General features: G+C 37.5%; 1 protein-coding gene across 1 annotated transcript; it reads right to left on the reverse strand.

Annotated features, from left to right (window-relative positions):
- Nucleotides 1-21,004: 21,004 nt before the first annotated feature.
- Nucleotides 21,005-58,539, reverse strand: LOC125237205 (homeobox protein SIX2-like). Its single transcript, XM_048144200.1, has 7 exons — nt 58,299-58,539; nt 48,958-49,612; nt 36,811-37,021; nt 34,076-34,203; nt 32,999-33,103; nt 30,466-30,524; nt 21,005-22,761 (listed from the first exon to the last, which is right to left on the reverse strand). Exons 2-7 carry the CDS (start codon nt 49,060-49,062, stop codon nt 22,620-22,622), a joined length of 750 nt encoding a protein of 249 aa, XP_048000157.1. The 5' UTR covers nt 49,063-49,612; nt 58,299-58,539; the 3' UTR covers nt 21,005-22,619.
- Nucleotides 58,540-60,948: the final 2,409 nt, after the last annotated feature.

Consider the following 60,948-nt stretch of genomic DNA (forward strand, 5'->3'; position numbering starts at 1 on the left):
CACTTGGTATGACACCCGGTCAAATGCCTGCCTTTGCTGCATTTGATGCAAAGAATATAATACTCACATTTGATGTGACGAAACGTATAAAGTAAGGTTAAGTGTAAAAGTATGTATATAGTTGTCACTAACTTTTCAGAAACGTCATCAAGATACGTAAACAAAACTTCTGTCATTATCAGCTGTATGTATATTTCATACAAAGATTTTATATTCAATTTTCAGGCTTAAGTACCTTTTTATATCAAGTTTCTTTAAATTTTAACGTAAAATTATAAGGAGAATGTGAGTACCGTCCCGTTTTTACAAAGCTCTATTAAATTATATAGTGTGGTGGCCAAAAGATTTGGGTACAAACCTACAAACCCAACTGACTCTATGGAGCCAAGCAACCCTGTGACGACAGCTAAACTATGAAATTAACTGTCCGCTGCGATGTTTCCGTACCTATATGACCTTCAAACCTTCAAGAAAAGAACGTATTCCCTTTCGTCCGGCAAAGCACCTTCACCCCTTCTGGCGTCCATTGGCGGCGGTAATCGTTCACCAACAGGCGACATGCCTTTGTCATTAAAAATAGACTGTATTCGGAAAGAGATAAATCGTAGAATGTATGAACTTTCTATTATAAACCACGCCTCTACTCTTTCCGTACAGGCTCTTACCAACGGCCTGGCCACGACATTGTTCTAACGGCTCAGCCACAACATTGGTCTAAGCGCGACAGCGGTGAGCGGCGGCCATACATTGGAGCGAGACACAGCGATGGGACTTTTCATTCGCACGTATGGCTGCCGCTCACCGGTGTCGCTCTTAGTCCAATGTCGTGGCTGAAATGCGAATGAAAAGTCGCGATCTAACCTTACATCAAACGTCCTGGCCGGACCGTACGACCGGCCGGCGGACCGGCTCAACGAGGGTGCGGTGTGCTGATGACGGGAGGACTTACGGAACTGACTTGTTCCGTCTATTGTCCTTTGAGTCGTCGGCAACCCGAACTCTCCTTAGAACTTGTACACTTCTTTTTGCTGTGTACTTAACACAGCAAAAGGGAATGTACAAGTTTTTAATGGAGTGGCAACGCGCATGTGACACTGTTTGAGTTGCAGCCGTCCATAGCTTACGGTGACCGCTTTACAGGCTTGCATTATGCTTGTTTGCCACCGACGTAGTATAAAACTACCGTACTTAAGTTCTATAAATTATTTTTAATCCAAGACTTGTCTAGTTTCAGTAGCCATGTGTAGGATTGACATGATAATAATGGAGAGATGCTGCTACTCGTGCGGCCTGCGGTGCGGCTGCATCATAATAGCGTTGCTCACGATCACCACGCCGATATTCGCGTACGGGTATCAGATGGTAGACGGGTTCAGTACGTAATAAACATTCTATAGTACTGTTGTTAAAAACGTTTTCTGAAAATGTAGACATCTTATTTGAAGACTTAATTGTCATTGAAACTTGTCACGCATGATTTTACCAAGAGCGGCAGAGAACAACCTCTTTCTAAATCCATATTAAATTGTATTTTGCTGTGAATGAATGATCTAAGAACGTTGATACACTATTTTTAGTTAGTAATTATAGTAAAAGCGTCATCTACATTTTAAATACCTTCGGCTAAATAACTTTGAAGCAAAGAGGATCGAGTTTTATTGAGAGGTACTGTCAAAGTAAAATGTGTAAGTAATCACAGTCTATGACTGCCATCTCTGGACACACACTTAAAACCTTTGAACCTCAGTTTTGACAATTTGGCCCATATTTTTTAGCTTGATACGTGTTAAAATGTCAAATATTAATATTAGCGCCATCAAGCCGAGCGTTCCCCAAAGATGTAACGCCATCTAGGCCACCGTACCTTTTTAGGGTTCCGTAGTCAACTAGGAACCCTTATAGTTTCGCCATGTCTGTCTGTCCGTCCGTCCGTCCGTCCGTCCGTCCGTCCGTCCGTCCGTCCGTCCGTCCGTCCGTCCGTCCGTCCGCGGATAATCTCAGTAACCGTTAGCACTAGAAAGCTGAAATTTAGTACCAATATGTATATCAATCACGCCAACAAAGTGCAAAAATAAAAAATGGAAAAAAATGTTTTATTAGGGTACCCCCCCTACATGTAAAGTGGGGGCTGATTTTTTTTTCATTCCAACCCCAACGTGTGATATATTGTTGGATAGGTATTTAAAAATGAATAAGGGTTTACTAAGATCGTTTTTTGATAATATTAATATTTTCGGAAATAATCGCTCCTAAAGGAAAAAAAAGTGCGTCCCCCCCCCCTCTAACTTTTGAACCATATGTTTAAAAATTATGAAAAAAATCACAAAAGTAGAACCTCATAAAGACTTTCTAGGAAAATTGTTTTGAACTTGATAGGTTCAGTAGTTTTTGAGAAAAATACGGAAAACTACGGAACCCTACACTGAGCGTAGCCCGACACGCTCTTGGCCGGTTTTTTTCTAGGGCTTTGAGGTACGTTTTTCTCTTAGACTTTATCCGTCTATACGGAGTTACATATGTCTTTGCTTTGAAGTAACGAGTGGACGCTCGACGCCCCGCTAGTCGCTCGTAACTTAGACTCTACACTAACGTTTCGACCACGATTCACACTATTTTTGATGTATTTAATAAAGAAGTTTAATATTTTTCAGATGACTGGATTGCTTATTTTATATTCGCGAATGTTGGTATCGCAGGACTCAGTAGTCTTCTGTTCCTGATATTTGGGATTAGACTGGTAATGTGATACTGATATTCCATATACCACTTTAATGAGTAGGTACTTACCAGCCTAGGCCTAAGCCAACGACGTGCCAATCGTGGACGCGTAATGAACGAAAATTAAAAAAAACACGGCGTATATTTCAGTCACTACTTATATTTCTGTTTCTATTTGTAACTTGGAATTGTAACTATTTCTGTTTTACAGGATTGGAAATGGCCGAAAAAACTATACGCACAAATATTTAAATATAAAATTTTGACAGACTTCGTGTCTTGTATAATATTAATGGTCATAAGGCACGGAAACGCTCCTCTCTTTTACACCGCTTTGGGGGCTGGAATTTTTTTACTGCGTAAGTTTTATTTAATTTAATTGACGACCGGTCCCCTAGCGCGTAGTGACCCAGCCTACTACGCCGCGTTCGAATCCCGGTAAGGGCATTCATTTGTGTGATGAGCACAGATATTTGTTCCTGAGTCATGGATGTTTTCTAATTTTCTATGTACATAAGTATTTGTATATTATTATATATATCGTTGTCTGGGTACCAACAACACAAGCCTTCTTGAGCTTACCGTGGGGCTCAGTCAATCTGTGTAAGAATGTCCTAGAAAAACAAACTGCAACTGTAGGTAATTGTTATACTTACTGGCATTGCAGAATTTTAATAATTTAATTTAATATAAAAAAAAATCAAAGTATTATAGGTTTATAACGTCAACGATTGTATACTTAGGTATATTATTATAATCGTAAGCATCTGCGGATTTGGCTGTCCCTGATAATGATAAGGGTAGGTACGTAGCCGAATGGCACGAACGCTCACGAAACGCTCGTAGATATCTATCTCTATCGCTCTTGCATATTGGCGCGACAAAGCCAAACTACCTTTCGCGGCGTTTCGTTTTCGTTTCGCGTCGGAGAAATGCCATTCGGCTACGTCACCAGGCTTTTTCTTAGTGGTAACAAGAAAATGTCTAAAAGTTAATTTTATTTTCAGTTTACAATACCTACTGCTTCTTCGTGTTGTACAACTATTCTAAATGCGGAGAATATTATTGGGGATAAAAGATGAAGTCTACAGGCAGTTTATAGTGTCCCTATAGAAAAACAACCACCATATTATATGGGTGAGCGATATGTACCTACCTATATGGTGGCTTCGAGACTTTTTAATACATACGGACGTACACATCGGACAACAAATGACTGGCAATTTTAATGCAAAAGCAAAATTAAAGATAGATCTACGTTCATGAATTTAACATTTTACACGATAAGCGATGACCCAGCCACAGTATAATAAAGAGTACTATCGTACAGTATGGCCACTCCCGCTCCCCGCTGAAAGTGCCGCCCACCCCCTCTCGGTTACCTCACAGTTACCGCCTGTTAATAACGCGAACAGTCAACCTGTTTTCATTCACTCATGCATACATAGTACGCGTTCGCCTACACGATTTTTTTTTATAAGTGTGGTTGGAATTTAGAGCAATGCTCTATCATATCCAAAAGAGGACGCCGGGATGTCCCGACGAGCTTAGACTGTGTGCTAGGAACGCGCCTCTTTCATAATATATACTCGTATTTTGATCACCACAGTGTCCGAGATGTGACCCAGCTGTCAACTACTTCAGAAGATGGCCATGTGATGGTTTAAATGCAAGTAACTAACCTGTAATGTCATCATTTCAACGTCTTGACGAAGTAATAAATTATTTTCAAAAGTAAGTATTTTATCATTTTAATATAATAACAGCAATTCTTTAGTTGAAGTTACACAGTCTGCGTGTCGGATCGGATCTGATAATGTGAAACGGCCTTACTGTTCGCGCCCTTTTCATTCATTATCATTCATATCGTCCATCCCGCTCGCTCTTCTTTATGATAGGTTCAACCTCATTTTTAATTGTCATGTCACCCGCCTCTTTGCCAAACTTCTTAAAAAAATATAAAATACGTCAAGTGTCAATCCGCGAAAAGAAAGTCGTTGTCAATGGTGAATAAAAATATCCGCAACGAATTAAGTTATTAATTAATTATATTATAATAGAACGATTCGCGAGTGTGCAGTGCAAGGAAAGAGAGAACCAAGCTTTGCAAGGGTGGCCACCCGATAAACTCTCGAGACGACAACATCGGTGAGTTTGGCTCCCCATCAATCTCCATAATTTTATTTTCCGTTTTGTTTTATTTTATTACAATAGTTCGTTAGGAACTTCGTATCCGCAGGTCCTTCAACATTTCTGGTCCTTCGAACCGGATTCTCTTCCCTGTTCCCCTATTTTCTCCTCATACATTCATTGCGAATCGTTCTCCTCCCGCACCGCCCGTATAAATATTACCTAAATTATTCTTACTTACTCGCTCCCGCAGTTTAGGTATTTATTTATACGTGTATAACTTTATTCGTCGCTCCGCCCTTATAAATTATTTACCTAAATATATATTCTTAACCGCACCCGCAATTTAGGTATACGTTTATAAGAGTTTATCCTTTCATAGGAACATAAATTGATTTACCGCATATTTAACCCGTCTCCTGCAAAATGGCAAAAGAAACAAAAGCCGAAAGCGTTGACAGCTGGTGTTATGAAGACGAGTTGTCAATGCTTGAAGCAAAACGCAACGTCTTCTTTGAACTCGTCCAGGGTATTTATAAAAAGTCGCTAGTTGCCGATACAGATGCAGTGAGTCGCGAAAGTTTTCTTGACGCTGCTGACACTATCGACGAACTTCGGACGGAGTTCAAAGAAGTGGTAAACGAGTACAACCGCACGCTACTGAGGACTAAGACGGCTGCTGTCCCTAACTATCAGCCGCTCATAGCCTTTGAAGATTTGTACTGCCGCATCAGGAGAGTGGTCAAGCGACTGCAACCAGCCGCACCGCCGGCCTCTTCGCCGCCTTTATCGGTGGAGAGAGCTAGACCTTCTTTGCCAACGATGGAACTGGTAGCGTTTGATGGAGACATACGTAACTGGCCGCTGTTCTACGCTAGTTTTAAATCGAGAGTGCACGACAATCTGTCACTTACCGACGAGGAGAAGCTGTTTTATTTAATTGGGAAATTGTCACCAAAAGCTCAAGCCGTCTTTGCAGGCATAACTCCGAGCGCTGACAATTATCAGCTTATTCTAGATAGTCTACTTGACAGATTTCAAGATAAGCGCACTCTTGCCTCGACTTACATGGATCAAATGCTCAATTTGAAGATTAATGGTCCCGCTTCCTCGTCTAACTTCCAGACATTCATTGATAAGTTTGTGACAGCTGCGAATGCGCTTAAATCGCTTAAGCTGGATGATTTAAGCGATTTTATGCTTATGCATATAGCTTTAAAGAAGTTAGACCAGGAAACTCTTCGAGCATTTGAGATGCTGCATCGAAATACGAAGTTGCCTACATTTCGCGATCTGTCAGATTTCATGAAAAGTCAGTTTAGGATTTATCAAAACTCGCAACCATGTACCGCCGTCTCCGCCGCCGTAAATCCATCGCGCGAAAAAGGTGTTAAGTCGATTCAACCGCGTAGTGCCGCACCTAAACTACAAAGCTACGTTGCTTGCGCGAGCACTACTAAATGTATTTGTGACAATATTGTCCATGAACATTTATTCAAATGTCCTTCTTTCAACGACTTAACGTCTTCTGATCGCTTCAAACGCGCTAAAGAGCTTAAAGCATGTATTAACTGCTTAAGCATTAAACACCGCACCCGCGAGTGCAATTCCGAGGTGAAGTGTCGAGTTTGTCATCAAAAGCATCATACTCTGTTGCATTTTGACAAGAACAAGGATGAAAAAGCTACGACCTCTGATGAGTCAAATGCATCTACGAGCAACGCAGCTACTAAAACATCCTCGCCGCCGGAAGGCACGTCCTGTAACACGTCTATCGTGACGCAAGCACTTGCTGCCTCTAACAATAAAATGTCAAATCAAGACTCAGCATCTTCGTGTGACACGGTTTTGCTGTCCACCGCAAAGGTCATCGTTCGCGACAGTAAGGGTGAAACGCAGGTTATCAAATGTCTGCTTGACACCGCGTCACAAAGTAACTTCATTACTGAAGAATGTTGTAGGCGCTTAGGTTTAACTTTTGATAGGAAACCAAGCTCTGTATTTGGCATTGGAAAAACCAAGAAAATTGTTAAGGGGAACGCAAACGTAAAAGTATTTTCGCGATTCGACGATAATGTCAACTTCGACGTTTCGAGTTTGGTGGTCGATCGCATCACCGACGACCTGCCGTCAGTGCCCGTGGACATGTCAGCACTGACACATGTTCATGGTCTCCCTCTAGCTGACGACACGTTGGATACGCCCGTCGCCATTGATGTACTGGTGGGTGCAACTATATTTCCACATTTGCTGCTGCCGCACATCGTCAAAAGCGAAGTGGACTATATGCCACCAGCTATACAGACGGTACTGGGGTATATTTTAATGGGTTCGGTGCCTGCTTTACAGCCACCGCGTAAATATACTTCAGCTTGTTGTACTTCCGTGGATTCCATGGACCACCTCCTCAAAAAGTTCTGGGAACTTGAGGAAGTATCCGCTCCGCCCGCTCAAAGCCAGGATGACTTTGAATGCGAGGAATATTTCCGCGCCACCACTACGCGCGACGCTAGTGGTAGATATACTGTGGCATTGCCTTTCCGAGATGACGTGTTCAAGCTCGGAGAGTCGCATTCGGCTGCTAAGAGGCGCTTTCTTTGTCTTGAAAGAAAGCTAGAGTCATCGAGTGTGTTACGTGCCGCCTATGACGATATAATTCGTGAATACGTCAGTAAGGGTTATATATCGGACGTGACTAACTCTCTCAACGCGAACACCTCTTCAGCCCTCGCATACATAATTCCTCATCATGCTGTCGTGCGTGAGGATAAGACCACTACCAAAGTTCGTATGGTCCTGGACTCGAGTAGCAAGACAACTACAGGCCTGTCGCTGAATGATGTCTTGCACTCAGGGCCCAATCTTCAAGGGGATTTATTTTCAATCCTCTTGAACTTTCGCTTATTCAAAATAGCGCTTTCAGCCGATTGTCGCCAAATGTTTTTACAGATTGGTGTTCGCGAATCGGACCGCCAGTTTCAACGAATCTTATATAGATTCCGCCCGGCAGATCCCATTTCGACATACGAATTTAACCGTGTGTGTTTTGGTATGAAGTCGAGCCCATATCACGCGCTCCGCGTCGTTCGCCAGCTGATTGCAGACGACGGAAATAAGTTTCCAATGGCAGCAGCGATCGCATCGTCCTGCACATACATGGATGACGTATGCTTTAGCATTATGTCAGATGATTCGCAACAGCAGGATGAATCTGTTGCTATCGCTGCGGCTAAGGAGCTTATTGACCTATTCAAATGCGGTCAATTTGATCTTGTCAAATGGACCTGCAACTCAGAGACCGTGCTACGTGAGATACCTGCTTCTCATAGGGCTTCCGTAGACTTGGAAATAGACCCAGGAGTCTCGCAAAAGGTCCTTGGCTTGTGTTGGAATAAATCTGGCGATTATTTCCATTTCAAGGTGACAGAGCCAGATCCAACGTGCACTAAAAGGACAATCTTGTCTGCAGTGGCTCGCCTATGGGATAACGTCGGCTTAGTAGCTCCAGTTGTCCTTTACGCAAAACTCCTCATACAGGAGCTTTGGTTGATCAAATGCGACTGGGATGAGACTCCCCCGACCCATATTGTAAATTTATGGGAACGATTTTGTTCTGAGTTGCCAAAATTGAATGAAATTCATATACCGCGTCATCTCGGGGTAGTACAAGGTTGTACTATAAACCTCTTAGGCTTCGGTGATGCTTCCGAGCGGGCATATGGAGGTGTAGTTTATCTTCAGGTCATAAACGGGAATGAAGTGACAGTTCGATTGGTGTGTTCCAAGTCGAAGGTCTCTCCCTTGAAAACAGTCTCTGTAGCGAGATTAGAGCTGTGTGCTGCTGTCCTCCTGGCAAAGCTCATGCGGAAGGTGCAAGATAATTTCGAGCCCCGTTACAACATTAACGAGATCTACGCCTTTACTGACTCGAAAGTTGCGCTCTGCTGGATTCAGTCATCACCACACCGCTGGCAAACATTCATTGCCAATCGCGTTGTTAAGATAATTGAAGCTGTACCGGCCAGCTGCTTCCATCATGTGGCGGGCTTAGAAAATCCCGCGGATTGCTTGTCGCGTGGCCTGACGCCTGCTAAGCTTGTGGATCATCCTTTGTGGTTTACAGGACCGGCTTGGGCATCCAAGCATCCATCAGAATGGCCTTTAAGGGAGCTCGATCGAGAGTCCATCGGAGAAGTGCCGGAGCTTAAGCCTCTTGCACACGCTACTACTACGGATGTGTCAGAGTCACCACTTTATTCCCTCGCGCAGCGGATATCGTCGTGGTCTCGATTACTGCGCATCGTCGTATACGTGTACCGCATCCTTAATCCGAAACCGCTCCCCACGGCCCTTACCCGATCCGACTTAGAGTTTGCTGAAGGCAAAATTCTCTCATCGTTGCAAAACGAACATTTTTGTGACGATATTGAGAAAATTAAGAGCAAGAAATATTGCTCACCTGCTTTACAAAAGCTCAAACCGTTCTTAGACAAAGACGGTCTAATTCGTGTTGGAGGCAGGTTGACAAATACAGACTTGCAGTATTCTCAGAAGCACCCAATTGTGCTCCCGCGACGTGATCATGTAGTCAATATGATCGTTGACTACGTTCACAGAAAGCATTTGCATGCTGGTCCCGAGTCAATGATGACTATACTTAGGCTTCAGTATTGGATTCTGTCGGCTCGTCGTGTCATTCGCGACCGCATTGCCAAATGCAACACTTGTTTCAGAGCGAATCCACAATCGTCTTTTCCGCTCATGGCAGACTTACCGGGCTGTCGTGTGAATCAAGTGGATAAACCGTTTACGCATACAGGGTGTGATTATGCAGGCCCTCTGCAATATACGCCTACTCGTGGCAGAGGAGTGAAGAGTCGCAAGGCTTGGTTATGTATTTTCACTTGCCTCACTACGCGCTGTCTTCACATTGAGATAGCGACGGAATTGAGTACCGCCAACTTCATGGCTGCGTTAAAGCGCTTTTTGGCACGCCGTGGTCCCGTCCAATGCATGTATTCGGACAATGGAACTAATTTCGTTGGCGCCAATTCTTATATGCGTGACCTCTACAAGTTCTTGGATGCTCATCGTCCACTTATAGAGATGGAACTAGCGGAGAACCGCATTGATTGGAAGTTCATCCCTCCTGCTTCTGCTCATTTTGGAGGCGCATGGGAGTCTATGGTGAAAATAGTAAAAAATCACCTTTTCAAGGTGATCGGTACGCAAATACTGACGTACGAAGAACTTCTAACGACGCTTGCTCAGATAGAAGCGCTCGTTAATTCCCGGCCTCTAACAGCCTTGAGCAGTGACCCCGCTGAGCCATCAGCTCTTACTCCTGCTCATTTTCTCCATACTGCTCCACTGTTGTCGTTACCTACTCCATTGGTCGAGTCAGGTAACTTACGTGAACGACATGCCCTCCTAGATAGGATAGTGCAGTCTTTCTGGCAACGATGGCGAGCAGAGTATCTGCATCAGTTGCAATCTCGAGCTAAATGGACAACGCCATCAGTTCCCATCGCAATTGGCACAGTAGTCGTCATTAAAGTAGATAATGCGCCGCCATTCTCATGGCCATTGGGTGTTGTAGACGCAGTGCATCCTTCAAAGGACGGCTCAACCCGCGTTGTTACTGTCAGGACAAGTAAAGGAAGTTTCGTCCGTCCTGTCGTGCGGTTGTGTCCTTTGCCTAACCAGTAATGGAATGGGTATTATGTTAGAATAATATTATTTTTTTCGCTATTATTTTACTCGAAGAAAAGGGTCATTATTTATTTATTTTATTTAGTACTTCTTTCTTTTAAAGGAACCCTTTAAAGCCGGGGAGAAATGTTCGCGCCCTTTTCATTCATTATCATTCATATCGTCCATCCCGCTCGCTCTTCTTTATGATAGGTTCAACCTCATTTTTAATTGTCATGTCACCCGCCTCTTTGCCAAACTTCTTAAAAAAATATAAAATACGTCAAGTGTCAATCCGCGAAAAGAAAGTCGTTGTCAATGGTGAATAAAAATATCCGCAACGAATTAAGTTATTAATTAATTATATTATAATAGAACGATTCGCGAGTGTGCAGTGCAAGGAAAGAGAGAACCAAGCTTTGCAAGGGTGGCCACCCGATAAACTCTCGAGACGACAACATCGGTGAGTTTGGCTCCCCATCAATCTCCATAATTTTATTTTCCGTTTTGTTTTATTTTATTACAATAGTTCGTTAGGAACTTCGTATCCGCAGGTCCTTCAACACTTACAGAAGTTCTCACATTTTTGTATGAGTAACGATCGTTTATATTTATGATAAATAGGTATATACAAATTTATGATATTAACTCCTCGAACGCCTTGTCCTGTATACGTCACAGACAATTTGTAGTTTTTTTTTTTTGCAGCAAAACACTTTTTTATTGTCATTTAATCCAACATTAATTATATTTATAGTTGTAGATATTGAATTATTAACATTTAAAAGGTTGATTTAACCTCTGGAAAGCCGATGTCAAAAATTTGCTATTACAGATGTGGTGCGAAAAGGGTTTCCTTCGGAAACGTTCGTATTTGTCATGCTAGTTCAGTCAATGTCAGTACATCTTGCACTGAGTGACTGAAATAGCATAACGTTCGTACGTTTCCGTAACAATTCGAAGGCAAATCTTTTCGCACTGGGCCTTTTTTTTTTTTTCAAAGTTGTCCTGTCCACCCCACTTTTTTTGTAATATGGGTATTTTTTACGCGATTCATACTCAGAATCGAGAGCTCTTTCGATCCTCACAGGAGAAAAAAAAATGTCCCAAGGTTTCCATACATTTTTTTCGAACCTTCCATTCCGTTACCGCCATACAAAATGTATGAAAAAATGGTAACGGAAAGGGAAAAAAACCTTGGGACACTTTTTTTCTCCTATTAGGATTGAAAGAGCTCGCGATTCGGAATGGAAAACACATAAAAATTTCCAAATCCAAAAAAAAGTGGGGTGGACAACATTGAAAAAAAAATGGCCCCACTACATCTGTACTAAATTTGTCTTGTTGATTAACACCTTGGCTACGGCAATAAGATAACAACGCAATTAACCGTACCTGCGTCGGGTCGAATAGATCCAATACCGGCGCGAAAGTGTCAAAGTCAAAATAGGGATGACGACTACATAAAAAAATGGCATTCAGTTTATTCCGTCAGTTAGGTCGTCCAAAAATACTGAACACATATTTTTCGCTTTTCCTAGTTAATAAAAAAATACAAAGCTCTATAAGCATCAAAGTTCCGGAGTGGGGGGTTGTGATGTCACTTCTAAGTACCTAGGCGTGACGTCATGCGAAACTTCAACGCACTGTACCCTCGTCATTTTTCGTTTACAAGAAAACAGAAAAAATACGTGTCTAAAATTCTTTGATAATCAACTGACGGACTAAACAGAATGCCATTTCTCTAGTCGTCATCCCTATTACAAGTACTTATTACGTAAATTTTGTACAAATTGCTGCTTGCATGCTGCTGCATTTTGGCTCGCTAAGTGATCTCTGAGTGAGTGATCTCTGAGTGAGTGAGTGAGTAATCTTCTTTTTTCTTCTCTCTTTACTTCAAATTATAAGGGCAATTGATTTGTGTGGGTATTATTAGTATTTTTCTCGTCTTTTAATTCTTTTATAATATAAGTCATATTTGAGAACGTCACCATGCCTCTTGATATTTTTTTGACATTGCGTATCCATTTCCAGAAGTCTGACTAAAATAGAAAAAAAAGAATATTATAACGTGACAAAACGTAAAAACTGGAAATTTAGAAATATGGAATTTTTTTTTTGAAATTTATTTTTTTCTGATTTTTTTTATTTAATTTTTTTTATTATTTTGGTAGATTTGCGACTACTGTAAAAACCATTATTTTAATCCTATATTTTTTTCTTATACAACAAAGAACTATAAAATGTATTTATGAAAAGTTGAAATATACTTACAATCATATAAATAGGTACAAGCCTGTATACCCAAAAGGGGTAGGCAGAGCACGTGAAACTGCTGAAGTTTTAATGTCACTGAGAGTAACGAAAATTAAAGGGTACATTAACAATAATAGCTTACGGATAATATGGTAATGATGTCAGCGAGGAACTGAAATAAAATAAATAATTTCAATACAATTTCGTGATGAGAATGAAAATACATACAATTATCAAGAACCATTTACAATTATTATCTTAATTACAAAACTACCGTGAGACAATGACTATTAAACATATAAACCGTGTCACTCACGTGTTAACAGTCGAAAAACGCTCGACATGTTGAAAATGCTCCTCGTTACGGAGCGAAACATGTCGAGCGTTTTTCGAATAACACGTGAGTGACCCGGTTTACATGTTTAATTATTATCTTACCTGAATTCCGTTTCGGAGTCCCCCTAAACTTAATTTATTATTTTTTGAGTTAGACTTTATACGTTTTTGTTGTAAAGCGTGTTTAAAAAAGGCGATTATCTGTTTTTCTTTATTTTTTAATTCCTTTTTACGATTCATATCTGTATGTTCAATAAATGATAAATTGTCATGTCTTCTCAGAAGTTTGTCAATACCATTCTGAAACAAATATAAATAATTTTATTTTTTGATATTGGATTACCTATACCTACTGAATTAAATATTACATACAATTCAATCGGCCAATCAAATAACGCGTTTGTATGAAACTCGCAATCGAGATCTGTAAGTATAAAGCTCTGACATCCTTCCTACATCGGATATTGGACCGGATAATAAAGTGAAAATGTTCTGAGGCTCATTTGACGGAGCATGTAATCCAGACCACTAAATAAATATCAGAAACTCGCAAGAGCTATTCTTAAACATCAAAAAGAATTATTACAGTCACATCTTTAATATATATTGTAAGTAGGACTTACCTTAAAGTCGTAAGAGTTAACACAGAGCCAAAATAGAGCCAAAACGTAGAGCAGGAGGGCCGTCCGCATCGTGACGCTGAATCAACACCTACTGATCAAGAAAATGGGGGAAAGGAGAAATGCCCCGAAAATGGTGTTCCATACAAACTTGGGCTTTATTTTCCTCTTTTGAATATTGATTTATTGCAAATATTATGAAATTGTAATAATATACATTACATTACGATACAAGTGTGGAAAAGAGGAAATGCGAAATGAATGTCGATAAATTATAACATCTTATTTAACACCTTCGCTCCGGCATCGGATCTATTCGACCCGATATGCAGGTACATATGTAGGTACCTAATTGCGGTAGTGAAGGTGTCTAAAACTTTTTTTTTAATTATAAATGGGCTTACTCTTGGCCACAGACTAGCCAAAGGCAAAGACGTGGCCTACGATGGAGTGAGCTTGCCCAGAAGATGCCTGTTCACCCTAGATTTGAAGGTTGCTGGGTTATATGAGCTCGGAAATTTTGCCGCCGGCAAGGAATTCCACTCCTTGGCAGTGCGCATAAGAAAAGAAGAAGCAAATCGCTTCGTGCGAATTCGCGGAATATCTACCAAGTAAGGATGGAAACCGGCCGTGCGTCTGTGCGTTTTCACATTATCCGATCCGATATTTATTTATTTATTTAATAGAACACATATACATGACATTACAGTGACAAACTAATGCGCCATGTAGACAATAATAATGACATAATTTAAATTACAAATACAACAACATTCAATACAATAAAAATAAGATCAGATAAATATGAAAAATTACAATTTAAAGAATTATAGCATGACTAACATACCAAAATACAATTCAATTCAATAAAATACAATTCCATTCAATAATGTGATTACAATACAATTTAAATAAATTAACATTTGATAAATAAATTACATTTCTACAGTGGAGCACCTATTATCCATCCCTTCACAAAATCGCAGGCATTCCTTGCACACAGCTGCCCATCCCCACGCAAACACATCACACTCGGGTGCTGATGTCAGGAGCGCATTCAGTTGTGTTAGGGCACGAAGAAGTGGCGAATTTCTGCGTGACACGGTGCGCACCGTCGGCACTGCCAACAGGTCACGTCGCCGGGGCCTGAGGGCTATCCTGGGGACGTCAGGGACAAATAATTGCACCACACGGCTGACTAACTCAGGACAGTCCGACTCACCGCGCAGGATGCGACACGCAGTGGTCAACAGAGTGTAATTTCGCCTTACCTCTAATGAGTTATAACCGAGAGTAGTATAATCCACGAGTCTACGTTTACTGAACTCGTTCTCGCTACTTTCGTCTATGGTAGCGGCGGATGTCATCATTTCAAATTTAAGAAGAATTCAAGATACCCTTGTTGACACCGTCACTGACATATACCATGGTCGATTAAACGTGCATTTACTACCCCCGATGCAACTCCAACAACAGTTAGAACTGATATCGGGGCATATACAGGATGACCTCACCATTCCAGTTGACAGCGCTGAAGACCTGTACGGGTTGCTCCATATCCACGTAAAAGTGACTCGAAAGACCTTAATAATGGAGATACGCCTGCCATTATTAAACCGTGAACAGTTCGAGTTAGACTCTATTATCGACCTTCCACGCAGAAACGGAGACAACGCCATTTACATCTCAACAGCAGAGACGAAAAGTTAGCTTTAGGGACTTAAATGAAGAAACATAATCATTTACCTACCTTCTTTTACAGTGTTCACTACTATTTTTATAGCATTTCTTTGTTAAATTGACATATGGTTTTTACTCATTTATTTAACGTTTATAATTTTGCATACTCTTAGGTTGCTTCTCGTTGTTTTGCTTTATAAGTGGCAGTATGTACGATCTAGCTATCGTACAGCGTAGGTATAGCATATACTGTAGCAATGTCTTTACGCAAATATGCGCACTCGCGCGACCTAGATTATTTATTCAACACGTGTAATTGCATTAAGTACAAAAATCAGTGCATTAAAGACTATGGTTAACAACAAACGTATGTGAGTTATTTATGGGTTCCTGGAATTCTGACAGTACCGTCAACTGGCGCGTACATGTTCACACGGCCCAATATCCCATACATTACAGGCGCCATCTTGGATTTATTCTATTGAAATCCTTCCGACATCCGATATCGGATCGGATAATGTGAAAACGGACTAAGAGTCCGATGGTAGAATGGGGACGGTGGAATAAGCTCGTGTAGCTCTTGATGAGGGATGGTGGGATGGGAACTCTTATTTAAAAGCACTAATGGATTTAATGACTGGTTTCATTTATCACATGAGTTGTAAGTTTGTATGGACCATTTGTCGCCGCCGATTATTCAGTAACCAATTAATGAATTAAGAACACGAAAATTAATTATATTTCCGCGTAGACGTGTAACAATCTAATAACCATATGGGATTAGAACGATCAATTTTTTTTAATTTGCCTTGTGATTTCGCACGTATATACTAAATTTATATTATAATAAAGAGGATCACTTGTTTCAAAGTGGCGATAAATTAGAACACAGTATTTTAAATCAACACGAGCTAATACTATGTAATTATTTTTAAAATCGGGACTTAATCGCGTATACCTACATATTAAACTGACCTCCAACGTTTCAGGGACGGCGTTGTCCCCGTGGTCTCGGAGAAGACTGGCTTGAACTCGCCCGGCTGTCAGAAGGTGTTGATGTCATTTCAAGCCAGTCTTCTCCGAGACCACGGGGACAACGCCGTCCCTGAAACGTTGGAGGTCAGTTTAATGTGTAGTCATACGCGATTAAGTCCCGATTTTAAAAATAAGTATGTGTAATAATCGTGAGAGTTTTAAATCAGTCTAATACGATGTTCCTCTTAGCACGTACATTGTACGATTTGTACGACGTGTTTCAGTAGGTAAGGGTGTCTCAAGATCTCGAAACGTAAAGGACGCGAAGTTTTATTGTAAAACGAGAGTGCCATAAGTAAGTGTTTTTAGCGTATTAAGTACCTATTACATAGAGGAATAAGTAAGGGAAGAGTTGTAACTCCATACATCAGGAAAAGCCAGTTATTTGTATAGGCATAGTTATAGTGACATCTAGCGACAATCACGCGTCAACTAGCGTAAATTATCTTATCAGTACTGCTGATGAAAGCGACTGCCATCTGACCTTTCAATCCGAAGGGTAACTAGGCCTTATTGGAATTAGTCCGGTTTCCTCACGATGTTTTCCTTCACCGAAAAGCGACTGGCAAATATCAAATGACATTTCGCACATACGAGCCGGGTTCGAACCCGCAACCTCCGAAACGAAAGTCGCAGGCTCTTAACGCTAGGCCACCACCAGCGCAAGCGTTGTTGTACACCATATGCACAATTTGTCTCTCGCTCTCTCGGTGTACTACTGTCTAAATGTCCTAAAACAACGAACTAGTACACTTCGGAGATCGTACTAGTTGGGAGCGATCTTTTCAGTGAACGAGCAGGCACAACTCTAGACACTTCCATAGAGGACGAAGGTTTGATTTCGTCGCGCCGCGTCGTATCGCATCGCCGCCATCGCGTGCCCGTCTTCCCCGCAAGCCACGGCCACGGCGTTATTTATACAAAATATGGCTACTCGTTCGCACTCCTTTGCGTATCGTAATTATCTCTCTGTCGAACTAATATGGAAGAGTTATGTTAGGGATCATACATAAATTACGTCACACTAAAAATCGTGATTTTTACCCCTCTCCCACTCCTTGTCACAGCTAGTCACATTTGTGAGACTCCCCCTCCCTAGTGTGACGTCACATATTTTGCAAATTTGCACGTAGAAATTATTGAATGAAAATAGCGGGTAGAAATCAATCTTATTTCCATTTATGTACTTAAATTATTCTTCACCATACCAACAGGTAAAGGCTCTCTTGATACAGAGTGCAAAGTAATTTCATAGAAATTTTAATTTGATATCCACAAGTGGCTGTGGCTGGAGAATAAACGTTTAGATGATGAGTTTGACTCTTAAATGTTAAAAAAAATGAATTAAACTACATTGTTTGATGTTTTGCAGTTAATATTTTCCATATGTTGGTGTGTGTGTGACAAATTTATTTAACCTACGAGCCTTGAAACCCCCGCAACGCTCAAGATTCCACATTCTGAATCGGTCGACAAAACAATTGATATCTTATATTTATAACCAGATGCATAGCCAAAAATAGGTGATAGTCGTTTCAAATTTTGACCAACACATTTATAGCTAAAGTCACAGTGTAAGGGGGAGGGGGGGGTCAATGTTGTTAAAGGGATACAAAAAAGCGTAAATGAAATTTGCCCCTAAAGAATGTTCTAAATGGCCTAGACTATCGCCTACTTTTGGCTTTTCATTCGGTTACCGAACATCCTGTATTTGTATACATATGTTTATGAGATTTTCATAAAGTAACAGTTTAAAGTTCGAGTTTTATCCCTTAGAATATGAAATGTGACGTCGCGAAATTAAGGACCCCTCCCACCCCCTTGTCACACATTGTCACACTTCGTCGACCCCCTTCCTCCCCCTTAACGTGTGACGTAATTTATAATAGAGGCAATTATAATTTAGCCACTTGTCTATGCACCTTGTCGTCATTATGTAAGCGTTACGAAATACAGGCGTAAAAACAATTATTTCACTCACAATATGATTACGTTTACGCCACGCTTGGTGCCCGTGAAATTTACGTTATCATACGATTCTACGCGTTACCGTACTCGTGAGCATAGTGACGTGCTTAGGATACATTTACAGATCAAGGAGTTATTATATTCACATATGCAGTGAGAAAATCTATCCTTCCCTTATTTTAATATGTTTAGATTTTTTATTTCTTCTACTCTATCCTGTTTACCCTGGCTGTTACACGGTCTAAGCTCGTGTAGGTGAACGCGTACCATGCTTGTATGAGTGAGATATGACAGGTCGACTGTTCAAGTTTTTGATAGGCGGTAACTGTGAGGTAACCGATAGGGGGTGGGGTGCACTTTCAGCGGGGAGCGGGAGTGGTCATACTGTATGTAATACTATTTATTATACTTTCTTCCACATAAAGAGCCACTTTAGGTATTTCTAGTCTAAATAAAGCACACCAAATGATTGAAATAAAACGATAATTTTATTAAAAACACACGTTTGTTTAAAAATGCTACTTAACTACTAATAAATAAACTAAAAACATGCGAGGTCCTTAAAATTAATTTATTTTTACAGTACAAGAGACACGCAGTTTTACTAAATAAATTATTGTTCTAAATACATTTAAATAATAAATAAAACTATGTATAATGTTAACAGCTTTGGGTTATTTCACCCTAAATTAGAACAACTAAATTGTAAAACTGTAGAAGTTTCTAACTTTGCCCTTTCAACACAGCTTTTTTCCAGAATTTAGTTGAATTTGAATTAAATGCTATTTATAGATTTAGTTGCTATGAATAATAGGAATTAATGCTTAAAATGTAACAAATTAATATTATTTTCCCCTCACTAGCTCGGAAACACGTGTTTTGTCCTTTAATACCAGCGGGTAAAAACGCATTTTATCCACTAGTGAGTAAAGTAATTTGACCTTGAATAAAGTCAAATTAACTGCTTTAAAATTGATAAAAGTAGGTGAATCTATGAATCAAGATGATTTACCACCTTTGGAACTACTGGAAGTAGTGATAAACGCATTTTTGCGTTGTAGTTTCCTCGCTATAGTGAGGGGAAAAGTTTTGTGTTACACTCGGGTGCAATAGTACATTACATCAGAGGCCGGGAAAATGAGGATTTCCGGCCAAGTGGGTATATACGGCCGAGCGAGCGGGCGAGCGAGGCCGGATAGGGATACGAGGCCGGGAATCCGTTTTCACGCCGAGGCATGTATAGTGCTTTTCTCAAACATACAATGAAATAAAAAAAAATGCTCTAAAGGACAATATTTTATAAAATAAAAGTTACTTTGCAGGCCTAGACCTAAAAAATAATATGAAATCCCTTTACAGTCCTCTCGAGTTGTTGCGCCAAAAAAGCGATACTTCCCAGCCCATTTTAAGGAACGTAAAGACAATATTTCATTGCATGTTTGAGAAAATGTATTTTACTTCTCGTGTATAAGTATTAAAAAACTCGCAAGTTCAGGATTCTATTCTCGAACCACTCGCTTCACTCGTGGTTCAAATATAGAATCCTTTCACTTGCTCGTTTTTCAATTCCACACTCGGCGTTAAAATACAACTTTGTACCCTTGTATAACAAATAACTATTATCAATGTGAATATTGTTTGGGTAAGTAATACAAGAATTCAATCAAAAATCGTTTGGTTTCATCTTGGTGGCAGATAAGTTGACAAAGTTTGAATCTGCATTTAGTCTTATTTTCGGTACTTTCGTTTTAAACTAATATTTGAATTTTTTTTTTTAATTATAAATACTTAGGCTTACTCTTGGCCACAGACTAGCCAAAGGCAAAGACGTGGCCTACGATGGAGTGTGCTCGCCCAAGATGCCTGGTGCCGTAGCTGAATGGCATTTCTGTAGTCTGGCTCTGTCACACCAATACGCAAGAGCGATAGAGATAGATATCTACGAGCGTTTCGTTTCGTGAGCGTTTGTGCCATTCGGCTACGTACCCTGTTCAGTGTTCACCCTAGATATAGTCCTTCAGGACTTTGACTCGTCTGACTCTCATATCATATAATACTTAATACACTTAATATTACATTAAATAACGGAGTTTTACTTAAAACTTAAAACAAGCTTCACATTTGTCTTAGTTAAGAAAAATTTTACATTTTATTTTGCATTAAATATATAACGAAGATTCTAGTGTCAGCAAAATAAAACACTCACTATTTGTTTCATTCATTTTCTTTTTTATTTATACATAAAATATACATAGTTAAAGGAAGCCATAATTTTAACTAATATTTAAAAAAATCAAAGTAAAAGCAGATTGAGTATTAAAATTTTTCTAAACATAATTTTTCAACAATAATTTTTGCCTGTGTGGTGACGGTGCCTGTGTGGTGACGCGTTAAGAATTTCACCACCCCCTTTCTTCCCGTGGGTGTCGTAGAAGGCGACTATGGGATATGGGTCAAATTGTGGCGTAGGCGAGAGGCTGGCAACCTGTCACTGCAATGCCACAGTTTCGTTTTCTTTCAACCCCTTATTTGCCAAGAGTGGCACTGAAGCTTTAGTAGTTTCATGTGTTCTGCCTACCCCATTTATGGGATACAGGCGTGATTGTATGTATGTATGTATGTATAATTTTTCATTGTTTTAAAATAAATATCTCAAGGTTTTGAGTCGATAAAAAATAAAGTTACTTGACTGCTACTGCTATGGAACCTTCTGTGGAAATGGATCACTAATCATTTATTGAAAATATGAAATTTAGAGCCGTCAAATATGATTTCACTATTGATTTACATTAATCTTAACAATAACATATTACAAATATTTGGCTAAAAGTGCATTATAGATATTATTTACATTTGTAAATAATACAAGTGTACGACGGTAAAGAGTATCAAATTTCCACATTCAGAGGCCCATTTCTCAAAACTGAAAGTTACAAATTACAAGCGGAAGTCTCTTTCCAACTTGTCATATTTACTTTACACATAGAATATAGAATTTAGGATGCCGACTTCTGTATTTAGTCGTGTAGCGCCATCTATTGTCTGTCATTATCAAACTTTTTTTTACAAACAATTATCTGTTATTTTGTAATTTTTAAAGGGTTCGAAGCTAGTACGTTTGTTATATATAGTTTAAAGATACATAATTCTGTTTTTAGTCGCGTAGCGCCATCTATTGGCTGTCAATATCAAACTTTTTTTTATTAAATCCATTATTTTGTAAATTTATAAGGGTTTTGGAACTAGTATTGATAGAGCTAGGTGAATGTGGTCACGAGTGGTGGTAGTGTAAATGTAGAGGGTGGTCGTAGAGTGGGTAGAGCGACTGCGGCGCGTGCGCCGGCAGAGCGTGATTGGAATAAAAACTTTAATGAACTCTACAGTCTGGTTGCTCCACTCAAAGAGTCTAGAATATGTAACAAATAGAATTAGAGATACAGAATTCTGTATTTACTATTTAGTCGTGTTGCGCCATTTATTGGCTGTCAAATTAAATTTTCACTAAAATAACAATTCTCATTAGAAACAACGCATAGTGAAAGCCGTGCCATCTATGTCTGTCAGCTGTCCAATTAAATCAACAATTTAAAAAAAAGTTTTTGTCCTACAGCGCCATCTATTGGCTGTCAAAGTGAAACATTTTTTTTTCACATGTAAATCCGTTATTTTTGAGTGTAGATGTAGAGGGTGGTCGTAGAGTGGGTAGAGCGGCTGTGGCGCGTGCGCCGGCAGAGCGTGCGCGGCCGTGTCCAAGTCGTCGTCCTATGTCTCTACGCTTATCCTTGATTCTATTTCAATGAATTGAAACGATTGCTTTAATGTACTCTACACTTTCTAATACACTTAGATTGCTCTACTCAAAAAGTCTAGAAATTTAACAAATATAATTAGTGATACAGAGTTCTGTATCTAGTCGTGTAGCGCCATCTATTGGCTGTCAACGTCATTTTCTCCACTTCAAAAATAATTCTTATTAGAAACACCGCATAGTGTAAAAGCCGTGTAACGCCATCTATGTATGTCAGCTGTCCATAATTAAAAAAAAAAAGTATTTTTGTCGTGCAGCGCCATCTATTGGCTGTCAATGTGAAACATTTTTTTTCACATGTAAATCGGTTATTTTGTCAATTTCTAAGGGGTATGAATCTAGTATTGGTAGAGCTAGGTTGAGTAGAGTTAGTGCGGTCACGAGTGGTGGTAGTGTAGATGTAGAGGGTGGTCGTAGAGCGGGTAGAGCGGCTGCGGCGCGTGCGCCGGCAGAGCGTGCGCGGCCGCGTCCGAGTCGTCGTCAGACGAGGAGTCAAGCTGCTTCTCGTTGGGGTTGCCACTGGAATTGAGAGAAAATGTCGTTAGAAACAGTGTAAAATATCAAAAGAGGGCCCATTGTTTTATGGGCCATTTTTTTTTCAAACTTGTCCACCCCACTTTTTTTTTACATGGGTATTTTTTACGCGATTCATACTCCGAATCGCGAGGTCTTTCGATCCTGATAGGAGAAAAAAATCTCCCAAGATTTTCATACATTTTTCAAACCTTAAATTCAATTCCGCCATGCAAAATGTATGAAACAATGGTAACGGAATGGGAAAAAACCTTGGGACATTTTTTTTCTCCTATTAGGATTGAAAGAGCTCGCGATTCTGAGTGGAAACTTTGAAAAAAATGGCCCTTATGCGAGAAACTTTAAAGGTCAAATCAAATTTATTTACTCCTACATTTCTAAAGTATTTTCTTTGCGAACAGGGTGTATGAAAAATGACAATGCTACCTGGGTCAATCCGCGGCAAGAATAACGTGAATCACGATTTTATGGCATGTTCCATTTATTCACGATGCAAGTTCAATTGATAATCTATCTCTAAATAAGTGTTACTTTCCCGATATAAGCATAGATCCTTTCATTTGCAGCTGTAGTTCAAATAAACACTCAATGAAGTCGTGACTCACGTTACCTTTACGTGGATCTACCCACCTGGTTAAAAGTATACTTGCGAGTACACAGAACCCGGACACGACCGCGAACCCTACTAAGTCCGACTTAAAAGCGAATTGACAGCCCCTAGCCCCTGATGTAATTTGATACGACGGGACAGAACAACTAGGTAAGTACAAAAAATAATCCACTGCATTATGTTAGTAGTGAACTGGCCTACGAATCTTAGAGGACAAGTAAGGAACTGGAATGAGTTGTAACTCCATACATCTGTAAATTCGAGTTATTTGTAGTGACATCTGGCGTCAAGTACGCGTCAAATAGCGTAAATTACGAGTATCAGTACTGCTACTTGTCGATAGATGTCGCGACGAACGAAAAGACTAATGCTCAACAATTTTAGCTAAAGTAAATAAAGCACCATAACAAAAGTAAAATTAACGAGGTCAGCCTCATCGTCATCATTATTACAGCGTCTCGTTGCTTACTACTGAGCGTACTCTCTTCATATACGATAGAAAGAAAGAGAGAGAGAGAGAGAGAGAGAAATGGCATTTATGCAACCAAAAAGACAAAATAGAATTGACACTTACATACTAAACAGTACAAAATTAGTAACATTGGTTTGTGGTTGCAAAAGGACACCACTCAGCATGTGCTCTGGCACTGATGATGCCACAGCGCAAGGGCCTATTTCTCGAAGCTACAAGTTACAATTTACAAGCTGTAGTCAATGTCTAATATGACAAGTTGGAAAGAGACTTCCGCTTGTAACTTGTACAATAACTTTCAGTTTTGAGAAACGGGCCCCTGGTCTTCCGTGGAGTCCGTGGATACTTATCCCGGTCTCTTGATTTTCTAAATGTTTTTCCGTTATAAGTACTTAGACATATTGTTACCTACGCAGGATGTCCTAAACAGTTACACTACAATAAACCTAAGTCACAAAATTAGGACTTGTAATAACCGAAGGCGAGATACAGTCACCAGCGTAAGCAAGTGATGATTTCTTTCTATACCTTGTCACATTAACGTCTTGTTTGAAATGTCATTCGACATTGTCAAACGATTAAAAGCGACAAGTTAAGTACAGAAATCATCACCTATTTATGACGGTGACCGTATTAACTAAAGTAATCGCAGTTTGATTCCCGGCTTGGTCACTTCTTCTATAGTTTATCTACTTGTATAACATCTACTTCAGTTCATAATATAATAATAAATCAATAAATAAATTAGGACACTAGATTTTGAGAGCGGCTTCGCTCGCGTTAGAAAGAGACAAAAAGTAGCTTATGTCACTCTCCATCCCTTAAACTATCTCCACTTACAGAATCACGTCAATTCGTCGCTCCGTTTGGCCGTGAAAGGCGGACAAACAAACAGACACACACACTTTCCCATTTATAATATTAGTATGGAAATATGGATTCTTATACAGATTGACTGAGCCCCACGCTAAGCTCAAGAAGGCTTGATGTGTTGTGGGTACTCAGACAACGATATATGTATATAATATACAAATACTTATATAACATTGAAAACATCCATGACTCAGGAACAAATATCTATGCTCATCACAAATGCCCTTACCGGGATTCGAACCCGGGACCGCGGCTTAGCAGGCAGTGTGACTACCGACTACGCCAGACCGGTCGTCATATAAGATATAACTATTATTTCTAGCTTACTAAATGTGAAGACCGAGTTATTGAGCCGCGCTGACAGACCCTACTGACGTAATTTGATATGGCGCGGTCGATCGACCATTCTTTAGAGTTCATGCTCCATCGAGTATGGAGCTGTTAGGTTAGTTTTGACATGTATAGATACATAGAGGTTATAAGTGTGATCAAATCTCAAAAATTTATTGGATCTTGACTTTGTTTTTTAGACTGACGCCTCATCTCTTTGTGTCAAAACATCATAACTTCTTCTTTAATAAACTGTACAATTTACAGACGTAGTGCCTAGGTACCTACTCACAAACTAAACAAACGACTATTAACAACTGTTATAAATTCACCATAAAATTTTGAAATGAATAAAGGTCAGGTCAGGTGGGGTAAGTCTAATAGTTATTTGTTATACAAGGGGGCAAAGTTGTATTTTAACGCCGAGTGTGGAATTGAAAAACGAGCAAGTGAAAGGATTCTATAGTTGAACCACGAAAGCGAGTGGTTCGAAATAGAATCCTGAACTTGCGAGTTTTTTAACACACGAGAAGTAAAATACATTTGCACCCGAGTGTAACACAAAACTTTTCCCCTCACTATAGCGAGGAAACAACAACGCATAAAAATGCGTTTATCACTGCTTCCAGTAGTTCCACAGGTGGTAAATCATCTTAATTACTAGATTCACCTACTTTTATCAATTTTAAAGCAGCTAATTTGACTTTATTCAAGGTCAAATTACTTTACCCACTAGTGGATAAAATGCGTTTTTACCCGCTGGTATTAAAGGACAAAACACGTGTTTCCGAGCTAGTGAGGGGAAAATAATATTATATGCAAGATACTCATAATATCATTATGGTGGTTACCAAATGGGACATACACTCATTTACCACCAGCACAAAAACCCCAGCCTCCTAAACCTACCGACAAAACCTTCCACATGATCGGATATCCTCGGATTAGGACACAAAAGAAAAAACAAAAAAAAAAAAAAGCCGCGCCTTAATGAAACGTCAATAACTGACACGCGATACTTTGTAGTGAAACTTGATATTTGCAGTTTTCTAATTTGAAGTTTTGTTGAAGTTTAATGAAGTGTAAATAGAGCGTATTGTAGATTGTAGTACCTATAGGTTATGTAATTATGTTTTAAGCAATTTCCAAAGTTCAAAAAGAGCGACAGAGATAATTGACCCCCTCCTACATACATACCGGGTATACGAGTACATAAAAGTCCTTAAACCAACGCCAAATCGAAAAGAGGTGATAGGTCATCTCAATAACTATCATCACATTAAGCGAATTTGACCTTAATGGAAATGACATGTGTTTTTTTGAGACATTGGCCGTTTAACTAATAAAACGTAAAGAAAAAAAGTAAAAAGTGCCAAGTACCTTCTTATTTCCGAATGCAGTGGTATTATGATATTTGAGATTGAATCACCACTAAAATAAAATGACGTCTAAACCCAACACTAAATAACAGATACTTCAGTCAAGGTATGTATAGCTTTTATGTTAAAGCATTTGGCATAAATTACACTTAGGCGTAATATACTGACAATTAATATTTCTGACAAACTGCCTGATATCTTCAACAGCTTAAAACTTTCATAACTAACCGTAAAATTTCATCACATCAAAAAATATTAAATTATTATAATTCCAATGCGGTCCTGTTCGCTTTTACGAACGCAGATGTGACGGTGTCGGGTTACATACAGCCGTCTCGCTCGGACACGTAGCACTCTCTCGCTCGGGCGCGCGAAACTATAGCTACAGGGCGCAGGGTGGGATTTGGGTATTTGTTTAACATTATTTATTATTGGAGATTAAATAAGAGTACGTAATTTAATAATCCTTACTACGAGTATTTGGCTGGTTATTTACTAAATTCGTAAAAGTGAAAACGGTGGTAAAGATTGGCAACGAACAAATTTTCTAATTTACGAGTATCCCTACTCAATTGCCCATAAAACTGCACAGAAAATGACAATTTAAAGATTTTACAAAATTATGTCCTTCGCGCTAAATCCATACGAATATTATAAATTGGAAAATGTGCGTGTCTGTTTGTTTGTCCGTCTTTCACGGCCAAACGAAGCGACGAATTGACGTGATTTTTTTAAGTGAAGATACACTGAGAGAAAATACAACCAGTTTTCATGTTCGTTCAACAAGTTTTTTGGTTAAAATAGCGCTTACGTGCTCTTTGGTTCAAACAACAAGCTACTTGTCATTTGAATCGGCAATATATTTGAATCAACAAGTCGATTTTATAAAAACAACCTGACACATATTGTTTTAAACATACGTTTGGCTGATTCAAACGGATAAACCGCAACAAATCGAACTTGTTAAATTCACAATGCAAATTTCTCGAGAGTCACATAGGCTATTTTTTGTCTCTTTCTAACGCGAGCAAAGCCGCGGGTAAAAGCTAGTAGTTTTATAAATCTGTATAAAATACAGCACCAATATAGAAAGTAGAGTAACCTAGTAAGTGTCTTATAAAATACAGGGTTATTTAATATATTTATACATGTTTATTAAACATGTGGATTGTGGAATGGAATGGAAGTATTGTCATACCTACAGTAAATTTCAAACATCTTTAAATTAATTTTCTTACATGCGAATACCAATGGCCATTGTGGCATTTTCAACCAAAAGGTATCGGTTATCGATGTCCATTTAATGGTACCTTTTTGGTTAATGGCACATATTTGACCGTTAAATGTCACTGGTCAGCGTTCCACATTTAAAATTGGAAGGAACACATCAAAACGGTTCCACGTCTCAATAATTACTACCTAGTTTACTGAGAAACAAAAGAACTAAACATACATTTGAAATTAACCTTTATCTCTATACTGTAAAAGCTAAAATCCAATATACGCAAAATATTTTGTTTTGTTTATTCCTGTACGGTCGAATATGATCCGTAATGTGTAAGGGATAGAGATGATGTTCGTTTGGAGATGGATATAGGATATCGGGTTACATGAAGCCAGCCAAATGGATAGACAAACGTATGGCCCCTTATATACATTTGCATTATGTAATATGTTAGCAGTTATTTTGTTATCGTTTTAATTCTAAGTATTAGTGTTTTGTTTAAAATAGCGAGAGACATTAAATTAAAGGGGGCCGATTTTTGGTTGTCGACTATTCGCTTTCGTGAATTTCGTTATATCTCCACTACTAGCGATTTAAATTCTACTAATCAGATAAAAAACGAGTGGTCTTTACCACTAGATTTAACGTTATTAGATACTATTCGTCCTTTTTCAAAAATAGCATTACGTCGTTTTCCACAGACTTTCGAACGGCGAATTCATGCGTTCGAAATTCAGAAATCGGTCTCCTGACCAGAAATATAATATAACTGCGCGCCATGTTGCGGAATTTCATTAGAACTACTTTATTTACACTAAACTGAACTGTCATTGAGACTTCGTTTACCAAGTTTACAAGGTTAGGTCATCAACTTCGAAACTAGAGCCCACGTCAATTCAAGGCGCGACATAATGCATCTATAATACCTGACCTATGCCAAGTGCTACTGTCAAGTGCTAACATCCAAGTTAAAAGGCCCTCGAAAGTTCAAAACTATTAATAACACACATTACTGTACGTACTTTGTACTCCTTTGTAAACTAAACACGTTTTAAAAAAGTTCATGCCTCCCTGAACGCACTGTTTTTTTTTTTTTTAATTCTCTCGGCCGGGACTTCCGCGCCATTGAGCCGTACAGATGCGGATCGGCCTGATAAGATGCGATCTGATTTTAAAGATATGCCGGTTTTTGGGAGCCATTGTGTTGTATGGAAGCTTAATTGATTTTAAATATAAGGGAAAGTCACTGCTGTTTAGCAAAAATTTGTACTGCAGTCGAGATACCTACGTGCGTTTTCACCGATTAGGACCGATATCCTATACATTTAAGCCAAATCCGTCCTACATCCGATATCGGATCGTATAATGTGATAACACACTACCGGTCAACCAACTTTTATCACGCATCTCGGTCGTTTAAAGTTATATTATAACTAAACAACAATAGATAAGATAATGGACACGGTGAAAGAAAAAGGAATAACCATACCACAATTACTGATGTGCCGACAGAAAGTTTCCAAAATTCCGAAATTTTCACATAGGAAAACTTCGGAAACTTTCCATACTTTGTATGGACAATTGTATGGGTGGAAACTTTCCATTTCATAAATTTAAATTCCCTTTATTTTTCGTGAAAGTTTCGTGAATTTTTCAAGAAATTTAAGATTTTTTTGGAAAGTTTCCGCAACCTGCACATCACTACCACAGATTATTAAATAAGTTACCTACTAACGTAACAGTTCCTTCACTTGCCCGCAAAACGACAAATACCTACGCTTTATTTAACTAATACTAATGAGTTACCACGTAAAACTCAGAGAATAATAGGTAGAGGTACGTGACGTGACACGCGACTACATAAGCGGGCGCGTGGTGCAGCAGGCCTAGCACATGAACATGATGGCCGCGAGAGTATGTCGCCGCGAGATAGACTACCTGTCCTTATGTCATTAATACAATTAGACAAAGACGTGTCATCTATCTCGCGGCGACATACTCCCGCGGCCATCATGTGCTAGGCCTACTGGTGCCCCTCAGCCACTTGTTCATTCGAATGAACGGCTAGTGTATAATAGGTACTTAACGCGCGACCGCGAGCGAGTGACGCAGGAGGCCTGCACGGGTAGCATGGTCGCGCGATAGACGATAAAATATCAGGCCGTCCCTATCGCACTATTAGTAAGTGCGATAGGAACGGCTAGATGTTTTATCATTTATCGCGCGACCATATCTGCCTGGCCATATTTTGCATAGTGCCTTTTGAGGTCATACTGAACACTTTATTATGGGACTAATGCTGAAATCGCGAAAAAAAAAATTGGCTGTTCCATACATTCCGACTGACATTTCTTTTTTTTTCGCCACTTTTATGAAATGTGATATTTTTGAAAAAAAATTATGCTATTTATATGCTACTCAGAATCAGTAGCTTTTTCAATCCTGGTAGTTAAAAAAATTGTCCCATTCGATTTTTTCTTATTTTGTTACCATTTTCCGTACATGTTGTGTGGGGTATACAAAAGAGGAAAGTAACACAAATGTATGGAAATTCTGGGACACTTTTTGTCTCCCAGTTGTACTATTATATATTCTGTGCTCCCAGTGAGATTGAGAGTACTCGTGATTCTGAGTACAATTGTCCTAAAATTCCCTAAAAAAATCAAAATAAAAAATGGCAAAAAAAAAAGAAATGCTCTTCTATGGAACTGCCAATAAAAGTTGCTCACCCAAAAGTGGCTATATGCAAAGTATAACTGGTCCTTTTTATTTCACCCTGTATTATATTAAAATTACTCACCTATCTTTGTGTTCTGCTTGTCTGTCTCTTTGTCGTCTATTTTTAAACCAATTTGAAACCTGGAAATGACAAAATACAATTACATTTTATGAAATTCAATATGTAAAACTAAAACATTTGGTCGAAAACTAGCGATTCTCTGAAACAAGAAAAGGGGTTCCGTAAAACTACCCAACTATAGACCAATACTGCAACTATGGTTCACAAGTTGAAAAAGATTTTAGGTCCGAGTATTTTTATCCGTTTATATAATTAGTTAGAATTTTTTTTTATTGTATAACTAGCTTTATTTACAGTGTGTAAACCTGCCTTATAAATCTAAATTATTTATGGTCATGGTTCGTTAATATTTCTTGTATGTGGGTAGCTTCTGCACATTGTAATTTTTCCTCAGTCACCCGTTGACCACGAACGCTGTAAAGTGTTCGAAATGTCGGGATGAATAGTAAATTCATTATACGCGATTTAATCCGTTTCCATAGTTTTATTTAATGAGTAACTATCGCGGTAACCGAAGACAATATTATTTACAGTTAGTTTTGCATCATTGGTAAAAGTAGAAGAAAACATCGTGAGGAAACCGGACTATTCCCAATAAGGTCTCGTTACACTTCTTGTTGGAAGGTCAGATGGCAGTTGCTTTCGTAAACTTTAGTGGAATTACTTGTCGAAGCGGACCCCAGAGTCCCATGAGCCATAGCAAAGAGGATCGAGTATTATAGAGAGTTACTGTCAATGTAAAATGTCTAATCACAGTGCATTAGACTGCCATCTCTCGACAGGCTTAAAACTTGTGAACCTCAGTTTTGACAATTTGGCCCATATTCTTAGCTTGATATGTGTTAAAATGTCAAATATTAATATTAGCGCCGTCTAGCCGAGCGTACCGCAAAGGTGTATCGCCATCTAAGTCACCGTACCTTTTTCTGTATTGTTTTGAGGTACGTTTTTTTCTTAGACTTTATCTGTCTATACGGAGTTACATATGTCTTTGGCCATAGCTAATGCCGGGATAACGCAAGGAGGATGAGGTGCAGAGATTTTTGGTAGCAGTTGTGATCTAATCGTCTCTTATATTAATTTCTGTTTGTCAAGCACGATGCCCTCAGTCATGCCGTTGTCAATATTGATCGGAGACTACCGGTAACACAATACCCGGTATCAGATGCCTGCTCACCGCAGCCCAGCGGTGGGAAGACGGTCGTGTTTTTATATTATTATAGGTCGCAAACGAATAGAAGAGTCGCCTTATGGGAAAAGATTACTAATTACCGTCGTCCATGATAGCAACCACCAGCTCATCATCATTCTCCTTGTGTTATCCCGGTATTTGCCACGGCTCATGGGAGCCTGGGGTCCACTTTGACAACTAATCCCAAGATTTGGCGTAGGACTAGTTTTTACGAAAGCGACTGCCATCTGACCTTCCAACCCGAAAAGTAAAATAGACCTTATTGGAATTAGTCCGGTTTCCTCACGATGTTTTCCTTCATCGAAAAGCAACTGGCAAATATCAAGTGACATTTCGCACATAAATTCCGAAAAACTCATTGGTGCGAGCCGGGGTTCGAACCCGCGACCTCCGGAACGAAAACCGTACGTACTTACCGCTAGGCTACCAGCGCTTTTTTTTAGAAACCACCAGCTGATTAACGTTTATTTATGTCATTACCGTTAACGTTAACACTTATGTAATACGTACAGTCAACCAATTGGAACCCTAAGCCACTCTACAACCATGTCATAATGACAAGCAGTAAGAGATTTCTTACAATCTGATTTATAACGTCAATATGACGTAGTGGCCTAGGGTTCCAATCGGTTGACTGTACAGACCGTATTGGCACATACGTCGGTGAGATTAGTGGATATATTTCTTAGTGCAAGACGGTAATGAGAAGTTAACTATTATTGTGAACTAAAGTTAGAACCGTAAGGTCTTCTGCAAGACTGAATTGTTTCAGACTAAGTCTAGTGATTCCGCTTCTATTCTCCCTTACGTGAGTAACGAGCTTTGAAATTTATGGTTTGCCCGATTTTCATTACCATATTCATTTAACCGAAAGCGTTTTTCTTATAGGTAAGTAAGTACTTATATTTTCCAAACTTTTGGGAAAATCATCCTAACATAGTAAGCCAACTTTAAGCAGATATATTGTTTATTGTTTATTTGTGTAAAAAAGTAAATAAGCATTACAGTTCATGACAAAACCAAGTCGCTTATATACTAAAATTACTATTAAAAATACGCATGCAGAAAATAAATATTACAGTCGTTATAAAAAATAAGAAAACAAATTACTAAACTAAACAATACAAATTCCATTAAAAAAAACTATACACAAATATTATTCAAATAAATTAAGAGTTTATGACCAAAACCACCAACACTGTCTGCAAACACGTCTATATGTGTGGCGTCCATGGACATGACATTGAGCATGGATAGAGCCCTCGCGGTGGGTGCGTTCGCAGCTCGGCGCGTGCGCATTACGCTGTATATACAGTGAGTCAAGTCATTTAAGAGTCGTACCTGTACAGTGGTGAGACCTGTGGTCTCCGCTAATTCTCTCTTCTCTCGTGGAGATGGGTACGGATTGTGTATGTACCAATCCCGTAGAACTGACCGCGACTTTTCCTGCAACAAATCAAACATTTGTGAAATATCTTAGACATCTGGCTTCTAAAAGTTCTAAATTAACTATTCATGATTTGATACACACCAAAAAATAACGTTTAGAGGATTGAAGGCACTGGTCCCACCGCGAGCTAGTAAACTATGAGCTATGGGCTCTAAAAACGAACAAAAGATAATCACTTCCGCGTAAATAAAAGAGACACGGCGATGTTTATAGCTACTGGCCCAGCGGTGAGCTATCAATATTGCCGTGTCTCTTTTATTTGCACGGAAGTGCTTATCTTTTGTTCGTTTTTATAGCCGATAGCTCATAGCTTACTAGCTCGCGGTGAGACCAGTGCCCGTATTGGATGCTAGAACTAAAAATGTTAGACGGAAGCAGATTCTAAAAAAAATCTTATTTCGTAAATAACTCGAAAACAGTCAACATTCTACTGAGGTCATATTAGGTTGGTCAGCTTCTTCTCGAGCTGGCCTGCGTCCGCTGTCACTGTGGCGTGGTACTTCTAGGACACCCAGTTTAATACGAGTAAATAGTAACTGAGAATTTAAGGAATGCTAGTGTTACATTGTTTTATTTTAACCTTTTGGTCGAAAAAAGGCCGTCGGGCCGCACAAGCAAAAATGCAAACATTAAAACGTCGGTACTAACTCTACGTTACGTTACCCGTGCGTTACCTCATAGTCTCATCCTTGAGAAAATTAGGAAGGTCTGTCAGCTCTGAAAACGAAACGCCTAGAAAGGTAGTCTGGCTCTGTCGCGCCAATCCACACGAGCGATAGAGATAGATATCTACGAGCGTTTCGTTTCGTGAGTGTTTCGTAACCGTTTGTGCCATTCGGCTACACACCCTGGGCTCATGGTCCAATACGCCTCTTCGCCATCTCCTCTGTATTTATTACCCAAGGTGTCCTAACCATTCTGCTTCTAGTTATATAGTTTGTTTATTTGTTAGTTCATTTTACACTAACCTTGAAACAGTAGCTAGTCTCTTCGCCGTCCCATATCGTCCTGGGTAGAGGAAACTTGCGCCTAACTCTGTATTTGCCGACGGCACCTAGCGGCCGCCCTCGTAACCTTTCGGCTTCCATATAGTGTGCTGTAACAAAGAGATTTTATTAGACTAGTTATGATACAAAGTTTAACCCTTGTCAACCCCTTGTTAGCCAAAATGGTGGAGATGCTGGGATTATCCATTTTTTAATATTTAATACTTCGTTTTGATCCCAAGTAACATTTTAGTGCTATAATTTTGATTGTCGACGCCAAAAGCTACTATAGATGTCGTATAAAGGTTTTCGGCGTGACCGCTTGTCGTATAAAAGCCTCCAGTAACACCTTTTAGCTCTATAAGCTTATACCGCTAAAAGGTGTTATTAGGAAGTGATGTAAACGTTTATATCACCATTTTATAGAGCCGCTATAGGCCTGGTCTATAGCAGGATCAAATATGACTACTATAGATCTATATTATTGTATAATAGTGTTAGGAATCACTGCTATGCAATCAATTTGCGCTATTAAGGTTCCCGACAAGCCGCTATAGTTGTTGCGTTATACAGCTAAAAGGTGTTATTAGGAAGTGATGTAAACGTTTATATCACCATTTTATAGAGCCGCTATAGGCCTGGTCTATAACAGAATCAAATATGACTACTATAGAACAATATTATTATATAATGGTGTTAGAAATCACTGTTATGCAATCAATTTGCGCTATTAAGGTTCCCGACAAGCCGCTATAGTTGTTGCGTTATACAGCTAAAAGGTGTTATTAGGAAGTGATGTAAACGTTTATATCACCATTTTATAGAGCCGCTATACGCCTGGTCTATAACAGGATCAAATATGACTACTATATAACAATATTATTATATAATGGTGTTAGAAATCACTGTTATGCAATCAATTTGCGCTATTAAGGTTCCCGACAAGCCGCTATAGTTGTTGCGTTATACAGCTAAAAGGTGTTATTAGGAAGTGATGTAAACGTTTATATCACCATTTTATAGAGCCGCTATAGGCCTGGTGTATAACAGGATCAAATATGACTACTATAGAACAATATTATTATATAATGGTGTTAGAAATCACTGTTATGCAATCAATTTACGCTATTAAGGTTCCCGACAAGCCGCTATAGTTGTTGTGTTATACACCTAAAAGGTGTTATTAGGAAGTGATGTAAACATTTATATCATCATTTTATAGAGCCGCTATAGGCCTGGTCTATAATAGGATCAAATAACCTACTAAAGAACAATATTATTGTATAATAGTGTTAGAAATCACTGTTATGCTATCAATTTGCGCTATTAAAGTTCCCAACAAGCCGCTTATAGTATTTTTAGTAGTCGTATTTTAACAGAAATTAAAACCTAACTATACCACTATTTTGGGATATAGTAGCTTTGGAAAACACTGCTACAGTATTTAACACTGTAGTAGTGATATGAATACCATTATAGCGCTATTTTGCTGTATAATGAAGTTTTCAGGACACGTTTATATAGCTTTGAAAAGCGTTAATAGTCGTTTTCTAATGCCTTTTATATCTCATCGCCATATACGTCACAATTACTCTTTTATATCACAGAACTGTGGAATAATGGTTTCGGTATCTCTTTTAAAACACAATAGCGTTATAGCTGAGTTTACTATATGTTTTATAAAAAAAAAACCTGTTTAGAAGATCTTTCTATAGTAAAACATTGAAAACAAGTATTGTTTTCTATATAAAGAACTTATAAGTTAAACTGGATCATAGTTAAAGTCTCATGCAACCCTAATTGAATCCACAATGGCGGGCTTATGGCAGTGAATGCGTATGATAAGTGACATAGTCGAAAAATAAAAGCGTATGTTTTACTTCTTGGATCCATAGTAGAAACTATGGTGCCAATAATTTTATTGTATTAAATTATATTTATTTATTTTATTCAAAACAGGTATAAATCGAGGGCGCACTTAAAATACTCCATTAAACTAATATTCTTTTAACGGTAAAATTTCCATCGCATACCTTTTTGCAGTAATGATGGAATTATACGAAATCCAAATTATTTTGATTGACACTAAACTTCACAAGTTCACACGCCACTTTTCATAAAGTTCCTCGTCTAGAACAGTTTTTGTTAAATATTACACACATTAAATTATTTTAGAAATTTCATTCATTCGCATTAAAAGGGACGGCAACTGCTATTACAGAACAAAAAACCTGTATAACGGAATCTCAAATGCTACTATAGCATAAATTGATACTATAATAGCGTTACTGTGTCCTCTATGTCAACAAATTAACACAATAGTCATCATCACATCACCATTATAGACCTTAAACGTCACGGATGATACTGCTATAGCCCTATTATATCACTGAATGGCTGCATAATTGCGCCAAATCGGCTCTACAGTACCAATATAGACTATTTATAGGACCATTTAATGTGATTTAATTTGGTGCTCTCGACCACTATAGGACCAGAAATTGTTACTTGGGATATACTCGTTCAAAATACAATGTAACTAAGTTTACCACTAAGCAACAAACCGTGACAATTCGCATAGTTCTACGGGCTGAACGTATGTAATTTTAAAAGATTTCTTTATGGTTCTTTGATGTTTGTCACCATGGTTTTAGCACTCAGCATTGATTCTACTGAGGCATGAAAACTAAACTGTTGATAATTCTTGTAGGTCTTACCTTTAAGCCACAAGGTTTGTAGCTTCGCATGGTTATGTGGACTAAACGTATGTGACTCCAGCAGCCTATACAACTCCTTGAAGTTCCCTCTATGGAAAGCCACCATGGCCTTGGCTTTTAAAACGGATTCGTGAGCGTGGAGACGCTCGCAGGCGGGAAGGGACCAGAGGAATCGGCCGAGTCGCTCGATGTTGCCAGCTTGTTGGAGAACCTGCGCAATGGAGAAGATGGTAAAGACAGTGAAGACCAGTATTAACATGTCTGAGAAAGGTAGTAAGGGGAAAATGTCAGAAAACCTTCACTCAAGATCAGAAAAATGTCTTTCTACTCTGCCTACTTTCTAAAAGTGTAGTAGATAGAGTGAAATATATGTACTTGTAAAAACGATTACCCACCAACTGGCTAAGGGCCATTTAAAAAGTGCGAGTAATCGTCGCGTACAAGTTCCAATTACATGGCGGCATTTGATTGGTGTTGAAAAGTATCTATCTTCAAGCCCGCAATGTAACTAAAATTCCATGAGAATTCGTACGCTGTGTAAATAATTTATGTAAGTAGGTACTCCAACTCAAATATTTAGAAAATAAGAAGTTTAAAAAACTCTACACGCAATTTTTATAAAATAAAAAATGTTTATTGCCACAACTACAAAAATGCACATGAGAAAAACAAACATTATTAGATAGGTAAAATTATAACAGAACTTATTCCAAAATATCAAAAGACGCATTTCAGATTGCAACAATAGGCGAGTTTCCAAATCAGCTTCTTTTTAAGAACTGTCAAAACGATTTGCTAATATGGAATTAATATGAAATCGTGAGGAGTGACGTCACATTTACTCTATACATATCTTTGACTTATCAAACAGAAAATACTGTCCATATTTTTCTTCTAATTATTTGGTCCTTTATTTCGTGCACTGCATAAAATATTTTATTTTAAGTATAGGAAACGACCCTATTTCATAATAATAATTTCACAACCCTTCAACCCCACGCGCTCGTTTACACACCGTCAAAAATCTGACGGTTGGCGAAATAATGGCTTCATTTTTGCTGTTATTCCGACACTTGCTGACAGCCAGTATAAGTAGACCTTGAAATCCGTACCAATAAAAATAGTGAGTAAAACATAAAGTAATGAACTAATGAAGCACCTACAAAAAAAAGTTGAAATGGAACATTTTAACGACCGGTTTGGCGTAGTCGATAGTGACCCTGCCTGCTAAGCCGCGGTCCCGGGTTCGAGTCCCGGCAAGGGCATTTATTTGTGCGATGAGCACAGGTATTTGTTCCTCAGTCATGGATATTTTCTATGTGTGTAAGTATTTATATATTATATATATCGTTCTCTGAGTACCTACCCACAACACAAGCCTTCTTGAGCTTACCGTGGGACTCAGTCAATCTGCGTAAGAATTTCCTTTAGTTTTTTTCCTATAGCAATACCTTATTCTTCTCATACAAAAGTGACGAAGGCTCCCCACAGACAGTCTTAAAAATTCATAATCTTAAAAAAAACTTGTATGCAATCTGACAGTTCAGATCTGTCAGTGTCTTGTCAGTGTCAGTTTGAACTGTCAGATTGCATACAATTTTTTTTTAAGATTATGAATTTTTAAGACTGTCTGTTGGAAGCCTAAGGCTCCCCACAGACAGTCTTAAAAATTCATAATCTTAAAAAAAACTTGTATGCAATCTGACAGTTCAAACTGACACTGACAAGACACTGACAGATCTGTCAGTGTCAATTTGCATACAATTTTTTTTAAGATTATGAATTTTTAAGACTGTCTGTGGGAAGCCTTAATAGTTGACACATTCAAAACGGTTGAGTTAGACGATGGTGCCCTATTAACCTCTTTTTTTTCCAGGCTATATGTATTACATTATAGGTAGGTAGAGTCCATACGGATACAGTAAAGTACAATGTAACCGATTCCGGTCCTAAAACTCATCTATTTAAAAATTTACATCTCACATATTTGCCACACGCCTAAAATAATTTGACAATATTTTAAAGTAAAAAAAAAAAATGACAAGACAACCCTTCACGTTAATTTTTAGTAGCAATACAATGGGGTTCATAATAAACTGGTTAATACGGCTACAGGTAGAGTAGACGCGAAATGCAACAAACGAGGGGGCAATGTCGGACATTATTATATGCACGTGTTGCATAATGATTATGATTAATTTTGAGATAATCATCCTGCTTTATTTTATACCGAAAAAGAAAAAACCTGAATGAGTATTTTACAGTGGCGGCTGGTGAAATTTTCTGCTAGGCAACACCAAAGCAAAAAGAAACCTACCTTAACATTAGGTACTTTACTAATAATCAATTTTAGGCAAGCCGGTGGGAATCTGCTTGTGTGGACCAGCCGCTTCTGGTATTTTGTTTTAATTCTTTGTACTTTAACGCATATTTGCAATTTGTATGTTTTTTTTATTTAAAGAAAAATTCACACCTCCGGCAGGACTTGGCCAACTGAGTCACAGAGGCCTACCAGAGGGGTGGTGTACGATTTTGCCATGCCTTCCCTCCATCGGTCCCTCCCCTCCAATAGTCAAGTCATTGAACAATTAGCTGGCTGTGGGACATGACGATATAAGAACAGATATAGTCAAAAAGAGTATTTCCATAATAGCAAGTCCTTTAGCATTCACAATTAGTTTATCTTTAACACAGGGTGTGTTTCCGGAAGTATTGAAAAAATCTGTGGTGAAACCCATACATAAAAATGGAGACATCAGTGAACCTATTAATGCTTACCATGGCTATGTAGATTCCACTATTCGTTATGGCATTGTAATATGGGGGAATTCTCCACTCAAGGAAAGGGTACTATTGATTCAGAAACGATGTGTCAGAGCCATTTTTCGTCTTAAAAGACTAGATTCTTGTCAGGAATATTTCAAAGAATATCATATTCTAACAGCTCCCTGTGTATATATTCTGGAAGTCTGTTTGTTTGTATATAAGAATAAGGCATTGTTTCAGCTTGCACAGGAACTATCATCACGTGAACTTCGTCCTCAATACAAACATAAAATTTTCAAGCCATACGCAAGGTTAAGGTTGACATCAGATAACACTTATATGATGTGCATCGCAATATTTAATAGGTTACCAGATAGGTTTAAAGACCAGAATCTCAGCAGATTTCGAAAAATGACTAAGCAATGGCTGATAAATAAATGTTATTATAGTTTAAATGATTTTTTTAATGACAATAATATTGATGATTTAGAATAAGGACTTAATATGTGTATAATGATAATTTTAATTTTTAGTTGAATAATTTAGTAGATATGTGGAACTAATGTGTGTATACCAGCGTGGTAGGGTTTGGAGGATAACATTATGAGCTATTAGACCTGCAACCATTGTAACCTAAACTCAACACACAATAAAATATTTCATTTCATTTCATTTCATTTCATTTCATTTCATCGGTTACACGCTTTCGGCTCGCTTTACCTGTAAACGGCATTTAAACAACTTGTAATATTAAATAAGTAGGTATAGCTTTTAACAAATAAAGGTTTCGAAACCTGAATTTAATTTATATTTTACAGTTTCTACCTAACCTAAGTACTTACTATACCTATGTTCCTACCTAGGGAGTACGGACTAGTCTGAAAATCAGAGCTAGATAGCTAACTGCTAACTAGTACAAACCGGTACCCACTGTCTAGACATGGGAAATATTTTTTTTTTAGACTACAAGGTTTTTCGGTTGCTATTATTTTTTTTTAATGCACCTACTTTTTTTTCCTGTGTAATTTCTGTAGGTTAACTTTATTTAGATTTAGGCTTCTACTAACTCTTAGTTAATTGTCATTTTCATCCATGTATGTATATACTAACAAAATATGTGTCTCTGTTACACCAAATAAATAAATAATCCATACCAATATTACAAATGGGAAAGTGTGTTTGTCTGTTTGTTAGTCCGTCTTTCACTGCCGAACGGATGACGAATTGTCGATTTAGTTTTTTTTTGTCTGAAGCTGAGATAGTTGAAGGATGGATAGTGACATAGGCTATTTTTGTCTCTTTCTATCGCGAGTCGGGGGCAAAATTTTAATTTTGTGGTAATAAATAATAATAATAATTTTAAACGTAATATTAAATTGTACAGTATTCATAATTGTGGCAATATTTTTTTATATAATTTCACGAGCACTTTTCAACATTAAACAACCCACGCCCATAAACAATAACAAATCCACATTATTCAATATCATCCCTTCACACTTAATATTTCGCCGGTGAATCCCATTACTCACCCCTCCAATTATGGGGGTAACCGATACCATCCATTAGGGGCTTCAGTCGTTATGGGGCTCTTTAGCGCCCTGGCAACACTGACGCATCTCCCGATATTAATAACCTAACCACAAAATAAAAATTTTGAAAAAACCCCCGACCGCGACATAGTGGACCGATTTTCATGAAACATGGCTAAGAACACTCCCGACTAACTCAGCTTTCGCCGAGTGTGGAATTGAAAAACGAGCAAGTGAAAGGATTCTATAGTTGAACCACGAGCGAAGCGAGTGATTCAAGAAAAGAATCCTGAACTTGCGAGTTTTTTAACACACGAGAAGTAAAATACATTTGCACCCGAGTGTAACACAAAACTTTTCCCTCACTATAGCGAGGAAACTACAACGCAAAAAATGCGTTTATCACTGCTTGCAGAACATCTTTATTACTAGATTCACCAACTTTTATCAATTTTAAAGCAGTTATTTTGACTTTATTCAAGGTCAAATTACTTTACCCACTAGTGGATAAAATGCGTTTTTACCCGCTGGTATTAAAGGACAAAACACGTGTTTCCGAGCTAGTGAGGGGAAAACAAAAAAAAACTAAATCTATATCGGTTCATCTGTTCGGGAGCAACAGACTTACACACAAACAGACAGACAGACACGTCAAACTTATAACACCCCGTCGTTTTTGCGCCGGGGGTTTAAATGTTAGATATGAGAGTAATGAGCAATTAATGATCCGACCCTGGGCTCCACGGAAGACCAGCGCTGTGGCACCATCTGTGCGAGAGCATATGCTGAGTGGTGTCCTTTTCCGACCACTATATCACAGTATAATAAAGAGTACTATCGTACAGTATGGCCACTCGCGCTCCCCGCTGAAAGTGCCGCCCACCCCCTTTCGGTTACCGCACAGTTACCGCCTGTCAAAAACACGAACAATCGACCTGTCATATCTCACTCATACAAGCATAGTACGCGTTCACCTACACGAGCTTAGACTGCGTGCTAGGATCGCGCCTCTTTCATATATTTGATCGCCAGTGTCCGAGGTGTGACTATATCAAACATTATGTATTTACATGTTGTGTTTATGTACTCTAGTATATAAGTACCTTCTTGGTCGTAATAAATGTATTTTCTTTCTTTCTTTCTTTCACTGGTCTGGCCATTGCATAAAAAAATTATGCGTGGAGTCCCCCACGTGGAAGAAGTGACGCTTCGTAACAGAAAATCCAAAAATTCTGTACTGTCACGTTTTTGCGTATAGTTCCATCTTTTGACTGTTTTAAATAGTTGACATTGCTATTTTTTTTTTTTTTTTTTATGGGATAGGAGATGGATAGGAGGCAAACGAGCAGACAGGTCGCCTGATGGTAAGCGATCATAATTATAATTACTTAAAAAATTGGCATATTCCTGGCATCAGTATAGCAATTTTTCAAAATTCGAGTTGGAAACACTGAACGTTAAACGTTTAACACTGAGTTGGAAGTCGCATTAGAAGTTTCACTTCGAAAATAGTTATTAAGAAGTTGAGATGTTACCAGACCATAAAATTATTAAAAAAAAAACAAAGTCAGTCAAGCTATTTCTGTCACTAGAAAAAAAATCGGCAAAATTAAAAAAATGTCTGCGCGAAATTGTCATACAATTTCATTCATTTCCATAACCTTGTAGGTATCAACCATAGACACCAAAAAAATTTTGAAAGAAATGTAGGGCTTATCGGTCAAATGTCTTCATATTGTAAGTGTGTTTAGTAAAACGTCCCACTTTGTCGGTTACCATTAAGGCGAGATTTACTTGTATCTTTATCTTATACTTTTAAACGAGCAATTCTGTATATTTATTTATTTATTTATTTATTTATTTATATATATATTTATTTACTCGACGATCTCGCAAACTCCTAACGATTGCTTTTTTTTTAATTACGTAGGACGTTTTTTTTTATTGAAAAATCTTCTAAATCCTTAGGTCCCACCGAAAACGCGAATTTTCGAGTTTTCGAAAAGTTTTTCTTCGCGCGCCAATCGTTCAGTAAAGTGTACTGTTAAGACAGAATTTTTTCGTTTTTGTTTACTATTTACTGCAAACACTAATTATGGCTAATAGTTCAAGTCTAAAACGAATAGAAAATACACTATTTGAGTTTTTGTCCGAAATACTGCCATCTCGTGTGATTACCTATAATTGTTAAGGCAAAATCTAACTTTCGCTCGATGAAGGTACTATTCATGTTTGAACTGATGGCGACATGTCAAGGATACGAAACTAAATAAAGCGATAATATTGCCCAATATTAATATGATTAAACTGACAAAGCGGCTTTATAGCAATCGTTAAAGTGGGACGTTTCCCGTGCACATTCACAACGTAGGTATAGCGCGTGTCTTTCTAAATCTTGAGTTTAGTGGAATTATCAACGACCCATAACACTTAAGGCCACTTGCACCAACGAAAATGGAGCGTTAACCTGAGGGTTAACCCACCATTTTATATGGAATTTGACAGCTGACAGCCCACTAACGCTGAGCTAAGTGATTGGTGCACGTGGGCCTTAGAAATTGATTGAAAATGTAGGGTTTAATTCCATGGAATTTTGAATTTCGCGCTTTTTTTGGTGCCATGATATGGTTGACCTGACCGTCTGTATATCGAGCATTCTACATATTACTTTACTGTAACCTATAATATGTAGGTACCTACCAATTGTCTGTGCAGTTGAGCGGAGTGATGCATTTGCACCACGCATAAACTTCTTACAAGTTTCTGTGGCGCATCTTCGTTCTTAAGATTTTTTGTAATTTTCTTTATGATATAAATAAATAAATAAAAATTCAAAGTCCTACGTTGTAGTTATTTTGACGTAGGCATATTGTCTCCGAGGTGGCCACAAATATTCGCCTATTTGCCGAACACACAGACACACACACACATGTCATCCGGTGTCCTAAGTAAACATGCACTTGCAAGAATTGCAAGCTGCAGTGTTGCCAATCTTGCCATTAAGTATTTTTAACGTTAACTGTAATGAACATGAACGCCATTTGAAAATATTTTAAATACACTAGTTACACTAGTATTAATCGATATAAATTGTCCATTCAGAACAACTCAGTTTCGATCCGAATTTTTCGACATGTAAGGCGGGGACGCTACTCTTGAAAACTTAATCAATCGAAACGAAATTTGAGATCTGAATAACATGAAATAATCTATGTCGGACCATTTAGGTTTTTTGGCTAATTGTTACCAATTGTGAAAACCACACCTTTTTTGCGCCCTAATCAATAAGGCCGCTTTTGTAATTTTTTGATAGGCCGTCTCACTAAACACGTGTTTTGTCGGGGGTTCAATACCAGCGAAAAATAAAAACGGTCGACATTTTATCCACTAGTGGATAAAGTAATAATCTGTTTGACCTTGAATATAGTCATTTTTTTGACCCCTCCTGTTTTTAAGTTGATAACGCAATAAGTGAGAAAATGCATTTTTTGCGTTGTAACTTTCCTCGCTATAGTGAGGGGAAATATTTTTGTATTTAGACTAAAACATAAATGTATAATTAAATACTTCTCGTGTGGACACCTTAAACAACTAAGCAAGTTCACTGTGGGTTTATTGCTCGAACCGACTCGATTCGAACTCGTTCGCTCTGCATACGATATAGATGGGACATGTCTGCGTTAAATAAAACCAAAACCGACCATTGTTCTTTTTTCACTGGCGTATTGGATCCAAACGGTATCGAGAGCTTATTCTTCATATATATTAAATTCGAATCGGGTCGCGACGGCTACCATTCTAACCATATCGTATCTAGAGTTAATTTTTCACCCAAATTAGATTCGAATCGGGCCACAACTATCTTATCCTAACCATATGGTATCTAGAGTTAATTTTTCACGTATTTTAGATTCGAATCGGGCAATGACCGAAAATTTCAGTTCCATAATTTTCTTACCTATCTTCCCTTATTTTCGCAACAGTTATTTCCAAAGGTTCCATTTGTGGGCGTGTCCCGCCCCGCCCAGTAACCGGATATCCGGTCGCCATGGCCACTGTTTGTTTTGAGGGCTCCGGCCAAATTGGAAATGGATCCGGGTATTGGGGGGTTAGAGGCGTTTTTAAAAGTGTTTATTTTAATCAAGTTCTTAAAACGAGTGGAGGATTCACGTGAAATCACCTTTTCATACAAAAATAGTCCTCATTTGAGTAATTTGTTATATGTCGAATACATACTTAAAGTTTTAAATGAATATAATGTTATCGGCCATGTAATGACGGGCATAAAAGATAGAAGCGAAGACCTTTAATTTTAAAATATGTTTTTATAGTCTTCTTCTTCCTCTCTGGATATTAATAATACATCCTATTGAAATATATACATAGTACATTACGATACAAGTGCGTAAAAAAGGTAGTTCGAAACGAGTGGCGATAAATTAAAACACGACCGAAGGGAGTGTTTTAAATCGACACGAGAATTTCCTTTTCGCACGTGTATCGTACGACGTTTTTCAGTACAGATGAGCCTCCAAAGTTTCGACCTAGCATATAATGAACCACTTCTCGCACTAGTGCGTAAAAAAAACACCATCTGTACTGAAAATATATTTTGAGTCAGTTTTTATACCTACCAACTAGGGCTTGCATTCCGGAATTCCGGAATCTCGAAATTCCGGAATTTCGGACAATTTTTCCGATATTACAGTTCCGGAATTGAAACACATAATCTCGAAAATTCCGGAATTGAAAAAAGATATATTTTTGGACGAAAACGTGTAATATCAGCCTGGTTATTTTACAAAACTACCACCGCGTCTATAAAAGATATGTAAATTCATTAAGTTAGACACTCCTCGGATTCAGGTAGTGCCTATTATATGACCAAAGGGTTGCATCTAGGGCTAGTTAGAGCGAGATAGTGTAGTTTTAACCCGCTAATATTATACCATTGTCACTTTCTGGTTTTGCTCTCAATTGTTTTAGCTAATAAGTGAAATATATAATCATTTTATAGTAAATATTTGTTGTAGATAGTTTTGTTTTGTGATAATTTAAAATGACTAGCCGGGAGTTGAGTGTTATGCTCGAATACTGAAGGACAATTAAACATAAATAAATAACATTAGGTACATTATTAATATTATTATTTTATTGGCGTTATTTATGCTCAATTTATTAGATCGAACTTAAATTTCAGTAATCTTCTTCTTCTTCCTCCTACCCTTATCCCACGTTATGTGGGGTCTGTTCGATGTACTCCTCAATATAAGATCTTCTTATGAAGAATGAAGAACTCCAGGATAGTACTATCTTCTTTTTATTAACTTAATAACTAGGTACAAGTAGGTTAGGTAATTTTTAATGAATCTATAGAGATATATGTGTAGCCGCTTCGGCTGTAAGGTGCAGTCTAATGTAGGTACGCGGCGCGGGGAGCCGTGACGTATGTGTGTGACGTCATGTGTCGTCAACCGGTCTTCGTACGAGTACTTGGGTAAACGTATATATATTGTGTTGTGTGAACAGGGTCGGTACAACATGTCTTCCTCTTCCATTCTCCCCTATCTTTCGTCATCTCAACACTCACATCTTTCTTTCTCATGTCCTCTTTCACACACCCTCCTCCTCCTCCTCCTCTTCTTTCCTCTTTCTTTTGTTTTCTTTCACAGTTTCGTTTTCTTTCAACCCCTTATTTGCCAAGAGTGGCATTGAAACCTGAGTAGTTTCATGTGCTCTGCCTACCCCTTCATGGGACACAGGCGTGATTGTATGTATGTATGTATGTCCTCTTTCACACAATCCATCCATCGTTGTTTGGGTTTACCCCTCCCTCTCCATCCATCAACATTCATCTCCAACATTCTTAAATTTCAGTAATAATCTAAATTAATCGTTATTAAAGCGGCATAAACTCAAAATTTTACTTCTTTTCTCATAGCACTGAATATTTTAGGCATAAAGTCTTAAGTTCAGAAGCAAATCGTAGTATTTGGTATTACATTCATTCACAAGCATAACGTCGTAGTTAGTTTATACACTTTTCACAAAGACGTGTGCATATTTTACTAAACTCTATCTAAGTCTGTTACCACTTACCACAAAATCAAAAGATTTGAGAAGCAAATGTATGGAAAATGATGTATATAAAAGAATGATTTATTTTTTTACAAAAAAATAAGGTGTAGGTACATGTAGGTACCTAGGAATAAATCATAAAATCTGTCTTTTTGGGCTAGCTTGGATATCTTTTGTCCCTACTCGAGTCTGATAAACTAAAGGTAATTCAATATTTCTTTTATTACAGTTATGTGAACAAGACGTTATGCAATTCTTGTAAATTATTACTTTTATATTATTTCGATGCTCAATGGATAAAAAAATAACTTTAACGTTGACCACTATCAGAAAACCTCGTTTGTATCGTTAACTGTAGTTCTAAATACCTTGCAAGACCGATTTTGACGCAAAATGGGCTTTCCTCTAAAATTACTAAAATGAAAATTTCAGTGTTATATGCCTTTCAGGTACGGAGTTATTGTCTTAAACGTCGATTTATAACAAATTTCAGTTTAAAATTGTATTATTTCATCAAAAATCCACCAGATAACTAAACCAAAAAAAATTGTTCAATTCCGGAACTAGTTCCGGAATTCCGGAATTGAAGTCCAATCTCGAAAACCAGTTCCGGAATTGAAAACCGTCCGATATTGCAAGCCCTACTACCAACCACAGTATGCCCTATGAAAAAATCCTCCTGCTCTCCAGAGTTCATTTATTGTCTGTAAAACAAAATATAGTCCGGCCGACCAGTTTGGCCTAGGTCCTGGGTTCGAATCCCGGTAAGGGCATTTATTTCTGTGATGAGCACAGATATTTGTTCCCGAGTCATGGATGTTTTCTATGTATATAAGTATTTGTATATTATATATATCGTTGTCCGAGTACCTGCAACGCAAGCCATCTTGAGCTTACCGTGCGGCTCAGTGAATCTGTGTAAGAAAGAATGTCCTATAATATTTTTTTTTTTTCTATGGGACGATAAACGAGTACAATCGACCATTTTTTTAATTTTCACTTTTTAGAAAAAAAGGCTTGACAGATTTTACATTGGCATCAACATACTTTAATTTTTAATCAAGTACAGTCAGCCAAAAAAGTGGATTACCACTCACTTTTCGACCTTATGTGTTTCAAATAGAGTCAAAAAGCGTTAAACTTTCCTGGCTGACCGTACCTGCCTACCTACAACATCGATAACAGGGTAGGTTTATCTAAACAGTCGTCGTCGGAATCAAATAACGGATGACGATATTGACGATAGAGACGGCTTATCGTATGTGCAGTGCAGTGTTGCAAATTCTCTTAATAAATAAACAGGAAATATATTATTAAGTATAACGAAAGGTTCCGTAGGTCCTAAAGGGGGAGTTTCTGAAAGTCGCAAGTAGTGCCACAGAATATAATATAATAGTACACTTTCTTTCTTTGCACAATATTACAATCGAAAAATCGAATCAATTTGTTTGAATTAAAAAATCATCATATGAGGTCGAGGCCTATAAAGCACCTTCAAAATTTTGCAGCAAATATTGATAACGTAACCTACATATAAACCTACATATAAATGACACAATAAACTTTTTCTTTGTAAGTACCATTAGAAGCTGCGCAAACGCAAGCACACCTTTAAATACAAATTTATACCAAATCAAAAGATAACCAACTCCCATTTATCCTTAAAAAGGGAATCTATTTGTCTCTGGTTTATCGCCGCGTATGACCAACATCAAAACAATAAATTTAAAAACAAAAGAATGAATAAAGGTTACCACACACGATCACTCACCTCGCATACGCAGGCGACTTGCTCCTGTGTGAATCCGAAACTCGGCAGGGGAGCGTCTCTGGGGGGGGTGGCCTCCCGCTGCCCCCACTCGGGGCCCCCCAACATATCCAAATGCTCGTCTCCTGCCACTTTGACACCACAATTCAACACTACAAATTAACACCACTTAGCGGTGCTAAACAATCCGCATAAAAGTCAAAGAATGGCCAGCTTTACGCGATTCGAATTTGGAATTCGGTTTTGACGCGCACTAAAATGCATTTGAGGCGTTTTTTTATTAGTCTTAAATGCGATCGTGTTTGTTTCACCGTTTTGTTTTTAAAAAGGCAGCTAAACAAACAGGGAAAGGCAGCAGTCCCAAAAATGTTTAAACAAAACCGGGCACCTTGAAGCGGCAATTATTTGTTTTCGGATTTCGAAAAGCGCCGAAGTTTGTATTGAATCTGAGTTTTTCTTTTTACCGGTAAATAGAGTCAATATTTGATCACTTCAAATGTTATTTTTTTCTCTCATTAGTACCCAGTCTCTGTCTGGCTTGACGTTCACTTACACTATTAATAAATTAATTTTAAATGCGTTTTCCTTTTGTATTTTTAACCGCACGCGAGTCTATTTTTTCTCTTCTTTCTCATTGTAATCTCCGCCAGACGAAAACCTGTAACAAAAAGAAAAACATTATTATTTTTATGTAAACTAGTAAGTACTAGATACAACCTGGCAAAAGCTTAAGATTTAGAATACCTAACTTGTAAGTTTTCCTACTTATTTAACTTTGGTAATCTATTACACAATACCTATAAATACGAATTGATGCGTTTGTTCCAGAACCAGATTTATTGCGAATATCAGTCTACAATAAATGCTTTTGCACTTGAATTCTCCTTCGATGAAAACTCTTCAAATATCTTGTTTTTTTTTGTACATGGTATTTTATATGATTTAAAAGACAGAAAGGCCATTTGTCTTAATATTGTTTTTAATATTCAGCCAGTATAAATTAATGTAAAGCGCTTATTAATTCCACTCGTTTGACGTCATTAATTTATTATGAAATATATGGCACCCACGTGTCTCATCTGAATGTTTTTGTCTCGGACATTTTTTAGTGTCTCATTGCATTCTGTAACAAAACAACACTATCCTATACGTGCAACGTTGTGAAGAGCTTTTTTAAATCGGATTTATTATTAAATGTTTGAATTTTTTTCAGTCTTATAATCGTAATGACATATATTAGATTTTACTATAAGTTAATGTGATACTTTACTTACTTAAAAATACAAGCCTAAAATAAAAATCCGTTATCTGCCTTAGAAGCAGAATATAGTTATGGGGAAATGGTCGAAGATAGCTAAAATCCGGAAACCGCTACGAATTTTTAGTATGTTGTTGGGCATCGTATTGATTGGGTCTCCAAAACTGCTGGGAGACAGTGGCGCCCGTCATCTATTTCAGCGGAATGACGTCTTCAAAATCACTTCCGCCACGTTGCAAATAGGCTTTGCGCCTTATTATTGCTAGCGGCAGCCGTAAACTTATTTAACATAGAAAACTCAAAACGTAATAACAGTCGTGCCCCTAACAAATAAGCTAGGCTAGATAAAGGTTGAATTTAGGCAGAGGAACTGAAACATTATGATTGATGTATAAATACATTATATCGTGGTCAGTTAAGGCGCCGTTAATCCGAGATTTCAGGAGTATTCTAGACTTTAGGGTGACATCCAGACTTTATATGGATGATCTATTCTGCTAACCCTATGCTATGCAGTTAAGTAGAATTAGACAGTTTATAGTTGCATGAATAATTCCGTCACGGCCAAGCGAAGTCGCTATTATAAACAACCTAAAATTAATAAACTCGACCGATTGTCACCATTGTCACATCATGACACATAAAACAGGCCTACATTAATCAGATCCTTACACAATCTCGCCCAAAATCTTTAGAAGGGTCGCCATCAATTCAATATTTAACAAACATACCATCACGTACTTTGAATCATTACAAAGATGCACTGACAAGACAACAAAGATTTACTATAAAACTTCATAAAACAAAAACCACAAACAAATCTTTATTTTTTTAAACAATCACATTCCAAGTTTAAGCTCAGGAAAAACGCCTGTGAGATTCAAATTCGAATGTTCTCATTTCAAATCTTGTAACGTTTTACTTTTGTGACGAATTTGTAAAGTTAGCTATCTCTTTTCGTTTCAAGTATAATCCGTGTGCGTGAAAAGGAAAGGAGATCGGGATGTTAAATGTTTGGCGTTTTAAGTAATTTTTATCATCGACACGATCTGCCTGATGTATGGAGTTGACGGGTTTAGTGATGTAACCGAATCGATAATTATACTGTTTACATTTTTTCTTTACTTGAAAACATTACTTTTGAGATAAGGGGCATGTGTTTTGTTTGCTTTCGGAAGAACATTATGCAGACGCCCACCATATTTCGGTGTGCTATTTTTAACTTTGGATTGGTAACGTTTATCTGGGTTACTTTATAATCACCACAAGTTGTTCGAATTTAAGTAACGCTTGAACTAGAGAGATAGATGTATCAACTATGTAAAAGAGGGAACAAATATTCAAATTGACGACCTGTCTGGCCTAGCGGGTGTGACCCTGCCTGCTAAGCCGCGGTCCCGGGTTCGAATCTCGGTAAGGGCATTTATTTGTGTGATGAACAGAGATATTTGTTCCTGAGTCTTGGATGTTTTCTATATACATATATATATATTTGTATATTATGTATAATATATATCGTTGTCTGAGTACCCACAATACAAGCCTTCTTGAGCTTACCGTGGAGCTCAGTCAATCTGTGTAAAAAATGTCCTATAATATTTATTTATTTAAATACATGGCGACTCACGTTATTTTTAACTTGCGATAATTCGAACCTCTCTATAATAAAGTAATTTAATAATGATCTGTTAATGACAATAAACTAATACATTTATACTACTACTCAAACCAACGCTTTGTGCGAAACATAAAACTTTTTTATTCAACCATTAAAAACTAAAAGGTGTCGAACTATATGTCAATACAAGAAACTCCATTCGCAATTATCAATATTCCTTATGCCTAAACCATTACATTCACGTATCAAATATAAACACAACACGACCAAACCCATAAGCTTATTAAAATAACGCCATTTTACGAACTGACATCGTCATAAAAACGTGTTTATATCGATATCAGCACATCACTATTACCCCACGTGGCGCGATGCTATCGGGCGGGCCAGCTGTAAAACACAAGATTTATCGACAGATTACCGATTCACGATACGGTACAAATCGCCTCACTATTAGCGAGTTGATTTTCGAAATTCGAAAAATGCCAGTGGGTGCGAACGTTTATTGTTTCGGTTCGATTTTTGAATTTTTAACGGCACTTTCACTTAGATAAATTACACTTTAATTTGACTTAAAGTACGTAAAGTCGAGTTCGAAAACGTCGTTACAAAACTTAAAGACGTATTAGCATATTTTTGGTGTTTTTGGCTTGTACTTAAAATGTTTGTGAACTCGATCGTAAATAGTAATTAAATATTAACATACATAATAAAGGCTGAAAAAATAACTGACATGAGACATGATCATATTTATAGAGCCACGAGTAGTGTACTAGAGCGTGTCATATTTTTTTGCTTATTTTGAAGAGTGATTTATTATTAATTTTTTTACTATTATTTTTGTAGTCTTTTGTAAAAAAAATGGCAAGAAAATCACACTTTAACACGTTAGTAACTTATTAATAATTTGATTGAAGATTCGTCTCTATTCAATGTCTCAATTCATTTGACAGTACTAAATTTAAAAAACCGGCCAAGAGCGTGTCGGGCCACGCTCAGTGTAGGGTTCCGTAGTTTTCCATATTTTTCTCAAAAACTACTAAACCTATCAAGTTCAAAACAATTTTCCTAGAAAGTCTTTATAAAGTTCTACTTTTGTGATTTTTTTTTATATTTTTTAAACATATGGTTCAAAAGTTAGAGGGGGGGGGACGCACTTTTTTTTCCTTTAGGAGCGATTATTTCCGAAACTGTTAATATTATCAAAAAACGATCTTAGTAAACCCTTATTCATAATACAATAAATACCTATCCAACAATATATCACACGTTGGGGTTGGAATAAAAAAATATCAGCCCCCACTTTACATGTAGGGGGGGTACCCTAATAAAACATTTTTTCTCATTTTTTATTTTAGCACTTTGCGTGATTGATATACATATTCGTACCAAATTTCAGCTTTCTAGTGCTAACGGTTGCTGAGATTATCCGCGGACGGATGGCGAAAATTATTTTTCTTAGTTGTAGGAACCCTAAAAACTTTTTTCTTTGTAGGTCTTTTTCATCACGGGACAATGGTGCGCGCGGAGCCGAGGCCAACACGTAAAGCCGTTTTGCGACTTTAATGAATTTAAGGTGTAGGATTAAAAAAAAATTAAATCATAAAAACGGAAAATCTAATTATTTATAAAAGTTTGATACAAATTAACGTACGTTCAAGGCTAGAATACTAAGAAACGTAAGTGTAACTGTACCTAAGTGTAAGTTTTGTTTAATTTCATTATCTTATTTTTGAGTATAAGAAACTTTAATTTATTTCGTATAATTAAGAATTGCCTACATTATAGGTTTATAAATTAAGAATTTTGTTGAGCAATAGTCATATTTTTGTTATTTAAAAAAAAAGATTAACTAGGTATCCGACGGAACGAAATGGTCTCGCTCCAATCGTTTCTTGTTTTCGCTGAAATACCTACCTATCTATTACCAGAAAGTTCCTACTGTTTTCAAATGAAGTGTTTAAAACGAAAAGTAAAGATTTTGAGTTGCTTAAAAAAAAGATTTCAATAAAAAAAATACTGTTACATTTATATCAAAAGCGTATAACAGGTCAACGTTCTTCAGTATTTTCGTTTGAGCGACACATCTTTTGAAAACGTTAAAAAAATAAGAATGTTAATTCAAGACTGTATTAGATTTTAAACACGAAGTGATTAGTGGGAGATGTAAACTTATTAATAGATGAAACAACGAACTTTGTTTCATTCTCACCAAACATAATATTTTAATTAATATGAATGTTCCTTTTAATTTTAAAATCTACATGATAAATAATGATTCCCTTAATTAAATATCAAACTTTTCCAAATTCAAGCACGACAGTAAAAATAACAGTTAATAGATAACATCAAAATTTAAGAAAACAAAATCTCATATTCTATTTTCAAAAAGTCATATGAAGTACAAAAAGGCGCGTAAATGTTAAGCGTTTTTTAATCTACAGGCAGGATAGGCCTAAGTTCGAGATCTTGATGCTATCTGTGGCCAATAAAAAGGGTCTTTTATGGTCTCGACTCGGGGGGTTAATTAATAGTGTTGTACCGTCATTTTACACCAAAGTTACGGTTGCCAGGTCTAATAAACTCAGTTACATTTGAGACATGTGTTTTGTGATAATTTTATTGGTTTTGGAACGCTCGTTAAATTGTGATCGGGTTATTTTTTTTTTATTTGCTGCGACTGCGCAGTGTGCGGCCGGGATTTTACATTTTAAACATTTTATATAATAGTTTGGTCCAGGGCTCTAGATTCTCTAGAGGTACTTAAACATACAGAGAATATTACGGTATTTGTCTTACGCTACAAGTTATTTCCCTATTTTTTTTTAATTCGTATAAAGTTACAGAGTTCTGTTATTTTTTTAATTTAATAATTGTATGAAGATAAAAAGAGTTCCTCTATCTAGTAATAGTTCTATGTTTATCGTTCCTTATGTTTTGCACTTCTTTTTGTATTGCTGTTGATGCCCCGAATAAATAAAATAAGACAAATAATTAATCATTTACCATTTCGAATCATTGTCAACAACATTGTAGATTCCCAATGACTATATGAGTAATGTAATGACAAGAAAAACACATGGCTCAGTGCAGCTTGCCATCTGGTTATCGGTCATGCATTTTGCGTGTTCGTCACATCATTAATTAGTTTTTAAAATCAATTGAAAAATAGAGATCGAAGCAGTACAATAATCTAAGATATACTCTGGAATATAAAATACGTACTCCAATCCGTAGTCAGAATTCTTCTACGATTAAATGCAAATTAGGTATTGAGGTTTGTAATCAAGTTAATTAAAGCCTTTAAAGGAACATTAAAGAATTAAAATAAATTATTGTAAGCTGAAAAAAAAAACTATAGGCTATGAATTAGAGAACAATCGTGGATGTGTTAGGATTAATAAGAACCATAATCTTACACATATTTATAAGTGCAAAAATAAAATCGAAACATTTAGAAAAAACAAGGAAAATGCGAAAACAGGACGGATTTCAACACAGATTTATGATAAAACTGAGAACGACCCAGAGACAATGTTACACAATATAAACTGGCAAGCGTTAGAAGTAAACAAGATGTGCGAATTTTCCCAAAGTTTTGAAGATACCAGATTCCAATATAATTTTTAAGCGATTTTATTAATATAACAATCGCTGATAATGATGTAACAAATCAAATAAGTATTTAAGTTTTTGTAATATCGAAAACAAACGAGAAGATGAATTGTCTGAATTGTCTCATGGGTATACATTATCCCGGTTTATTGCAACGGTTCATAGGGCACTTGGGGTTCACTAAGCATAAGCAAGTAATCACAAAACTAGCGTTGTTACTAGTTTTTTACGAAAGGAACTACTTACTAGTTATCTGACCGCTCTTCTTCAGAAATTCTGACTTCAAAGGGCCTTATTGGGATTAGACGATTTCCTCACGAAGGATAATTAACAATCCTTCAGCGAAATGCGACTGGTTAGCATTAAATCATTCGCACAAACTCATAAAACTCTTTGGTAAGATCCGGGGTTCGAGCCTGCGACATCCGGATGAACTCCGGATTGCAAATGATAACTGTGATAATGGGAGACAATCGCTCATCTGTCGGGATTAGGAGGATAACGAACAGACAAATGATTTGTGACAAATGACGATCGTCCGATTAGATACCTACCGTCGCTCATGGGTCTCTATCGACAGCACCATTAATACCATTATTAAGATGTGAGTACTCAGAAAAACGTCATATCCGGATATAACGACAGTTGATTTTAAATTGTAGCTGAGTTGTGAACGTGTTGAGTGAGAACAGCCAACCGTCTACATGGAGACTCCAGAAACTTGAATAGTTCCATTTGTCTTAACGACCACAAAGCCCGACGGATGCCTTTGAAATGGGCAATTTTATAGTTCTCCAAGATTTAATGATAAGATCCTAACTTGATGACAATAGGACGAACTGTGAAGAATTCGAATGATTTTATTGGTTCAGCCATTTTCCAAGTTTAGGATTGAAAGACAGTAAGTAGGTACCTAATACTCCTAATAATGGTAATTAGTTAAACTCAAGCCTCTGTCTGCACACTTTTGTGTCGTATACCATAAAAGTATACCGTAGGTAATCACTTTTATAATCTCCCATAGGTTGTAAAGAGGACACAAATGTAGAAATTGCGGAAAAGATTAAAAAAGTTGCGGAAACTGTCCAAAATTTTGAAGCTGTTGCTTACATCGCTATTCTTGCTAAGTCATTTTACAAACAAATAGCTAGTTAAAGTATGCTTTGATTAAGAAGAAGAAGGCGATGGAACACACGGTGAATGAAAGGACAGACACAAATAGACTAAAATAGACGTACAACAGTAACGATTCTAAATTATAAGGCGCTGACAGTTTAATAGTTACACACGACATGTTGTGAACACGGAAAAGTTGTGGAAACTTTCTGATATTTTTTATGGGAATCGTAGTTTCCAATTCAAAAATGAATGTTCTTCATTCCTTGTGATTCTTGTGAAAGTCTGTGAAAGTTTCGTTCGTTTTCTGTGAAAGGAGCGTTAGATTAGGTACTTGTTTGAGTGTGTGATGTAAAGTAATCTAACAGCATCTATAGGGAATTTACTATAAGTTAGGATAGGTAGAGAGGGTTTTTCAACTGTTTAATCATACTCCCATGGGATTATGAGACAAAGTTGAAAAGAAGGGGGTGCAAAAAGCATTAACTACCGAGGAAATCTATTTATTTAATTATATTGGCCTCTCCACCGCTAAATTCGCCGACGTACATTAAAAGATTTTTTCCCCTCACTAGCTCGGAAACACGTGTTTTGTCCTTTAATACCAGCGGGTAAAAACGCATTTTATCCACTAGTGGGTAAAGTAATTTGACCTTGAATAAAGTCAAATTAACTGCTTTAAAATTGATAAAAGTAGGTGAATCTAGTAATTAAGATTTTACCACCTGTGGAACTAATGGAAGCAGTGATAAACGCATTTTTTTGCGTTGTAGTTTCCTCGCTATAGTAAGGGGAAAAGTTTGTGTTATACTCGGGTGCAAATGTATTTTACTTCTCGTGTGTTAAAAAACTCGCAAGTTCAGGATTCTATTCTCGAACCACTCGCTTAGCTCGTGGTTCAACTATGGAATCCTTTCAAATTCACTTGCTCGTTTTTCAATTCCACACTCGACGTTAAAATACAACTTTATAACTAATAACTATTATTGTGAAGCCATTTACATGTCACAATAATTTTGTTGTTTTATAGTTAAGCTATGACCTGTCCAGGATACAATGAGCTAGTGTGTGTAAGTGGATCTACAATTAAAGTACGTGACCGTGTCTACGATTTGTTTTATCCAAAGGAGAGTAATAATAATAAACTAGGTTGGAACTATTAGGAACCCTTGCTACAACCCTTTAGCTTCAAAGGGCATCACATGCGCGTTGCCGACTGCGTAAATTAACTGTCCATGTGTTGATACCTTCATGAAATGAATTACTTCAGATTAAAAACAATTAAGAAATTGAAAAAAACAAAAGACAAATAGGTACATACCTAAGTATCTTAGTTTTTCCAGGGGTTATATAGTTTTATATGGGTTGTAGTTTGTCTCGTAGTCAACGTGTTTTTTTTTGTATTATGTATATTTATTTTACACCCAGTTGAGAGGAGGGGAGAAGGGTAATGACCCCCATGACCCCCCACACTGGATCCGCCCTAGGTTGCTTTCTTTTTACATGGTGATGTTACAGTCATCCCGTAAAGGATATGTAATATGCATGTTAGAGGCAGGAGTCATTGTTCTACCATGTGAAGAAGCGTGAAGTTGTGCACTCGTGCCACAGTGAACGATACAGGCCAGTCAATGACAGGAAATCAACAAAATATTCAGAGCAGCTTTTTTTAGCGTCAAACAAAGTTCAGCCGTCGGCAGCGGGCGAAAATAAGGAAGGCACGGTTGGTATACTCACACAAGTGCGCACAGCTATATTAAGATCCGTCTCACGCCAACAACAGCTTTAACAAGCTAAATACTAAAAATAATATCCTTGCAGTGACGAAACACAACCTACTTAAAACAATAACCGTTAAAACCGGTAAATTCAGAATACGGCACTATAAAACACTTTTTAAAATATAAACACTCAAGAGCGCTAGAAAATTCGAATTTAAATGCCAGCCGTTCCAAATTTGAAACGCGTGCGCGCGCCGTCGGAGCTAAAATGGAACTGGTTTGACTCGAACTTCCTCTAAGCTTTCTGATTGGTCGAGAGGTACTGTGGGGTTTGAATGGACCAATGGGGTGATTTTTGGAGGTAGTGCGGCACCGCCTTCTATTGGCTCCGCGTGGGATCGCCATTTTTCAGTTTGTGAAACAATTGGAACTATTATTTGTAGGCGTATTCGGCCCATCCGCAGCAACGGTTTCAGAAATTGTGTAAGGTATTTTCGTGCGTCCTACTCAGGGTAATGGGGCACAGCTGACTTGATTAAATCATCCGATGCTGTAATAAATGGGTTTAAGTGAATTTTACGTCGTTTTGGCAGTTTATGTGAGAGGAAATGGTGTTTCTGAATTTATGCTTTCTGTGAAATCGTGAAATGAACATCTGAAGCTTTATACAGGGTGTGTATTCCATACGGGCGAATATCTTAATGACTATTAGTATCGGATCTAAGGAGCCCAACTACATGATTTTTTTTTTTGAATAGATGAGATTTTTTTTTTCATACATAATAATTCAGCACGCAATGTATTATGTCCACATCAATTAGCGTACCTACCTAAACGTCATTACGACATGACTTTTATGTCATGTCAAATTAATTGGATGGTGTACATTGCTGCTTGGCCAGATTTCAAAAATTAATTACTCTTAATTAATAACATTTTTTAACAAAATGATTACCCTATACGATTCGTACCATCGGATACTATAACTGGGTACATTATTCGCCCGTATGGAATCCACACGCTGTATATGGAAATTTACCGTTTTATAGAATAAGAAATCAGAAGAGATGCATTTGCACGAAATATTCTATTCGAAAATAGGCTTTCTTTGTTTTCGTATGATTTTAATCGAACAATTATTATTTTAATAAATGAAATTAATTTTAAGTTTTTTTTTTAGAAAAAATACTGCTGAAATCTCCTTTCTCCTTAGAAATCCACCTATAAATACAAAATAAATATTAGGTACGTATAGTATAGTTTCAAATTTGGACATTTTTGGTGATTCTTCTCGCGAAAATGCCCACATACCTATTGTAGAGTCAGTTTTACCAAACTCATACATTACACTGAACTATAGAAAAATCGTAAATCTTTCTTAAACTAATTGTATTGAAAGCAGATAACAAGAGCATAACATTATTATCTCAAGATCAGTGGATTATACTATAGTTTAAAAAAACGACGTAACAACCAATGTTGTCTATGCAAAAACCGGCATTTTTACATCACTATGCAAACTTAAAAAGGTCGTAAGAGCGGGGATTGTCTATGGAGGTGTAGCGTTTTAAAAAGAAAGAAGGCTATTGTCGATGGATAGAGGATAATGGTGGATTGGTCTATTGAAGTAGTGCTTGACTGCCGGCACTACTGATGGTGAAGTGCGAATTTTAAAAAGACGAGAGGGTTCCTTACATATTTAAATATGTATGACCTACTTTTATTTCACTTTCTTTTTTTTCTTTTTCTCAAATTTTGCTAAAATGTACTTGCTGAATAAAAAAATCCACGGTGCTATGAAAACGTATAGAAATTTGATTTAGTGACTGAAATTCATTTAGGTAAATATTTTTTGTTCCGTATTTAAATTTCGTAGAATGAAGAGATGTTGAGCTATTTATTCCGAACAGAAAGAAGAGAACGGAACGAGATAACATAAAAAGAAATCTAAGTACTAGACTAGGCTTACAATTAATATAGGATACCCAATAAAAGAAACGGTAGAGTTGTTAGTAAATCATCTAATATTTCGACACGGCTAAAATAGAGATGTGGTAGAGATTTTTATTTATTCCTACTTTATTTTCTTTAAAAGAATTTTGTATAACCTTATTCATCCCTAAATCGGCACCCCTATATCTGTCATTAAAAACAAGATGTCTACCGCTAAACTCCACAAAAGCTCTCGAAAGCACAAAGGCCGGCAAATAAGCGTATAATCACCTATATTCAATGCTTTATACTCACTACCAACATAACAATGCCAATACTACCAACCTTACGCTCGTAACCATAAAGCACAATCCACTTTTTTTTCTTTTGAGTTGTCAGTTTTTTTTTAAAGGTGTTTTTTAATGTAAGAATAGACCGAAATGAGCAAACAGACTGCCGCCTCTTTAATGTTTTATTTGTTTTTGGCTAGTTCAAGTTCCTTTTTAAATAGTGTGGCAAATATTTGAACATGTGGTTATTTGAGACACTCTTAATGAGTGCGTCTTAATTAAACTGTGCTTTGGAGAGTTCCGTGATCTGATTTTGGCTTTACCACAGAAAACAAGCCACAAATGCGGCAGTCGGTTGGGCCCAAGATTTTTTTAATCTATAGAGGTTGTTTTCGAACTACTTCAATTTTTTATATAATAATACTGTTTTTTTAACTGTTTTGT

Source organism: Leguminivora glycinivorella, chromosome 20 (genome assembly GCF_023078275.1).
Source record: "Leguminivora glycinivorella isolate SPB_JAAS2020 chromosome 20, LegGlyc_1.1, whole genome shotgun sequence".
Lineage (NCBI taxonomy): Eukaryota > Metazoa > Arthropoda > Insecta > Lepidoptera > Tortricidae > Leguminivora > Leguminivora glycinivorella.

What these genes read in the sequence shown, in the direction of transcription:
- LOC125237205 (XM_048144200.1), bottom strand. Translation starts at nt 49,062, where the DNA reads ATGTTGGGGGGCCCCGAGTGGGGGCAGCGGGAGGCCACCCCCCCCAGA. An exon ending in AAGTCGCCTGCGTATGCGAG is followed by an intron (nt 37,022 to 48,957) that starts GTGAGTGATCGT and finishes TCCATTGCGCAG; the next exon opens with GTTCTCCAACAAGCTGGCAA. An exon ending in CAGGTCTCACCACTGTACAG is followed by an intron (nt 30,525 to 32,998) that starts GTACGACTCTTA and finishes TGTCATTTCCAG; the next exon opens with GTTTCAAATTGGTTTAAAAA.